General features: G+C 49.4%; 1 protein-coding gene across 1 annotated transcript; it reads left to right on the top strand.

The window, feature by feature from the left end:
• The first annotated feature begins 24401 nt into the window (after positions 1-24401).
• Positions 24402-59626, top strand: EMP2 (epithelial membrane protein 2). The gene is made up of 5 exons (XM_031433225.2): positions 24402-24527; positions 50449-50576; positions 51517-51607; positions 54614-54760; positions 56022-59626. The coding sequence occupies exons 2-5, from the start codon at positions 50499-50501 to the stop codon at positions 56207-56209; spliced, it is 504 nt and encodes a 167-aa protein (XP_031289085.1). The 5' UTR covers positions 24402-24527; positions 50449-50498; the 3' UTR covers positions 56210-59626.
• Positions 59627-71300: the final 11674 nt, after the last annotated feature.

Here is a 71300-nt window from a genome sequence, read left to right on the forward strand (position 1 = left end):
CTCCCTAACAAAAACACACAAACAAACAGAAAAGAAAAGCAAAAACCTTGGGGGGAAAAAAGAAAAAAAGAAAAAGATGTGTGCACCCTAATGTTCACAGCAGCACTATTTACAATAGCCAAGATGTGGAAACCACCTCTGTGTCCAGCAACAGACGACCGGATAAAGAAGACGTGATACACATACAACAGAGTCTAACTCAGTGATTTAAAAAAATGAAATTTCGCCATTTGTGACAACATGCATGGATGTAAAGGGTATTATGCTTAGTGAAATGAGGCAGACAGAGAAAGACACGGCATGTTTTCATTTATATGTGGAGTCTAAAACAATAAGACAAATGAACAAATATAACAAAACAGAAAGAGACTCACAGGTACAGAGAATAAACGAGTGGTCACTAGAGGCGAGAGGAGGTGTAGGAGGGGAAAAACAGGGGAAGGAAATTAAGAGGTACAAACTATCGGGTTAAAACAAGTTACAAGGATGTAATGTACAGCACGGTGAGTAAAGTCAATGTTTTATAATAACTTTGTATGGAGTACATTCTAGAGACACATTGATGCTATGTTGTACGCCCAAAACTAATATAATATTTTAAATCAACTCTGTATCAATTTAAAAAATTACACAGAATCTGCATTTTCATCCGTGAAATGTCATTGCCTCTCAAAATCACCTGGAAAGTAGTTAAAATGCAGATTCCTCAGCCTTTTCCCCAGAGGCTCTGATTCAGTAAGTCTTTCCCGAGGTCCAGGAATCTGTTCTAACAAGCATTCTGCTCCACCTTTCCCTCCCCTCTGTCCCCTCCCCTGCCCACCCCCCCACCCCCCACCCGCCACCCGCCACCACACACCCAGCGGGGATCCCCTCACTGGAGAGCCTGGGACCATACTTAGAGAAACGTTACTTTAGTCCCTGGGCCCTCGGAATTACTAGATGCCGCACTAGCAAACAGGAGTCCAAAGCCTCAAGTTTTATCCTGAGTGACCACAGACAAATCCACCTTCAGCTTATTGAGTGTAAACATCTTCTAACACCAAAGCCGTACACGGGGCTGTTCTTCCCAGACTGCCTAGTCCGGGCTCACACACCTGCATTCCGGGGACTTCAGGCTCTAAGGACTCCTCAGCCCCTCCCCATCCTTACTCTCTCTACCTGCCCCGCCTCCCACCGGCAGCTGAAGGTGCCAGGTATGTGCAGAACCTGTTCCCCTGCATGTCGTGCAGGTTTGGATGAAACAAGTTTTGGGATGGGATGGGTTTTAGAGGAGGGAACCTGCGTGCAGCCCACTCCAACCTCTTGTGACACAAAGGGCTGGTGTGTAATCACGTACAAAGGCTTGCAGATAAGCAGTCAGGTGTACCAGCCTGCCCTGCCAGGCATCTGGGGCGATCGCATAGACAAGTAGGGCCAAGGAATTGTCCCATTCACCCCCGGACAAAACACACCTCGTTTACAGCAAGGAGTCACATCAGGCATGTGAGCAAAGGGATCCCGGAGTGCCAGCTCCCCAAGGGGTAGGGCAGGGCTCTTGCACACGCTCTGCTCCCTGAAGGTCCAAGTCAGCCCTTGGCATCAGGGTTCCGGTGTGTGATCACCATTCGGTACCAGGAGGAAAGCCTCTGTAGATGAGGAACTGCTCTCCTGGGCACGGGGTTTGGCCACCAGCTGGGAAGGAGAATGAGGATGTCATAGGGCCACTTCTCCTTAACGCTTCTCTTGTTTCAGCCACTCTTGGATGCTCAGACATAAATCCCACCACAAATAAAACAAATTTCATTTGTTCTGTTCTCCGGTACTCAGTACCCATGTTACGCCTAATCCTGACCTCCATGTAAATATCCTGAGAGAGATACTGCAATTAGCCCCATCACATGATGAGGAAATGAAGGCTCAGAGCTCATCAGAGGCCCTGCAGGGGGTGGTGCTAGATTTTTAATTACGAGAATGAAGGCTCATGTCTCAGTGAGACTCATTCTCTTCCCTGACACCCAGCCTTGGTCAAACCACCCTGGATGTCCCAGCAGGTTTCAGTAGCTTTGAACTTAACCAAATGGTAGCTGCACTGTCCAACACAGAGGCCACAAGCCAGAGGTGGCCACTGAGCGTCTGAAGGGTGGCCCATGAGAACTGAAAAGTGCTCTAGGTACAAAATACACACCAGGTTTTGAAGACTTAATACAAAAAAGAGGGATATAAAATATCTTATTGATCCATTTTATCTCGGCTGCATGTGGCAGTGATATTGACACATACCAGGTTAGAGAAGGTATATTACGATTACTCTCATCTGTTTCTCCAGCTTTTTCATGTGGCCACTAGAAAATATAAAATTAAATGTGTCCATTGGACAGTGTCTCAATCGTTTCCCTTTCAGATGGCCCCTGAGTCTCTTATCAAAATGCCCTAACTGTATCCGAGCCACCTTTAAATTGCAAACACCGCAGGAGGAGGAGAGGTGATTCCTCTTCATCTGCCAACAGAACACAGATCAGAACCTCCACTAGCACTCGCTCCCATGCCCTCTTTCCTGCTCATAACCACGCTAATGAAAAAGGGACTGCATTAGCCTCCTGGATTGTGGTAACTTGTTACACCAGCCCTAAGTGGCTGAAAGCAACAGCAATCTATTCTTCTCCGGTTCTGGGGACCAGAAGTCAGAAACCAAGGAGTTGGCAGGGTTGGTTCCTTCGAAGCTCTGATGGAGAATCTGTTCCCAGGCTCTGGGAGTGGCCAGCATCCCTGGCGTTCCTGGACTTGTAGCCGCGTTACTCCAGTCTGCCCTCGTCTTCACATGTCCCCCGACCTCCTGCCCCCGTGTGTCTCTGTCCTACTTTCCCTTTTCTGACCAGGACACCAGCCATTGGATTGGGGCTTGCCTTAATCCAGTGTGACCTCATCTTAAACACTAATTTCATCTGCAAAGACCCTATTTCCTAATAAGGTTACATTCTGAGGTTTCAGTGCACCTGAATTAGGAGGAGGGGGGTGTTGTTCATCCCAGCACAGGGACCTACTCGAGGGGGGCTAATGAGGTCTTCTTCAAGGTGACTGTTTTGTTGACTAAAACAGGCAAACGGGGAAAAAAACCCGCATCATGGGCACGGCCCCTAACGGATTTGCATCATCTCTTTCAGGGACCAACAGGTTACTCTCAGGGTGCTGGGGAGGCCAGCCCAGTCCCAGAGTGGCAGCTCCCCACGAATGGAAAATTGGGAGACATCAGTTCTGGGACTGCCAGGCAGTGGGTTCTGAGACCTGCCTCCCCCAAACCTCCATGGCAGTGACCTGGGGCATGGGAACCACCAGCTGGGACCCAGTACTAGTCAGCCATTTCGGGGGCTGGGGACGTGCCTCTGGGTCAGGAGCCTCAGTGCCGCCCAGTCTGCACCAGACTCCCCGCGGGGACAGGGGCTGCTCCCAACTGCAGGAGTCCCAGCCCCTGCAGTACCCTCTGCGGCAGACACGTCTTATTTCAATGCTGGACTCAGAGTGGGGCCCTGTGGCACATGGGCCCAATGTCCAGGTTTACTGGGAGGTAAGTGTAGGTCAGCATGACCCTGGGACCAGATGTGTTTCTTGGGCTTCCTAAGGGAGAAGGAACGCATGGGTTGGGAGGGGAAAAGCAACTTGCCTGTGAGGGAGGTGTGCTCTGGGACACAGGCATAGCACATTGTCCCCAAACCATGAAGCTGAATGCCCCAGTTACAAGGAAGACCCTCATACTGCTGGACTGTCTTCCTCCTGGTTTCCCACCAAGGCTGTAGGGGTATTTAATCCTCACCCCAAGCCTCTGAGGTATATATTATTATGGTCCCATGAATTGGTTAAGGGTTTTGGTTGCATATAACAGAATCTACTCTGGCTCATTTAGGCAGAAAAGCTTTTCCTAAGAAATATTAGGCTGCTCTCTGTATTCCGGGTGGGAGACAAAACTGAATTTGTATAGTAGTGACAGATAACACATACTATGGGGGGGGGTGCACTGACAAACACGCAGTGGCCCTGACGCCAGAACTCCAGCAGACACACGAGCCTGGCCATCACAGCCCCTAAAGACCCAGCTGCTGTTGCCCCCATGTGCATCAAAAGCAGATGGTGCCCAAGCTGACCACCCCTCGTTTGCATGGAAGTCTTCCAAGGCTGCATCTGGTTTATGATCCAGAGCGGGGGTCCTAGATAACTCATTCGAAACTGAGTTCTGCGTTGGTGAGTGCAGTTCATACTGTGGGTATTTCCTGAGGGACAGAAGGTGATTGCAAGATGCCAGGCACCACGAATAGGAGAAATGGCTCCAATGCTCTACGTTACAGATGAGAAAACAGAGGCACAGAGAGGTTGGAGGACTTGTCCAAGGCAACACAGCTAGAAATGGCAGAGGTTAGATTCAAATCCCAGCTGTCTCGTGACAGAGCTGAGCTCATATGGACAGCGAGGGTTGGGAACAGGTGGAGATGGGAGGGGTCGTGTCCCACTGAAAGACCTGTGTGGTCAAAGGTACAGGAGAGGGCCGCTCCGTGGAGGAGGACCCGCTGTTCCTAGTATTCTGCTGAAAAGGGCAATGAGAGGGCGCCTGGGAGTTGGCAGAGAGCTTCGAGACCCACAAACTCCCGCTGCCTGACACCTATCGCTTACTTGATTCCAGGACCCTGAGTGGCCACACACCTGGGTTGGCTTCTCCAACACAGCGGATCATGAAGGACGCCAGCAGCTCCATGTGTGGCCAGATCCCGTCACTCAGCCCCATGTCTCTTCTACCCCCAGACCCTCGGAGCTGGATGCTCTCTGAGTCAGGTTGACATTGATGGTAAACAGAGACATTCCAAACCTGGAGGAATGGAGGAATCGGAACAATGCATCACCATGGGCCCAGGGCAGGGAGGTGATGCTGGGCAGGGTTCCATCCAGGCCCAGCTGCAGTGGCCTTCGCAAATACTCTGAGTGCCTACTGTGTGCAAGACGTCGGGGGAGAGGCATTCCTGAGCTCCCTGCCCAGAAACCATGGCAGCCAGCCCGCGGGGTGCGGGGTCAGCCCCCTCTAGAAGGAGTGGGGAGAGTTTTGATCCAGCCTCTCCTCTGCCTCTCTGGCTCCTGGAGAGCTTGGGGAGGGGCAGGGCGGGGCGGTTGGAGCTGCCATCTCCGCGAACGAATGCTGGGCTGGGTCAGGATGGCCACCCCACCCCGTCAGGGAGCCCTGATGCCTACGGACTGGAGCCAGCTGTCCCTTGGCCCTGCCACTAGTGTGCATTCCTCTTGGGCTGGAATCTGAGCCAAAAGGTATAAAACAAACATCTTGAAAGAAGTGTAAGGACTCCAGACCAAAGTGGTGTGGTGGCGGCAGGCACAGAACAGGGCAGAGCTGCTCCCTCCTCCGAAGAAGCTTCCCCTGCGCCGTGGGAGGGCCCAGGAGGCTGGCTGGCCTGGGGGAGCCCTCCCCACCTCCACCAGCCTTGCCCCTGAGATTTTCTCCTCATTCCCACCCCTGGTCTCTTCTCCTCGCTGGCCCCCTGAGCACCCGAACACCCAGCCTCTGGGGCCTTGGAGTAGCGCACAGCCCCCTACCCACCGTCAGGCATCACTGTCATCAGTGTGTCCAGAACTACCCAGCTCAGAGTGTGCTCCGAGCCCCCAAAGTGTTTACACCACACTGCTGCGACCTGCAGGCACGTGATTATTGTCCCATGTTATGGAAGTATTGGGTGGTGATGAATCACCAAACAAAACCAAACAAGCCGAAGAGTTCCTCACCATAGATTTGCCAAGTGACCAGCTCCGGGTACCGCAGGGCAGGAAAAAGCTTCCGCTGGGAGATAGCAAGCCCACTGGCCCCACCCTCCTTCCCTTGGTCTCTGAGCTCAGATCCCTGGGAGCATCGGGACCCTCCAGAGCTTCCCCTCGAGGGTGGGGAGTGGGCACGGCTCTGCTGAAGTCTGGGGGACCAGGGCCGAGCTCCGGGAGCCTGGGGTAGGATACAGAGGGGACTCCAGGAAGGCAATTAGCTGTGGGGTCTCCTCTTCACCAGTAGCCCCTTTCCCTCCCCTTGGAGCCTCATGGGGGCTCTCCCTGTGACTCCATCATTCAGTCCCGTAAATTTGACCCAGGAACTGCGTTAGGTACCAGATAAGACAAGGCCCCTGCCCTCATGGCTGGGGCAGGTGTCGGCAATGGACAAATCAGTGGATGAACCAGGTGATTTCAGGGAGAAATGAAACAGGACCATGTGACAAGCAGAAAATGAGGAACTGAGTGCCGGGGACTTTGCCCTGCCCAAGTTCAAGGTCAGCCTGGTTTCTCTGCTTGCTCCCAACCCTGGAGGAGCCCAGCCACCTCTATGAGGAGAGCCACAGGCACGATGAGGACCTTCCCCTCTGACCTGCTCCCACCTCCCAAGTGGTCCTGCTCACAGCCGCTTTCATTCCCAGGGCCCCCAGATCTCGCCCTGGATGTGGGGTGTGGCCTATAGAATGGCACTGATCTGTCCCAAACCCCACGCCATCCCCTCCTACCTGCAAATCACAATAGTCCTGAGCGCCTTCTCTGAGCACGTGCCAACGTGAGTTCTGAGATGCACTGAAACAGGGAGCGGCAGCAGCAGGAAGGGGGGTGGTCTTGGCAGGGGGACCCTGGTCGTGCTCCTGCCCACCTGTTTGCACCCGTCCCCTTGGCTGCTCTGTCTGCCTGGTCTCTTTGGCAACAGGCCTCCAACCTCATCCTCACTCTCTTCTTGGAGTCTCCCCGGTTCCATGTGCTTTGGGAGAAACCTGGTTGTGAGGGCTGAGGGTCAGGACTCAGCAGCTCCTTCTCCAGCTGTAGCAAGTGAATTGGTTTCTCCCTCTGTGTACATAACACGTTCCCACAAACTGTGAAGCCAAAATCATGCACTTATTAGCTCCCAGTTCCGCAGGTCAGAGGTCCAGGCACAGCAGGGCTAGGTTCTCTGCTTTGGGCCTCATGAGGCTGAAATCAGGGTGTTGGCTTTTAGCGGAAGGCTCTGGAGGGGAGGCTCTGCTTCCCAGCTCTTTTGGTTGCTGGCAGGATTCAGTTCCCTGTGGGTGTTGTCCGAGGGCCCCACTTCCTTGCTGGCTGTCAGCAGGGCTGCCCTCTGCTCCTGGAGCCCCCCACCCCTCACATTCCTGCTCACGTGGCCCCATTTTCAAAGCCAGCAGCAGCACGTTGCGCGCTTCTGGAGTCTCTGATTCCCTCCTCTGCCACCAGCCAGCGCAAACTCCCTGCTTTAAAGGGCTCGTGCGATGAGATTAGTCCCACCTGGATAATCACCCTTTTGAGGAACTCAAAACTCAAAGTCCGGGCCTCTCGCCTTCTGAGAAAGCCCACACTCTATGGAGTGTGCATCTCCCTGAATAAACATACTTCCATTCTAAAAAAAAAAAAAAGATAAATTCCTTTTGCCATGTGAGGTAACAGACACGAGTCATAGCTCATCATATCCACAGGCCCCCCCACGGCTAAAGGGTTAGACAAGGGCGAGCGCCCTTGGGAGCCGTTCTTTCAATTCTGCCCAAGTCTGCCTGAGTCTGCCTACCTGCCGCCATCTGGTCCCAGACGCACCACGCACCCCTCATCTGAGACCCGCCCGTCAGGGTGAGCTGAGCTGGCATGGCACTCGAGAGTCTTAGGTTTTTTGTTTGTTTGTTTTTTAACTTTTTCAGAGTGTATATTTTATTTTATTTTGTTTTGTTTTTAAGGCAGTATAATTATGTTTATTTATTTATGTGTTTATTTTAATGGAGGTACTGGGGATTGAACCCAGGAGTTCCATGCTTAGCATGTGCTCTATAGCTGAGCTGCCCCCCACCCCTGGGTGTCCTGGTTTCAGAGCTTGCCTTTACCACTACTTGGCTGTGTGACCTCAGACCCATCACCTTTCTCTGGGCTTTGGTCTCCCTATTCGTACACCAGGAGGATTGTAACAGCGGCTTTCCACCCTGACTGCCCTTTCAAGTCACCTGGGGAAGCTTTTAAAAACTATAGTGCTTACATCCCATCCTCTGTGATCCTGGCTTCATGGGTCCAGGGTGAGGCCCAGACACGGCTTTGTTAAAAAAAACAGAACAAAACAAAAACCTGCCCAGAAGATTGAGAGGATCAGCCAGGGCTGAGAAGCACGGAATTAGAGGCTTTCTAAAGCAGAAGTTCTCAACCCTGGTGGCACACTAGGATCCCCCGGGGAGAGCTTTTTTAAAAGACCAGGGCCCAGGCCACACCCTAGAGCTGAACTGAATGATTGAAGGTGGGGTCCTGGCAGCTGCATCTTTTAAAATCTCCCCAGGGGCTGCCAAGTGCAGTTGGCGATTGTAATTCCCCACATTCTGTCTTCCCTCTGCTCTACACTGGGTGGGATGGAGGCAAGAAAACCCCAGATTAAAGGAGGAGACAGGGACAGAGAGGCAAACCTGCATCCTGGGTCAGCCCCGAAGGCCCCTCTGTGGGGTCACCGTCTTCCTCCTGAGCCCGCTTCACAGGACTGAGGGTTAAAAAGTCGTCATGTCCCTGATTGCTTGGCGCAGTGCTCCCAAAGTGGCATTAAACGGAAACTCTGGGAAGCTCCCTGGGGCAAGGTGGAGCAGGTGCCTAGCTGAATCAGACTTTCCCAGCACCAGGAAGCTCTTCTGATTTCTCAGCCACTGCACTCTCAGCCCTCACTCTCCCAGCTCAGTCCTGAAAACGTGCCGCAGCCCTATTTTCAGGGTCGCCACTGCCTCATTCTGCACCATTTCCTTCCAAACAAATGGCTTCCCCTTCAGGGAGGTTATCGGACCACGTCCAAGGTGGGCAGGGCCGGATTTCTGCCCTGGGCACTCCCTGGAGGTGGGAAGGACCAGAGGATGTGGCCCTGGCAGGGCGGACTGACCGCGGGCTGATCCTGGACTGGAGTTCCTGGCAAAGCTACTGCAGCTTGAGCTGTCTGCCCAGGGCACCCAGGAGGTAGGGAGTTCTCTTTCTGTCTTGGAATAACACAGCCTTGCAGACAAGGACCAGCCTGCTGGCTGGTGAGCCATGCTCTTCGATGGTAGCAGCCCAGGTGCCAGTCTAAATGCTCTGCAGGGACTTGAGGATGACTATCTCAACATGACCAGTCCCTCCCCTTCCAGCCTGGTCCCCTTCAACCTGTTTTCCCCACAGCAGCCAGAAGAACCTTCGCAGAACATGATTTGGATCAATCGTTCCCTTGCTGAAATTTTTCATGGGCTTCCTTTTGTCCCGAAGATCAAATTCAGACTCCTCCCATGTCCTGTTAGAGCTGCTCAGTGTGGTCCCTGACTTCTCCTCCCCGCCACCCTCCTTGCTCATTCCAGCCTGGCCTTTTCCTCAGACGCACTTGGCTTTCCCCTCTACCCCCAGAGCCTTTGCATTTGCTCTTTATTCCCTTGGCTGGTCATTCCTCTCTTGTACCTGTTATCCTTCAGACATCTTTAAAACTCTAATTCAATAGGATACAATCACCCCAATGTTCATAGCAGCACTGTTTACAATAGCCAAGACATAGAAGCAACCTAAATGTCCATCCACAGATGACTGGATAAAGAAGATGTGGTGTACATATATGTAATGGAATATTACTCAGCCATAAAAAAGAATGAAATAATTTCATTTGCAGCAACATGTATGGACCTAGAGTTTATCATACTAAGTGAAGTCAGAGAAACACAAATACATAATATCATTTTATAGGTGGAATCTAAAAAAATGATACAAATGAATTTATTTACAAAACAGGAACACGCAGACATAGAAAACAAACTTATGTTTACCAAAGGAGAAGGTGCAGGGAGGGCTAAATTAGGAGTTTGAGATTAGCGGATAGAAGCTACAATACATAAAATAGATAAACAACAAGGTCCTACTGTATAACACAGGGAACTATATTCAATAGCTTATAATAACTATAATGAAAAAGAACATATATGTGTATAACTGAATCGCTGTGCTGAACACCAGAAACTAACACAACATTGTAAATCGACTAGACTTCAGTGTAAGTATGTGTCTTCTTCATTGATTTGGTGTTTTTCTTCATGATCTGTCTCTACCCCCAGAAAGTAAACTCCTCAAGGACAGCGACCTTGTCTGGTTTGTTTGCTCTGAGTTCCTGGGCCTGGCAAGTGTGCAGTTAAGTGTTGGCTGAATGAATGAATAGACGAATGAAAGAAACTGACCGAGTTTCAAAGCATATAGGAATTTAGAAATGAATACATCACCATCCAAAATGGAATACACGCCAAGGAATGTTCTACATGCTCTAAGTATATAAACTCACTAAATCTTTCAACAACTCTGTAGGGTAGGTAGTAAAAGTATTATTCACATTTTACAGATGAGACAATGAAGGCATAGAGAGGATAAGTGACCTGCCCAAGGCCACAGAGCTGGTCAAACCCAGGCATAGCCAGCTCTCTATGCTGTACGTACCACCTACGAGATGTGATGCCAATCACTTAGATGGGTTGCACAAGACAGAGAGAACCCATTTTGTTGCAGGTGGCCACCCTACAAGGGTGTAATCAGGCTGCAGCAGAATCTCATGGTGGGGTGAATCAGAAGCCCCGCTGCTTCCTGCACCCCAGACTCAGTTTCCCCATTTCCAAAGTGCAAAGAGGATGGGACAGGCAGGGGAGATGACAGTGAGTGGGGCTCGGATGGCAGGGACAGGCAGGAAGATCCAGGTCAGAACCTGGGATGTGGAGTGTGGTGCACATCTCTAGTTTCTGCTCGCACAGTGTCCAGGTCCTCTTCCTCTGCTGCCAGCACCCATTCTCATTTAGGAACCACACCCTGGCAGGGATGGAGGGAAGGTTGGGGGGAGGGGGCTGTCCGTAAAGGTGCCCCACCGTCCTCTGGCCATGGGGTGGGCGTGTGACCCAACCGAAGCCAATCAAATCCACTCTCCAAACAAGGGACCCCGACTCAGGGAAGCAGGAGGGAAGGAGGAAGACGTTGCTCAGTCCAGACTCTGCCCAAAGCGTGCACATCCCCCGTGGCAGGGGGGCCCCCTGCTGTACTCATGATCCTCAGAAATCCCTGCCTCCCCGTCTGACCTCATTTCCTACCACTTCCTGATCACTTGCCATATTCCGGCAACACTGTCAATTTTCTATTCCCCAGGTAAAGTGTTATGGAACCAAACTGGGGTCCACTCACTCTCACACGCAGTAAAGCCCATCTACTGACACCGGGTTGTGGAGAAGGGAAGTGCAGTGCTGATTGTGAGGTGTTGTACAAGGAGTCCAGGACAGCTAGTGCTGAAAAAGCCCAAACTCTCCAACGGGTTTCAGCAAAGCATTTTTAAAGGCCAAGTGAGGGAAGGGTGTCCCAGGGTATGCAATCAGCTCCTGCGCGATTCTCTGATGGGTTGATGGTGAGGTAAAAGGCAGTGGGTGTCGTGGGAGTTAATGTTACAAGTCCTTAGACAGCAGTAGGTCTGGGGGCTGTGTGCTCACGGTCATCAAGTAGTTAACATCTTCCATTTGGTGGGGGGTTTCAGCATCTGTAAAACAACTCAGGAAACATGCCTGTAATCTATGGGCTTCAGAGAGGAGCTAAGGCAGAGGATATGAGGGACGGATCTGTCCCAGGAAGGCCCCGGAGTGTCCTCCTCGGTTACAAAGCCAGGCTCCTTCTCACCCCAGGACATTTGCACTTGCTGTTCTTGCCACTTGAAACATTCAGCTCCGTCACACGATTGGCTTCTTCTCATCATTTCAGCCTCCATCAGAGGCATCTTCAGAGAGGCCTTCCAAGATCACCCGGGTGAACCCTGTACCACCCAGCTGGTCAGCGTCTACCACTTTCTCCGGCTGTGAATTCTTCATGGTACACAACATCAGAGCTCAGCTTGTTTTGCTGATTTACTTGTTGGCTTGTTCCTCTCTGCCTCCCCTCACTTGTGGTCAGTCCCACGGGAGCCCACCTCTGAGTATCTCACCTCCCACTGCCACCCCAGGCCTGGCAGAGCCCCTGGAACTTGGTTGGTGCTCAATAAATTTGAATAAATTTGAATGAATTTGAATGAATGGGACCATGGGTTAAGTCTAACCCAGGGAATTCCCATAGGGAATACTTCAAGGAATGTGACAATGAGGGAATTCTTTGTTCTGTTTTCAAACGGGAAAACTGGGGCCCAGTAAGAGAAGAGGTGGCCATGTCAGAACTCAGTCCACGTGGCCTGCCTTCCCTGCGGGAGCAGAATTTCTCCACTTCGCCTGCGTGGGCTTTGGGGTCACTTCCCACACTCATGAGCCCGAGGACAAGGAATCCCCATCTAGAAGCCTCCCTTTCTCCTCTCCCTGAGCTTCCAGGAAGGAGTCTTTGCTTCTCTTCTTTGAGACAAACATGCGTGGAAGGAGGAAGCTTTGAACACGGAGACTGGAGGCATCTGGGAGGTGGGGAGATGGGAGGACAGGCAGCCAGCGAGCTGGGTCCTGCCGTGTGCCTGTCGAGGCACATTGCCTGGCATGTGGGCGGTGTAGTCCGACTGGTTGGGCGAGGATAGGGGGTGGGCTGGCAAGGGTGCCAGCCAGAGAACTGTGACGACCCCACCCTAGAGATGGGTAGGGACTCCAGGGAGACAGCTGGTTTGCAGTCTCTCCAGCCCCCGTCAGCACCAACTCTAGGTTTGGGACCCTCAACCCAAGAAGCCCAGAGATTCCCTGGCATCCTTCCAGGAGCCATGGACATGCTGGGCCAAGGGCTAGTATTCTTTCATTTGTAAATGAGCAGAATTTGCCACCCTAAAATCTGTCTCTTTGGCATATTAATTTTTTTAAGCTGGTTCTTTTTTGTGAAAACAGAAGACATGGGGAAAACTCTGAAAACCAAATAAGAGTTACCCTTTTGCAAGAAAAATTTGGAAGGGAAATCTTTGTTTGTAACGGCGTCTCTGTACCTGGAAGAAGAATGGCCAAATCTCTAGAAACTCTTATCAGTGGAGAAAGCAGTGACTTGTATTTGCATAACAACCTTACCCTTGTTTACTATGCTCTCCCTGGTCACGACCCAGAACTGACTCTCACCACCTTCAACATCCTCTTTTGCCTTCAGTTGAAGATCATATTTAAGGTGAGGGCTTTGGCCATTTGGGGGAGTTACTCAGATTTCCTGGGTCTCTACCATGTAGACATGTTATTAAACTTTTGTTTGATTTTCTCCTGTTAACCTGTCTCATGTCAATTTAATTCCTAGACCAGCAAAAAGGACCTAGGATGGTAGAGGAGAATTTCCTCCTCCCTCACGCATTCATACGACAGATTGTTGTTGACTGCCTACAGTGTATCATGCCTTATAATTGCTGTTGCCCTTGGGGGCCTCCTTGGTGCCAATTATTGTTCTAAATGTTTCATCTGTACTAATGTGCTAAACTCCCTCTATAGCCTGTAAATGGGCACCATTATCCCCTTTTATCAGATGAGCAAACTGAGGTACAGAGAGGTTGAGAAATTTGTGAAAATTCCAACAACTAGGAAGATGATTATGGGCTAAGTTGTATCCATCCCCCAAATTCACGTAGGTTAGGTTGAAGTCTTAACCCCCAGGATCTCACAATGTGACTGTCTTTGGAGATGGGGTCTTTAGAAGGGCAATTAAAGTAAAAATGAGGCCATTGGGTTTTCCTAGGAGAAGAGGAGATTAGGACACAGACACATACAGAAGGAAGGTGATGTGAGGACCCAGGGAGAAGATGCGCACCGACAAGCCAAGGAGAGAAGCCTCAGAAGAGACCAGCCCTGCTGACACCGTGACCTTGGACTACCAGCCTCAGAATTATGAGACAGTCGGTTTCTGTTGTGTAAGCCACCCATCTGTGCCCGTTTGTTATTGCAGCCCAAGTGGGCTAACACAGGAGCAGAGCCTGGACGTGGATACGTGGATACAGGCAGCCTGGAGTACCTGTCAACAACCAAGCTCCATTTGTAGGTGCTGAAGGCATCCTAGCACCCAACTGAGCCCTCCTCCTCCTGGTCATCAGAGAGACTGAACAGGACTTGGAGAGAGAACAGCATTCTTAATCCATAATTTAGTTATGTATTAGTTATAAGTTATTAGTTATTAGTTACTAAGTGTATGCCCATGTATCCCCTGAAACCATCTCCAGGACTGCCAGGGTGTATGTCCCTCACTTTGGGAAATGTAAAAACTGGACCAGTTACCCAGGACTATGGGTATAGTCCCCAGTTGCCCAGCGGTCAGCTCTCACAGGCCTTTGCTTGACTGCTGAGTGTCTTTTGATTCTCCAGGCCAGCACTTAGCTCTCCTGATCTGTGTGGATTTGACCACCGTAAGCCGTCTTCTGGGATCCGACGTGTGGACTGACCCCTGTGTGACCTCACGATGTAGGACAAGTCTTCTCAGTTTAGTGTGCATGCGCCTCTTCTGGGGATCCTGTTAAAATGCAGCTTCTGACTCAGCAGGTCTGGGCGGGGCCTGAGATGCTGCACTTCTCACAAGCTCCCAGGGGATGCTGATGCTGCCAGCAGGGAGGGAAACTGACTCAGGAGCTGGGCTCATGTGAAGACTTCAACAGATGCTATGGGTCCCCACCATGCATCGGAACCCAGTGATCGGAGAGGTGGTTGGTAGTCCTGAGAGTGGGGTTGTTTAGAGTCCATTTCAGTAAAAAACAAACCATCTCAATGGCTTCTCTTTTTTCAGCAATCATACAATCTGACCTCTGACATCCCAGGTTCCAATTCACCACATGATCCTGGACAAGACTTGGGCATCCATTCTAGAATCTTCCAACTCCTTCACTGAGGATCACCCAACTTTCAAACTCAAAAGACACCTCTTCAGAGAGGCCTTCCTCCCTTTGATCCCTCTGACTCTTCTGTCTCATACAACTCCTTCTCCAAATCTGTTGTTTGTCTTATAACTTTTTTTTGGACTTTTTTTGATCACTAATATGTTTCCACTTTCTTAATAGCAGTTGCCACAACTTGTAATTATATGTTTATTTGTTTACCTCTTTATCCCATGACTCCTCCACCAAATTGTACCTTCCACTGGGTTGGGGACCATGTCATTTTCATTTATCCTTCTTTCATGCATCTCCCGACACTGTATGGAGCCTGGCCCTCGGGAGGCCCTTAATAAATAGTTGTTGGATGAAGGAATAATGACACCAGGACTTTAACATGCACATGATTCAACTGGGGATTTTGTTAAAATGCAAATTCTGATTCAATACATCTGGTTGGGGCCTGAAAGTCTGCATTTTTTACAGGTTCCCAGAGGATGCTGAAGTTGCTGGTCTGTGGCCACACCCTAAGCAGCAATGACCTAAGGGAAGTCTGTCCTAATCAGCCATCCAGCCTACCCTTTCTCATTGCTCAATACCTGAGGAGAGGTCTCAAGCATTTCAGAAGCAAGGAGGTGGCTAGTGAAAGCCAAGAAAGGATTAACAGAAAAGTAGGAGAAATTACAAAGGAGCGCAGAATTAAAAATGCTGCAGGAGCTTAGCTGAGCAAAGCACATTGGGCTTCAAGAGGTTTCACAGCCTAATGAGCTGGTTTGTCTAGACCTGGGGGAGCTGGACAAAGATGGTCCCACTCTGCCTGCCCAGGATCTCTCCTGGGAAGGAGAAAAGTTGTTCCAGGGCCAGAAAACCTAGCCCTTTTGCCTCACCTGCTTGTCTCCATTCTCAATGCCAAGTTCACCACGCACATCCCAGCAGCTGAACACACCTGGCCTGGATATTCCAGTGGCGGGTGCTCCACATTGCCTCGGCGACAACACCTGCCCACACCCACCTGAGCGCTCATGCAAAGCCCTCTATAGCAGCAGAGAGATGCGACTGCAGGTCCAGGTGGTTAAAATGATGCTCTCCTGGGACCCACCTCTGTGGGGGTAGTAAGGTGGTCTTCCACCAGCCATCTTGTAGGATGTCAACTCACACGTGCCCAGGGTGTCAGGAAATCCAATGTTAAATTCAATGCTCAGTGACTATGGCCATGCTAGGTTAAAGGACTAAGGCAGTGTTTCTCAAAATGTGGTCCACACACCATCAGCATTAGAAACACTTTGCAGTTGGGGTGGGGTGGAAAAGAGCTTGTTAAATGTGCAGATTCCTGGGATCCACCCCGGGCCTACAGGGAGCCCAGGAATCTGCATGGCTAGTAGACTCCCCCAGGTGATTCATATGTGCTGTTGTCTTTCAAAATCTCTGGGCTCCTATATGTGCTTCCTCCTCAGTCTCTGTAGTTTTTATTTCCTTTTGTGTCAGCTCTATTGTGTGCATGTCTTTGATCCCAAGTTGCCTTAACTTCGTTTGGAAGCCAGATAGTAGAGTAAATAACATGAGATTTCAAACGTGACTAGGTGCCCCAGGGAACCACCCCTGCCTCTTTGATGTTCCTTTTGTCCGTGAACTCACCATCAAAGCACAGCTCATACAGAAGCTGCCCAATGACACTTGCTCAAGTACCTAAGTTGCTCCAATTGGTCCCCGAGTCTTTAGGAATCACGCCCAGCTCTTTAGAAAGCACCTGCACCCTCGGACATTCCAGTGGACCAGCCACGCCCTTTGCACTGGCCCAAGAGAAGCTGCCATTACATGTGACCTCCAGACCCTTCAGACCTCTGTCTAATGTTATTTCCCTCATGCAGCTCCCTGAAGGGACTTCTGAGCCTCCTTTGGGTTATTCATCATTCTAAAGCATGAATAGAATCTTGGATTCCAAGTCACTGTCATGTCTTACCTCCTGATTTCTCTGCCTGAGCCCCCTCTGGCCCTCCCAACCTTCTTCACACAACAGTCAATCAGACCCTGTTGCTACTTCATTGCTCCATCGCTTCTGGAGTGAAGTCGCCAACCTACCTTAGCCCAACCGTCTTCCCTACCCTCATCCTCATGCTCCCCTTTCCAACCGCACTGGCTTCTTTCAGACCCTCTTGCCCACTATGTTCCCACCCACAGGGCCTTTGAATGTGCTGTTTCTGCCTTTCCCTTTTGCCAAGCCAACTCCTACTTATCCTTCAGCACCGCCCCCTCAAAGAAGCCCTCCCTGATGTCTCTACCTGGGTCAGATTCCCTCACCGCAGGCTCAAAGAACACTGATTTCCTGGTCCTTCATAGCATGCTTGTCACATTTGGTTGAGTAATTAATTAAATTCATTAATTTGTTACAATTGGGGTGCTTGTGCACCCCTGTTTCCCTGGGACAGTTCTTATTTAAGATTATTGTCCCACTGCAATTATTAATAGCACCCCTTTCACTTAGAAGTGTCTTACTGTGGGTGATAAATTATATGGCGAGGGCCCACCTCACCAGACTGTAAGCTTATGAGGACACTGCTCATCTTTGTATTCCCAGCACCTGGCTCCAGAGAACCAAGCAGATCCCACATGGCTATTTGGGACCTACCCTTGAACATGACATAGCATCACTTCCCCCCTTTTCCACTGGTTGACTGGACACTAGTTGATGAGCCCAAACTCTCAATGAGCTGAGTGTCAAAGAACTTGCAGATGTATCTTAAGACCACCACACATCCTCAAAGACTTGAATTTCATTCATTGATTCATCCATCAAATATTTATTGATTCCAACACTCCTGCCTCTTGTGTAGTTTGGGCAAAATAGTTCCTAGCTGAGAGACAAGGGGGTCAAATCTATAGCCTACAGACTGTTCAGCAAGCCATATGCCTGGCTTGGGGTTGTGTCTGCTCAGAAGAAGGGGCGTTTTTTTTTTTTTTCTTTGCATGAAGGTGCCATCTTTATACCAAGCTCTATGAGCTGAAAGGACATCTTTTTCTAAATCATCTGTTTGGAAGGGGCATTTCCCCCATTAATTTTCATAAAGGCATCATAAAGACTAGCAGAAACCCCAGCTGATCACGTGCTACGTGTCAGACATGGATGAAAAAGCCATGGGAAAGATAGAGGGGGCGTCTGCTCTTAGGGAGATTGTGTTCTACTGGGGAGTGAAGACAGTGAATGAGAAAGCACAGGAATAAAGAATTAACAAATACAATTACAGATCGTAAACAGCCTGATGGGAGAAAAGCCTCTCCTCTGAGCATCTCCTCTTTGCTGGTTGCTGGAGGCAGAGGCCAGAGTCTGGAGGCCAAGGCTCTGTTATCCGGAGCTACCACCTCTCAGGGGATGTCACTCAGGGGAGCAAACAGAAATGGGCTGTGTCCAGAAGGATTATAATCCCATATAAGGAGGAAATTCCAGACTGTTCAGGTGTAAGGACTTTAAGATCAAGAGTCTCATTTGCCCGGAATGGTTCAAATACCTTCTTGCACAGAGGCATAGAATGCACAGGAATTTCTAAGTCTCCTCCTGCCCTGTCATTCTTTGAATTTTGATGCGGGATCATGAGTTGCGTGCGTGTGTGTGTGTGTGTGTGTGTGTGTGTGTGTGTGTTTGTGTGTGTGTGTGTGTGTGTGTGTGTCTTCCATTGGAAATAGAAGACCTCTTTATTTCCCTATTACAGCAAGATTCATAAGGTTTTATGAGTCTGGCCTGAGTCCTGAGGCTGGGGTTCCTTGGCTGAGAGTCACTTGGTTGGGGATGCTTCCGTGGTCTTAGAGCCTAAGAGACAACCTGCGCACACAAACATATCCAGGAGTCTTAGAAAGCAAAGCAAAATCAAACCTGTATTGGGGTCAAGCAAGATAATGAGTAGAACTGACCAGAGTTGGTTAGGAAGTTCCAGAGGGCAGAAGTTCTTTGACAAGTTTGTTCACTGCTGTCTCAACTTGTGTCTGGTACACGGGGCAGTCACACCAGGTATACTTTAAATGGATGATTGGAAAAATACTATTTCCCTGAGCAATTGTTTGGCAGAAAGGAAGGAAGGAAAGGATTTTTTTTTTTGAAAAATTAAAGATATTCAGAAAAGTACAAAGGATGCTCTCATGGACTGAAGGAATAATATTTATGATTGTGCTTAAGATCCCAGGAAAATAAGAACACACCCTGAGACACTATTAACAATGGGAAATTTTTTCTTCTCCTTCCCCTTCTCAGTGCCAAACTGTACTTGGTCTTTTCAGAAGATGGGTCAAGAAAACTGGCCTCTATTCACCTTGTGTTCTGGGAGACACCTGGGGACTTTCTTCTGCGACTTGCCAAGAACATCCCGTAGGACTCCTGGCCTCTAGACATTTGGGTGGTAATGACATTGGAGGTGGGAGCAAATTCCCCTGCTTCCTGTTACTCTTTCTGACTGTATTTCGGGGAAATCCAAATCTGGGAGTGCTCTGAAGCTCTGTCCCTATGGTGCCAAAACTCCTGGTGCAAACTGGGAACCCTAGTCAAACAACCAGATGTTTGGAGTCTCAATGCCAAACATTCCTATAATGGGGAAAACCCACACTCAGCCCTCAGGTTCTGCTCACAGCACATCTGTGTTCATTACACGGGGTTGGGGGGGGGACATGAAAGCCCCAAAGATCATGGTTACGGGCTGCATCTCCAGAGGCTTGGAAATTCTGTGGCCGTTGTCTTTGGTGATCAGTCAGACGTCAAATGGACAACATTTGTGTTGTGAATTCTTCTTGCCCCGGCAGGACATTTTATGACAAAGAGAAGTGGTTGGACCCAGAGCTCTCAGCTTTACATGGGAGGACACCAGGGCTTGTTCCCCTGCTGGGAACCATTGTCTCCACCCCACCCCCAACCTTGTCTGTGGAGGTGGGCGACAAGGGAGGAAATGGTCTCAAGAGAGCGTATTTCTCAGATCCCACTGTGGGAATTCAGATTCTTTGACCCTCTACACAGCAGGCACCAGCGGCTTTCCCAGATGTCTCTCTATGGCGAGCTGGGCAGCCAGCTGAGCATCGTCTAGAAGTGCTGATGGCAAGACCTGTGGTTTGGAGGATCCTACTGCATATCTGGAGGAGCAGCCAAGAGAAAATGTCGCTTGTGAGGCCTTTGGATATATTGGCTATATTCCTACATCCAGCAGCATTCAGAGTGTAAGCCAATCTCAAAGATTGCTTTGGACCCAGAGCGATGAAGTGACTTGCCAAGATAACACGGCTAGTGGGAGTTTTTTTTTTTTTTTTTTTTTTTTTGCTGCTTGGCTTCATGACTTGCTTTGCCAATGAAATGTGAGCATGCAGAAGCTTTTAATAGCCAGTGGGTGGTTTACCATCTTATCTTCCCAATTCCCTGAGACCAGCAATGGTCCATGGAGAGGCTGCTCCACCTGCCTGCATCCCAAAGATGAAAGGGACACATGGTCAAAATCAACCCACGACGGACATATATTATGTGCAAGGTGTATCCATTCTTGTGTTGTAAGCCACAGCGATTGTAGGATTGAGGGACCACACCATAACCTAGCCTATCCTAACTGATACAAGGTCTACGATAGAACCCAGCCCCTCAACCCGCAAATCTAGCAGCTTAAAGCAACACACATTTAACTCACAATGTCTGTGGGTCAGGAATCTGGGTTTGGCTTAATGGGGTTCTTTGCCTCAGGGCCTCCCACAAAGCTTCCATCGTGGTAATGGCCACAGCTCCGGTCTCATCTGAAGGCTCAACTGAGGAAGGATCTACTTCCAAGATCACATGGTTGTTGGCAACATTCTGGTCCTTGGGGGCTGTTGGACTGAAGGCCTCAGTACCTGGCTGGCTGTCGGCCAGAACTTCCTTTGGTTCTTTGCCATGTGAGTCTCTCTAAAATGATAGCTTATTTTATGAAGTCATGCAAGCCTAGAGGGCAATGGAATGTGCTGAGACAGAAGTCACAGTTTTTATAACCTAACCACGGAAGTGACATCCTATCATTTTTTCATTTTATTCTAGTCATTAGAAGTCATTATGTCCCACCCACTCTCAAGGGGAGGGGAGTACACAAAGGTGCGAACACCAGGAGGCAGATCACATGGGGTCATCTTATCTACCAGTTTGTTTTCAAAGGAAATGGTTATTGAATGGATGTTAGGGAAACTTCTGACATCTGTGAAACTGGCCCACTAACCAAAAGCAGGTTTTGATGGTTGAATCACATTCATATTTGATCCATTCCCATCATGACTTTATGCATTTAGATCACATTTTCTTTTAGAGTTCCATCCTTTTTGACCAGATCCCACATATTCTTCTCTATCCCCTCTTCTGCTACAACTCCAAGCTCTCTCGGGCTGTCTTAAGCCTGGGGATCAGGTTTGCCCCCAGGCATGCACACCCCAAGTCATTCCTTCTGAGAACGGAAAAGAGTCAACATGAACAGGTCATAAGAAAGTGGCAGAACCTTAAAATGTTCAAGCCAGAAAGAACACACAAGAGATCACTGAGTTCTCAATTACCTTCCCTCTCCAACCCTGAACCAACTTCCCAGCCTTCTCCATGGCCTTCCATGCCTTCAAGTACCTTCCTTACAGTCCTCTCTCTCTCCATATGAGAAAATCCTTTTATCCACCAGCTACAGGTGTGAAATAGACAACCAGGATGCCTCAATGACAGGCAACAATAGACATCGTTTCTCATTCATGTGTCTGCAGCCTGGCTGGAGCAGCTCTGCGTCCCAGATGGAAGCTCTGCACGTCATGGAGGGACACTCTGCTTTCTGTGTCTTTCATTTTTCTGGGGCCAAGAGGCTATGGGAGGTATATTCTGCTTATGCTAATGAGAAAAGCACAAGAGGGCAAGCCCTACTGCCCAAGCACACTCCCAGCCTTAGCATGTGTCACGTGCACTAATATTTCATTGGGCAAAACCAGTCACATAGCTTAGCTCAACGCCAAGGGGGCAAGTGTGCTCTCCTGGCCATGAGACCACAGCTGCGGTGTGGATATACACTATTCTACAGCGGGGTGAAGAACTGGGACCCAGAACCCAATCAAACACACTCTTACTTTTCCCCTTGCATCATGTTGAGGTTTCAAACTTATTACTGAAACACCAGGAGTGTTGTATTACTGAAACAGTTATTACTGAAAAACCAGGCAGGTTTCTGCCTCCATCTCCCTGGAGAGCTAAGTGTGTATTTATAGACAGGAAACTAAGGGGTGTAAGTAGCAGGTGAATTGCACAGGTAGGTGGGGCTCTGAAGAAGGTTTGGAAACAAGTGAGAGAGGCAATCCGTTCCTTTCTCTGGGTCCTAGAGAGGCATCTTGATGTCGGGCCAGGTTCTTCCCAGTGTGAGGCACACCCCACCAGCAGGCACATGGGAGGTGATTTTAGGTGATACAGGGAGGCGGCCTCGCTCAGCCTTGAATCATGGAGTGAGAACGTAATTCCTTTTTCCAGTGATCTTGCAATAGTTCTGATTACAAGAAGGAGAAAGTCTTCTGTGCTAGTGTGTCTCTGACACCTCGTACCCTTGCTGATCTTCCTTTTTAATACATTCTAAACCCTAGGTTCATGGACTTTCTCAAGTAATAGTCTCTGGCTAGAAGGTACTAACACTGTTTTCCCTGCATAGTGTTTACATTTGTAAGTTTGTCCTCTGTTTTTGGTGGCTGGCATTGGTTTCCTGTTTACCATGATGATACAGGGCTTCCTTTTGAAAAATAAATATAGTTAAATAAACAGAGTTGATTTAAAGAAAAACATTAAGTGAACACTAGTTCAGGTGGCCCGTAACTATGGCAGAAGTCATGGCTTGACCCTGGTTGGCATTTTGTAAATAGCAGTATAATGGGAAGAGGAGAGTGGGGTTTGCTACAGTCGGTCTGGGTTCAAATCCATGCTCCAACACTCAACACTCATACAGGGCCTTTGGACAAGTTACTTAGGTAGCTTCTCTGAGCCTTAGTTTCTTCGTGGGCTGTAGTGTTACACTGATGGTAATGTTTGCAAAACAACTGTCATAGAGTGAGGGCTCAGCAAAGGGCAGAAGTCCACCTGCTCCAGCCTCTACCTGAACTGTCCATTCTGGGAGAGCCTTTTGGGTTTTCTCTGTCCTCCCGGTGGCCATGAGATAAGCAGGTATCATTGTCCCTGCTAGGGGGTGGGCCCTGCATGGTCCTCCTCTGAAGCAGCCAGAACACACTCTCCACCCCTTTTATGCGGGGCTTTAGTTCAAATGAACATCTTCTTGCTCCCTCTCCAGCCCTACAAAGAATCTCTTCCTTGAGAGATGAAAGTCTTGATTCACCATAGAATTTCAGAACTAAAGAGCAGTAACAGACAGGTCAGACACTGGTCCAGCTGGGGAACCTCAAGACTTGGGGCATGGAGTGGTCCTTTGGAAGGGGCCTCAAATCTCTGAAAGACCTCTAATTTAGACCCAAGGAGGCTCTTCCCTTGCAGAGCCCCCCAACAGGACTGAAAAAACACTGGCATCAGAAAATGTATGCATGGTGTACCAGCCAGACCAGTTACTACACAACAAGTTAGCAACAAGTTTCTGAAAAGGCTTTCTAATGCCTTTGTTATTGGCACAGGTCCATTGCCTTATATTTTGGGGTGTGTGCAAATAATATGTTAAATTAAAAGCTTAAAAATATACTGTAATATGTGGTGGCCCTGTTTTGGAACTTCACTGCAGTAAATCCTATCCCCTGCCCAGCCTGCACCCCCACAGACAAGGCTCCCGCCTCTCTACCTTTTTCCTCCATCCCACCAGAGACTCCAGGGCACATTAGCCCTCTCAGTTTCCAGATAGAGAAACTGCGACTGGAGAGATAGACAGTTCCCTGTCTTTTGACGCCATTTGCAGGGACAATAAACACCAGGACTATGGGTTCAAAAGATAGGAGTGGTGGTTTGTGTGAGGGTGTGTGTGTGTGAGGGGGCATGGAATAGGCGGACTCTGGAGGAGTCCTAAGACCAAGTTCCAGGTTGCCCTGCCACCTCTCAGGAAGGCAGGGGATTCTATGTCAGATTAAAACAAACAAACAAACAAACAAAAAACACCAAAAAAACCAAGAGCTAAGATTAATTGAGTACTAACTCTGTGCCAGACACTGCCCATGTACAACACTTTCAGGTCCACAACCACCCAAGAAAAGCGGTCCTAATGAGACTCCCATTTCCAGAAGGGGAAACTGAGGCAGGAAAGATTAAAGAAGATCACTAAGGTAAGAAAAGTGCCAGGGAAGGGGTTCTAAAGCAGGCAGCTGGATTCTAGAACCTTCGTCCTCAAGCCTTACCCAAAAGGGACGAGAAGAACAGGGGGAAAGACTAGGAGGGGAGGAAGGGGAGCTGGAAACCTGTACGGGCGGGCACAGCGGAGAGAGCCTTCCCGCTCTGCGGAAGCTCGGACTTCGCCGCTCTTTCCCCCCCGAACTGCGTGCGCTCCTGGCTCCGAACTAAATTTGGCCAGAGTCGTGCAGGGAGGCGGGGGCACTTCCCAGGCTCCGGTCTTTCTCTCCAGTGTCCCCCCACCCGCCTCCTGCAGTCCCTCCCACTCCGCTCTTGGGGCTCCTGACATCACGCCCCGGGAGGCGGGATCCGGGAAGGAGGGGGGACGTGGAGAGGAGGCTCGGCGCCACCGAGAGGGAGGAGAAGGGAGGGCGCACAGTCCCAGCCCAGAGCTTCAAAACAGCCCGGCGGCCTCACCTCGCGCCCCAGCCCGTCGGTCGGTCCAGCCGCCAGCGCCCGGTGAGTCGGGGTCGCGCTGCCCGGGAGCCGCGGGCAGGTCGGGGGGCTCCGGGCAGAGGGGCGCGAGCCCCTGCACGTACCGGACCCAGGGAGGTCCCGGCACTCGGTGGGGGGCAGGGAGGGGCCGAGGCCCATCCATGCCGAAAACCCACTGTTCCTCGGCCAGATTGTGAGGGCGCAGTGTTCCTGCCTGTGCCGAGCTGGCTTGGGACCCCGAATTCCACCTCCCCACCCCCGGACTGCTTCCTTCGCCTTTTGCGCCGAGGCGGGCGGGAAAAGTTTGGGGAGGAGTCAGGGCGACTCCCCTCGCCCCCGCTAGCTCCACTCCCGGAGCTCTCGGAGTCCGGGACGGCCCCCTCGCTCGCCGCATGAAGGTCCCCGGCGCCGTGGCGCACGGCTCCCCGCCTCACCGAGCGCGCGGGACCGGCGGCGCCCACACTGGGTCAGTGGGTCCCGTCTCGACTCCGGCGGCGGCTCCGTTGCGCCCCCCAGCGGCGAGGGGCAACTGCCCTGGGTCTGGGGCGACAGAGGAGCTGGAGGCGCTGCTTGGATCATGACTGTACCCTCTCCACGCTGGCTGGGCTTGGGGGCTTTTGACGGCCCCACCCATGGGTCCCGAGGAAAGGGAGCCTAGAGCTCGTGTATAGAAGGACACTCTTCCCAAATCCAGGGTCCTAAGTGCACGCCAGGGAGGCCCTAATTTGGGGCTGATACGGGAACCTCATAAATGGGGCCTAGTCGGGGGCACCTGAACCCGAGGGAGACCCCACAGAGCAAATCCCTCCCTCCAAGCCACAGAACCCGCCTCTAACTTGGAACAAGATTGACAGCCAAGTTCCGGGTTTGCCCTGTCCCAGGCTCCAAAGATGTGTATGAGGGGTGAGGTGCGATGAACTTTTAACTTAGCTGGGTCTAAAAAGCAGAAACCAGCCTAAAAAGTGGCAGGCTGAGTGAGGAGTAAGGAAAGGGGCGTGGAGAGGGTCTTAAGAAGCCGGTAACCCAAATTTTGCGTGATTTCACTGATGTGAGGCACCTGGAATAAGCAAATTCATACGGTCCTAAAGTAGCACAGAGGTTCCCGGGCTGGGGGAGCAGGATGGGGAGTTATTGTTTAATGGGCTCGGAGCTATTATTGGGGAGGATGAAAACATTTGGGGTGTAGATGGTGATGATGGTTGCAGGACATCGTAAATGTTTTTAATGCCACTGAATCCTACACTTACAAGTGGTCAAAATGGCCACTTCATGTTATGCATATTTCACCACAATTAAGCAAAAGGAGTCTCCAGCTGCCTCGGTGCTTCTGTCTGAATCAGTTAGAAATCCCAGAGGCCACTCATGGTTGCTGGCCACCGCTCCCTGGAATTTGGCCTCAGTCTAGGGAAGTGGGAGGAGGATGAGGAAGGGACTGGAGCCGGGTTTCCCCAGGAATCTGGAAGGGACAAGGAAGGGAGCCGAAGCTGCTGGAGCCTCTGCAGGGTGCTCCTGGAAGCACCCCACTGTGCCATGGCTGCCCCCACTCCCAGGCGGCAGGTGGGGAAAGCCAGGCCGGAGACCTGAAGTCAGTTTCTCAAGGTCCCTGAGCGAGTAAGTGCCAAGAGCCAGACTTTGAGCCTCCATCTGCTGCTACCCCCCAAACTGCGCGCCCTCTGCTTTACCACCTGGAGATGCCCTGGTGGGCTTTGGGGAGATGAGGGGGGAGACCCTTCTGGGGAAATCAGGGCCCAGATGCCCACAGGGGCCTTGGCAGATGCCAAGCCCACAGCAGAGGGAAGGGCGTGGGGGTGGCGGGAAGGTGCAGAACCTGTTTTCCCACTGAGGTCCGCCCCTACCGGGACCTGGGGAGTGGGAGGCAGAGAGCAGGCCACAGAGCCTGTAGCCACCTCGGTCCCTCCAGTGGGGAGACTGAGGTTCACTCGAAATCTGGGGACAGGTGTTTGCGTTGGAAGCCACTGAGGTGGCTGGCGGGATGGATGGGGGCAGGGCCAGTCTGGGAGCGGAGGCTCGGGGCTGACCCTGCGCTGTCCCACCCAGAGGGGACCTGCTGAGCCCTCTTCTGGCTTCATGGCCCCAGGTTAAGGCACAGCTCATGAGGGACTGAGGGGTCGGTGGCATCTAATTGTAAATACAGGCCACAACCATTCTGTCCTTCCCGTTGTCACTCCCCTACACACACGAGTAATTTCTAAGGCCCTTTGTTTCTGGAATGGGAGTGAATGTTTCACCTGGATTTCCTTCCTCTGCCTTGTGCAAAATATCTGCAGGGCAGAAGCTAACACCATGCACCTGTGCCCACAGACTCTCACTATTCCAGCAACAGGTGATTCGCAGGGAAGCTCACCTGCCCAACGTTTCATCCCAGGCTCAGGCTGACTCCCCTGCCCTCTGTGGCCTTCCTGGTTGACTGGGGCACAGCCGAGGCCGGCTCTTTGTCATAGTAAACTCTGCCAGACGTGACCAGGAAGGGAAGTCTGTCGAGACAAAAATGTAAGAATGCCTTTCCAGGCCAGATGGGGTGGCGGTGGATTGCTGGTTGCTTGGCAGGATTTGTTTGGGAGGCAGGAGTCCAGCCACCCTCGTTGTGGGGGGAATAGATAATTGTGTGTGTGTTTGTGTTGCAACGTGGGGCTGCTGCCCAGCTCTGGGGACAAATGGGGTGTCTGACACAGGCTTCAGGGGCTAACTCAGGGCGGGGCTGGGCTCTCCAGCCACGGGGAGCTCTGGAGCGGAGGTGATCTGAGCCATCCCCCAAAGGTAGGGTGCGGTCCCAGGCATTGGGACCGGGGAGCAGAGCCCTTCTAGAAGAGGCAGTTAAAGGTCGGCGACAGGACACCGGTGCAGGAGGATGGGCTCCGGCTTACTGAGCTTAGGCGATTGGCAGCAGCAGCTGGAACGGGGAACGAGGGCAGCTGGCACTGTAGACAGAACTGGAGACCTGACTCTTGGATGTTGGCTTCATCTTGTCCAGGGAAGGATGGGGTAGTGGTGGGGTGGTGGAAGAGGAGGCTCCCCTCCTCACCCCAGGACTGATGGAGTTGGCTCCCTGCAGGAGCTAGCCAAAGCGCAGTTCTGGCAGGACCGACTCATGGCGAGAATTGTCTGGTGCATCTGGCTCTTGTTAGGGACAGGCCGAGGGGGAAGTCTAAAAATATCAGAGGCAGAACTGCCACCCAGCGAGAGCGCCGGCCTGGTAACCCGACCCCGGTGGTGGCGGTGGCGGTGGCGGTGTTGATGACGACAGCAGTAGCCTTGCTCTGCTCCCGAGTCACTTGGACCCTTCCAGGCAGCCAAGCCTCGGGCCGAGGCCAGGAGGGGTGAGAGCTCTCTGCGTTCAAGTCTTCTGTGGGCAGGATTGGAGAATTCCAGGGCCATAAACGCTTTAGAAAGTCCCAGTTTGACAGCTAGGGATGCTCAGAGAGGTCTGAGCAAGGTCACCCAGCAAGTTGTTGGCAGTACCTGGACTAGGTCTGAGTCTGGGGACTCACTGCTGAGGAGCTTGGTGGCTGAGCATGGTCAGTGGGCTTCTAGGCCAGGTCCCCAGGGTCAGGGACCCTTATGGCACGTGTCATCCATCTAGGATGCTGAGTTTCCATGCTCGCATGCTGATTGGAGAAAGGTGGGCAGGGAGCCATGCTCAGGCAGTGGGTCACTTCCCATTGGCATCAGGTCGCTACTGGCCACAGCTATTGGGCTCTGGGAATGTCGTCCATCCTGGGGCAGGAAGTAGGGAGCAGGGGGCCGGAGGAGAACCATCTTTCTATCCGAAGACACTGTTGATATGTTCACACGTGTGTGTAGTGTGTTCACACTGTTGGTTTGTTCACACGTTCAGCACTGGAGATATGAGGAATTGTTGACCTGAATAATTGAATTCCCAGGGCTCTCTCCTTCCCTGGGAGGCTGGGCTTCTGTTGATCTAAAAGAAGACTGAGGGTGAAGAGACTGCCCAGCTTCCTGCCCTCTGGATGACATCGGCTTTTAGCTTCCTAGCACTCCTGGGTCTAGAGCTGAGGGAGCAGTCACCGGGATGATATCTGGCATCAAGACTGTTCTCAGAAATTTGGATGTGAAATGCCTACCGCCCTGCAGGATGCAGAGATGGACAAGTTAAGTCCCTCAGTGCAAACTGCTTGTAGCCTAAGATCAAGTGTGTTTGCCCCATAGAGAAATGGCTTTGAAGATTTCTCTTTCTGATGCTTCTGATCATAAACTTCTCTGGAGAGCTGTCTTTCCTTAAAGCAAAATTAGTGAAAAAAAAATTTTTTTTGCAGTGAATAAATATGATCCAAAGTTGTCTCATTGATCTTATTCTGATGAATGTTTCCCAAAGCACGTTCTCGCTGGTGGTGACCAAGATCATTTTAAAAAGGTCTACAGCTGATGGAAAGGATAGAGCTCAAGTGGTAGAGCATGGGGTCTTGGGTTCAATCCCTGGTACCGCCTCTAAAAACAAACAAACAAACAAACAAACCTGAAAAAGAAAAACTTAAAAAAAAATGTCCATGGCTGCACATGAAACAGAAAGAGTAATTACGCCTTTTTCTCCGTTGGTATTTGAAAAAAAAAAAGTAAACAGCACACAAACTCACAGTTTCACAGCTACTCCTGTGTAGGGTGAAACTGAAGTTGATGTTTTAAACTTGAAGGCAGTTTTTAAATAACGGAAGAATGTGATTGATGAGCACAGGTGATCCTTGGGTTTGGCAAAAATCTCAGCCTGGGAATGACTGTCTTTTGAGAGACGGCGTAACTGAGGCTGGGGTGTTCATCCTTTCGACAACATGATTAATCCTGAAATCTCTATGAGCTCCCCTCCCGGGCTCCTCTTCTGCAAAGAGGCCCTGATGTTCAGCTTCAGACCTAACCTGCCAGTTGGCTCCCAGGGGAACCTCCCCATCTTTGATGAGGGTCATCGTGCTGCCCAGATGACCTTGGGCGGTTGTTCTGGGGATCCGGGGCATCGATATATTGATGTACATGGAAGTGGCTTGAGTTGTTTGTGGTTTGCTTGAACCAAAGGAAAGTCGAGGGAGGGGCTGGCTTGCCCACTTTCGTCCTGATGGGTGTTATTGTGCGACTCTGTGCAGTGAGCTGTGTAGGCAAAGGGGGATGCCTTTCTTCAAAGGAGGCTACAGTCCAGCAAAGAGGATGATGAGTCCAAGGATGTATGCACCAGGACCGGGGTCATGAGATGGGGTTTCAGGGAAGCCTGTGTGGTGGGGTGCAAGGGTATCCTTAAGGCTATAGGACTGGAGATGGGCTTAGAAGAGTCCCTAGAATTTTTCCGAGCAGCAGTGGTTCCAGGTATGCAGAAGGGAACATCGAGAGAAAAGGCAGAGGTTGCAAGCAAAAGCCCTGCTTGAGAAGCAGGGAGTGTCCAGTTTGCCTGCCGTGCAGGTCGCAGGAAGGGAGGGCAGGGCTGGGATATAGAGCTGGGAGGGCAGAGGTGAAGGGGCTTCCCTCCACATCCCGATGACCCCGGCTAGGATGTAAGGTTCACACAGCAATGATGGAACGAAAAAGAGAGAGAGAAAGGAAAAAAGTGGAAGTAACCTAGAAGCAACCTAAATATCCATCAATCATGCTATGGAGTATTTTATGGAGACATTAAAAAGAACGACGTTCAAGGTGGGTGGGAGCAGGCAAAATAGGTGAAGGGGATTAAGAGGTATGAACCACCAGCTGTACAATAAAGAAGCCATGAGGGTGTAAGATACTGAACTTACCATGGTGATCGTTTCCTGATGCGCACAAACGTCAGATCACTACGTTGTGCACCTAAAACTAACATACCGTACCTCAACTGTATTTTCAATTAAATGCCAATATAGAAAGATCTATAAGACATCGTTGAATTTTAAAAAAGAGAAAGTAGCAAAACAAAATGTGGAAAAATAGGCTACTTATATAAAAACAAACAAGACCTGTATTTCCCATGACCTTGTATGTATTACGTAGACACAAGAAAAGGGTTTGGAAGGACATGTCAGAATCAATTAGTGTGGCTGCCCATGGGGAGAGGGAGAGAAGGGAGTGGGCAAAGGGACTCCAGTCTTGTCTGCAATGGAGAGAATATCTTCTCGGGTATGGGTGTACCTGAAGTTCCATAATAATGAAAGAGTCTTCCCTGAATCGGGTAAGCAGTGTGAGTTTTGCAGGTTTTGGGGTGGGGAGCTTAAGGAGATGGGGGACGTGGTGGAGGCATGGTGAATGGAGTCTAGGTGGGGGCTGTGCAGTAATCCAGGAAAACGTTCATAGGGATTTAACTCAGGAGGTGCCATCCAGCCCCCGTGGAACATTCCCCTTGGACCATCCCTTTGAGGATGTTCTGTGGGTGTGGTGAGTTTCCTGCCTGGGTGCTATGAACAGTGATTCGGAGACGGGGCAATGTGAGTACATTCAGGATGTGTCAATAGGGCCATTATGCATATATCCAGAGAAAACTCTAATTCGAAAAGACACATGCACTCCAGTATTCATAGCAGCACTGTTTACAACAGCCAAGACCTGGAAGCAACCTAAATGTCCACTGACAGATGACTGGATAAAGAGACTGTGGTGTACTTATACAATGGAATACTACTCAGTGATAAAAAAGAATACAATAATGCCATTTGCAGCAATATGGATGGACCTGGAGATGGTCATTCTAAATAAAGGAAGTCAGAAAGAGAAAGAAGAATGCCATATGATATCACTCATATGTGGAATCTAAAAAAAAAAAAAGAAAGAAAAAAGAGGACAGTAATGAACTCATCTACAAAACAGAAACAGACTTAGACACAGTAAACAATTTTATGGTTACCGGGGGAAAAGGGATGGGAAGGGATACATTTGGGAGTTTGAGATTTGCAAATGATAATCACTATATATAAAAATAGATAAAAACAAATTTCTTCTGTATAGCACAGGGAACTATACTCAATATCTCGTAATAACCTTTAATGGAAAAGAATATGAAAACGAATATATATATATATATTATGCTGTACACCAGAAACTGACACATTGTAACTGACTGTACCTCAACTTAAAAAAATTAATTAATTAAAAAAAACCAAAAAACCAGCCATCTGCATCCTCTTGAAACAATCCCAGTCCTTTGGGCCAAGAAACTTCCTTTGCTGCAGATGTGCTGGTGGGTGTCTTGGATGCCAGCATTCTCCCTCTAGAGTCAGCCATCTCAGCCCTGAGAGTCCTGGACCACACGAGGGTCCTTTTCCCTCCATAGCCAGGACACAGAGAATAGAACTTACGTCAACGCCCTACCCCCTGCAGGTCAAAGCCGTCTTGATTCCCTTGTTTCAGGTGTGTGTGGATGGAAGAAAGACGTTCTACCCTGTCTAAACCGTCCAAACCATCATCACTTCCATTACTTCTGCTGGGGTTTGTTTAAGGGAGGTAGGGGCTCCTGGTGCAGGGACCCAATCCGCTGAGCTCACCAGGGTACCTCCAGCATCCAGCACAGAACCAAGTGTGCAGTAGGTGCTCCATCAACGTCTCAGCTGTGTGAGTCGCTGAGAGAGGGCTTCCTCCTGGAGTCCCTGGCTTCCTGTTTTTCAGCAGACCCCAGGGAGCAGTCGCAGAAGGGAGGCCCCTACGCCTTGGAGAGAGGAGCCAGCGGGAGGCTGCAGGGGGTGCGGAGGGAAGGAGGGAGGGAGGGCTTGAGGCAGCTGCCCCCTCCCCCTCCTGCACTTGGCTCTGCCCGGAGCAGCATCAGTCCCAACATCCCTTTGTTGTCACTGTGACACGGGGTCACATTCTTCTAGGCCAGAACCCAAAACAGGCTTAAACGCTGGCACGCCCAGAGTGTGGTCTCCACACACACAGGCATTTGGACATGATTTCTATGGCACAGAGGCAAGGTTAAAAACAGTTAACATGCTCGTATTTATTTTAAAGTGTATTAGTAAAAATGTCAGTCACTTGGCAAGTGATACCGATTTTCCATTTATGGTATAACACACAGTTAAGAGTTAATCTAGTTGAGCTAATGTGTTTTAAAGACAGTTATGGGCAACGAATAGTACAGGTGGTACCCAGACAGGGCAGAAGTGATAAGGGTGATGCTGTTGACACCGTGGGTGCCCCACCCAGGCCTCCTTTGCTGGGTGATGTGCCCACACCCAGCTGCGGTGAGCACTGGCTGCTTAAGACACACAGCTTCCCTTTCTCCTGGGAATTTCGAGAAGCCCCTCACCTGGAGATGCCTGGGAAGTTGTGCTCCCCATAACCCTGGCTTGTGGCCCCAGGTGGGTCCCAGAACTGGCCTGAGCCCACCTCCCCTGCCACACCCTCTCCCGTGTCTGTCTCCGGTGCTTTTTCTGCAGTTTCCCGCAGGGGATGATGAGCTTTGGAATAGTCCTGCTCCTGCACTCCAAGGAGAATGCTTAGCGCACGAGATTCCCCAGGGAGAGGGGGATGCTCAGCCTTCGTCACAAGTGAGCTCCTCTCACTGGAGACTCTCCTGGTCACCACCCCCTCACTGCTCTGGCGCTTCCTGCTGAGGCCTGAGTGAGCTTCCTGGAGAGCTCCTGAAGGTCACCATCCCTCACACCACCGTGTGCCAGGCACTGTGCTGTGCCCCGGGGACACAGCAGTGACCAGACAGGCATAAGTCCCTGGCAGGACCTTCCAGTCTAGAGGGAAGAGACAGAAAAAAAGAAGGGACTAGAGATCAAAAAGAAAATAGCAGATGATCTGAGTCAGTCAAAGAAAATCAAACAGGGTCACTTGGATTGGATGGTCTGGGAAGGCTTCTCTGAAGGGGGCGCTTTGGAATTGAGGCTGAGTGAAGAGAAGGAGCCAGTCACCCCCCAGATCTAAGAACTTTCCAGACAGGAAACGGCTTATGACTTATGCAAACATCCTGGTGCCCTGGGTGGGGGTAGGGAGAAGTAAGGGCACTGCTTGGGGTAAAGACACATCCCAGAGGTTCTCTGTGAGGATCAGGACTGAGTGGCCCATGTGCTCATGTCCTCGTGTAGTGCCTACTGGACACTCAGGACAGATGGCTGGAAATGGGGTCCCGTGCTCCCCGCCTCTTGGGGTATCCTGGGAAGTGAGGGGCTGGCTCAGTCCCAGCCCGGGGGAGGCTGGTCAGTAGTGGATGTGGGATGGTCACCTCTGGGCCCCGTGGTGGGTGGGGCAGGACTTCTGGCTCAGACCAGCTCCAGGCCCAGCTTCCTGAGACCTGGTTTCTAGCCTCCTTCCCGCCTCAGGGGTCACAGTGCTCCTAGGGGTCCTTGTAGTGTCAGACCCAGGGTGGTGGAGGCATTGAAACACCAGCTCCCAGTGAACTCAGAGCTCCCTCATTTTATTTTTAAAAACCTCTTTCTTAATGAGTTTTTTAAAGTGTACAATTCAGTGTATTGGCGTGTATCCACAGATAAGTGCAACCATCACTGCCGTCAGTTTTGGAACGTTTCATCATGGCGAAAAGAAACTCCATACCCTTTAGCTATCAGCCTCCTGTTTTCCCATCCCCCTCAGCCCTGAGTGACCGCGAATCTGCGTTCTGTCTCTATAGATTTGCCTATTCTGGACATTTCATATGAATGGAATCATAAGCTGTGTGATCTTTCGGGTCTGGTTTCTTCCACTTGGAACAATGTCTTCAGGGCCCATCCATTTTGCAGTGTCTACCTGGGCCTCGCTCCTTTTTATGGCCTGATACTACTCTCCTGGGCGGCTCTAACCCATTCATGAGGTGCTGGACGTTTGGGCGGCTTCCACCTGCGACTGTTGTGCACAGTGCTGCTCTAAACACTCGTGCCCGCAAAGCTCCTGTTGGATGTGTGTTTTCACCTCTCTTGGGTGGAGACTCAGGAGTAGTATTGCTGGGTGCTGTGATAGCTCTGTGTTTAGTCATTTGAGGACCAGCCGGACCGTTTTCCAAAGCAGCCGCATCATTTTACGTTTCCACGAGCCGTGGATGAGGGCTCTGGTTTCTCAGCTTTCCCCGGTTTTAATTCAGTGCCCAGTCTGGTCCTCGTGTCTGGCTCCTAAGAAGCTTCCAGTAGTGGAATTCCTCTAGGTCTCGAGCAGGTTGCTGGGGACCAGGGCTCCTGGGTCTGAACGAGGCCCCTCCAGAGGTTCTGGGACAGGCTGAGAGGGCTTGGGGATGGAGGGAAGGGATGAAGGGCACCTGCTCCACGGTTCCCTGGACGAGGACCACTTAAGAGAGAATTCGAGTCAGGGGAAGACAGAGCCCTCTGTAAGGCTGTTTTCCTGCACGATGCTGGCGTGTTTTAGGTGGTACTGGATACAACATTAAATGACATTAAATTGCTCAGTGAGAAACTGGTTCCCTTTGCAAGTGTCTTTCAGTTCTTCTGATTCCATCACGAGGACGACACATCTGACTCTAATTTTCCTTCTTTAACCAGACAGAGCAGGTCTTCACTTAGCCCCTGGTGGACAACAGCATCGAACCAGAATTTGTGAACTTTGCTGGGGGTGCCTGTTAATTTTCATCTTCAATCTCTGTGGCAGGTCATGCTGATTTTCCATTTCCAAGGAACCAGATTTCTTTTTGAAGTACATGTATTTCTGTTAAAGAGTGGGCTTATTCAGAGACAAATACGAGGTCACATCTCACAGTGGTCCTCAGGAAGGTGGTCGGCCAACAACTGAAGTTCAGAAAACCTCTTCCCATGTTTAGGGCCCAATAATTCGGTGCTGTGTCGGGAAGTGGTGAGGTCTCCAGTCCCGGGGCCGGTACAAATGGAAACTGGTTGCTATAAAAAATAATCCAGGCAGAGGCTGTGGGGAGGGGTGGCTCTGCATGAGCACACAGCGCCTCTCAGCTGAGACTGCATGAGTCTGCGATTCTCATTGTGTCGGATCAGTTTCCCGATTCCACGGCTGGACAGTGTCATAAGCGGCAGACGCGACATCGTCAGAGATGCCCCAGCTGGAAGGGCAGGAGGTTTAGGGGGGCTGCCTTCCTTTCCACTGGGGCAACCGCACAGCCCCCCGGGGCATGCTGGTGGGAAGGTGTTACAGTGTGATTCCAGGTTTATGGGGAAGACTCCCCAGCTGGCTCTGCATCTGCCTGGTCTTGAGTGTTTAACAGCGGGCATCCCTTCCTGGTGGTGCAGACCCCCTAGCTAAAGGGCATGGCCTGCCAGCTCTCAGGTTAGTGAGTCCGTATGGGCTGGATACCCCAATGGAAAGATGCTGTATTAGGCAGGGTTCTCTAAGAAGCAAAACCAATAGGATGTATATGTGTGTGTGTGTGTGTGTGAGAGAGAGACAGACAGACAGACAGACAGACACACACGCACACACACAATTATTTATTGTAAGGAATTGGCCCATGCAATTATGAAGGATATCAGGTCCAAAACCAGCAGGGTAGGCTGACAGGGCTGGGGACCCGGGGAAGAGGTATGTTGCAGTTCAGGTTTGAGGACCGCTCGGGGGAAATCAGTGTTTTGTTCTATTTGGGCCTTCAACTCATTGGCTGAGGCCCACCCACATTATGAAGGGCAATCTGCTTTCCTCAAAGCCCGCTGATTTCAGTGTTAATCTCATCCAAAGCATCCTCACAGATACCCCAGCCAAATGTTCATGGGAAATGGATGATCACGGATGCTTTATTAGGTGGGCCAGACACACAGCATGAAGTAAGATAGAGTACCTTTTAAATCACTGCCTTTTAAATTCCCTTCCAACCCTCCAAGGAGAAAAGCTCATTTTTGTGCTAATCTGTCTTTCATAAAACTTCCCAGACACGTGTGACATCCTGCTTCAGCAAAGAGAGAGAGAGCTGGCCTTGGACTCAGTCTTCTGCAGCAACAGTTTTTAGCTGGGATTGAATAACATTTTTCTGTTTCCATTGTATTCCTGTTTTCCAGCACCCTCTATTTATGGCAGGCAACTGCTAACTTTCCATTTCAGCTGTGATACAAGGTTTCCTTTTATAAAGATGTAAGTTTAAAAAGCGAATAGGCTCCTAGTGACCCTGCTGGTGCACAGATATTCCCGAGATTCTGCACGTGGTGCAGGAATGACTGATTCTGGGAAACACTGACGTGAGCACAGTGAGGACGGTGCCTGAAATATCCCCTCACCGTCCACACGCCCTGAGCTGCCTGTTGTCTGTTTGTACTTCTCCCCTGGAGACAGCTGGCTGGCTTATTTCCACTTGGTGACTGCCACCCGAGAGTAGGGGCAGTGGACGAGGGGAGAATGTAGGCCCTGTGGGGAGGGGAAAGGTTTAAGGGTGGCAGTTCTAAGAAAGTCCTTGACCATGAAGCTGGCCTTGATTGTTGCACATACATAGCACTTGTTTTGTGCCAGATGCTGTTCTAAGCACTTTCACTCTGTTAACTCCCGGTGGTGCTAGGAGGTAGGCATACCATTGACATCCCCATTGTACAGATGAGGAAACTGAGGCACTGAGTTGTTAGGCTGCAAGGCTGCAGTCCAGCCTGGGTCTGTCTGTGCTCCTCTGTGTTTTGCACGTATTACTTCCTGCTTGTCTCCTCCCCTTCATCACCTTCGTGTGTTAACCTCATGGAGGTGGAGGCCTGGCTTCCTGGTTCCGGGGCTCCTTGGGTCTGGCTGAGTTATAGGTATTGAGTCCCAGCCCCTAACTTGCTGGCAAAATTCATCCACAGAAATGACAGTTTAAGAAAGAATGAGAAGGCTGTTAGAGTGAGCGCCACTGATCTCCTGGGGATAACTTGGAAGTCACTAATACCAGGTGCTCTGGAAAGGAAAGAACATGCCTAGCCTAACGGCTGTGAGGACAGCAAACACCCTGAGCCTGACACCGGCCTCACCCCAGCCACCTAATCCAAATCCACCTCAGCCCCAGGCTGACAGGTTGTGCGCCTGCAGGTACCAGTCTTCTTTGGGCTAAGGTGTGGGTTTGCTGGGTGGCATAATTACAGACAGCTCCTTGGATGACAGCAGCCAACAGGGAGCTCTTTAATCGACGGGGTCATACAGAAGTCATTGGCAAAGTGGTGGTTATTGGCTCTTCTGCAGAAGCTGTGCAAACCAGCAGACATTCAGCCTATGTTTGCTGAGTAACCTTGGGCACTGGGGATGAGTAAGACATGGTTTCTGTCCTTGGGGAACTCTGAATCTAACAACACAGTTTCCCCTGTATCAGTTAGCTCTTGCTGTGTAACGAACAATCCCGAAATGCACAGGCACGTCTTGTTTTATTGCCCTTTGCTTGGCTTGTGCTTTGCAGATATTGCAGTTTTTCTTTTTACGAATTAAAGGTTTGTGATCACTCTGCCTTGAGCAAGTCTATTGGTGCCATTTTTCCAACAGCAATTTGCTCACTTTATGTCTCTGTGTCCCAATTTGGTAATTCTCACAATATTTAAAACCTTTCATTATTATTCTACTTGTTATATGACCTGTGATCTTTGATGCTCCTGCTATGACTTGTTGAAGGCTTCAGATGATGGTCAGCAATTTTTATAATAAAGTATTTTAAAATGAAGTTATGTTTTTAAGCCATAATGCTATTGCACACTTAGTAAACTACAGTGTAGTGTAAACATAAGTTTTCTTTTCTTAATTTTATTTTTTATTGAAGTGTGGTTGATTTACAATGTTAGTTTCAGGTGTTCAGCAAAACAATTTAGTTATCCATATATACACATATCTATATAAATGTATTTTCAGATTCTTTGCCATGATAGCTTATTACAAGAAATTGAATATAGTTCCCTGTGCTAGACAGTAGGTCTTTGTTGTTTACCTATTTAACCATAACTTTTCTATGCACTGGGAAGCCAAAAAATTTGTGCAGCTCACTTCATGGTGATACTCGTTTTACTGTGGTGGACTAGAAGGGAGCCTGTGATATCTCCGAGGCTGTAATGGCTTAAAAGAGAAAACATTTATTTATTTAGTTCATGATCCTGCAGGTGCGCCACATGGGCTGGGCTCAGCTGGGCTCTCTCACATGTCTGTGGCCAACTTGTGGGTCAGCTGTGGGCTGGCTGGTCTCGGGTGGCCCTTGCTGGAAAAGCTCACCTGCACCCTGTGTAGTCTCCTACTGTCCAACAGGCCAGGCTGGGCTCGTTCATGGGGTCACTGAGCAGACAGGGAGCGGAATTGCATGAGGCCTCCTGAGGTCCGGGCTCAGAATTGGCACATTGGTGCTTTTACTGCCTTCTCTTGATAAAAGAAATCGCAAGGACAGCCAGGTTCAGTGGGTGGGGAAGTAGATTCCACCTCTTAAGAGGAGGATTCAGTTTGCTGATATTGTGTTAAAACCTTTTGCACGTATGAACATGAGAAATATTGGTCTGTATTTTTCCTGTCCTGGAATATCTTGCCTGGTTTGGGGATCAGGGTAATGCAGGCCTCACAGAATGTGTTGGGAGATATTCCCCCATCTTCGATTTGCTGGAAGAGTACGTGTGGGGCTGATATTGTCCTTCCTTAAATGTTTGGCAGATTTCATTGGCGATGCCGTCTGGGCCTGGAGGTTTCTTTTTGGGAAGCGACTCCAGAGCCTTGATAAATATTTCTTCCTGCTTTTATTGCGAAACTGGAAGGGAAAGTCTGGCTCTATTTCTTGACTTCTTAGTGCTTTAGCCCCTTAAAATCTGGCTCCTTCCTTCCTTCATCCAGCGCATTTATTGAGCACCATCTAAAAACTAGGCACCATTCTAAGTGCTGAGAATACTGACCTGCAGAAACACACCACAGGGGAGGTAGTTAACGCCCAAGTGAACAACTATAATGTTAATATTGGCCCGTTAGAGGTGCTGCTTCGAGAAAAACAAAGAAGGGCTTTAGTTTATGTCACTAAAATTGTCATTACCAAGTTTGCCAATGATCTAATTTTCCATCCTGATGCCTTTTTTTTCTACTCTCTCCTCTCTTGGCTTTGGGGTCACACCGTCCCCTCCTCTCTCCCAGCCCTTTCTCCCTGGGCGGTATTTCATAGTTACTAGTGGCTTCCTCTCCCATGCACACACCGCATGACATGGGGATTTCTGTTCCTGGCTCCTGTTTTCTCCGGGGTGACAGTGCCGCCCCTATTTCCAGCTGCTCGGATGCATTGCCACCTTTGGGAACCAGACGTTTCTAACACCGCGCGAACTGCCTCCCTCATCCTTCAAGTGTGCGCCTCCTGCTCCAAGCCATGCACGTTAGTGGAACCGACACCCACTCTGGGCCCCCAGAATCCTTTGTCCGGCCCCCCGCCCATCACCAGGTCCCGTCGATTCTGCTTTCAGGGAGTCTCTGTCTCTCCCTTCTATCCTTTTCCCAGTTTTTATCTTCATCTGGACCCTCTCTGTTTCTCACCAGGGATGCTCTGACAGCTTCCCCCAGCTCGCCGCCTTCTCATCTCTCCTGACGGTGGAGAGTTTTTCTTCTAGAGGCAGATCTTACTCCTTTCCCGCTTCGGAGCCTCCCCCATCTCCCCGCTGCCTCCAGGAGAACACCCAAACTTCCAAGCCCCATCAAGCTTCTCACCCGGCACAGAGTTCTGGCTCAGCTCCAGGCCCTGCTCAGCTCACACCCTGCTCACACTTGTCATGCTTCTGTGCCTCGGAGCGTCCCGCTCCCTCTGCCTGCAACACCCTGTCCCCATGGCTCTGCCTGGCAAACCGCCCATCCGCTGCTACCCGGCCTGGATGTCACTTCCTCCATGCAGCCGCTGACGCTGCCCACACCCCAGCATGGGGCTCATCACACCTTCCTTTGCGTTCTCACAGCACACATGTCATCAGGTCATGTTTATTTATTTATACGCCCTGTTCTTTCCATACCTGACAGCTCCCCAGGGGACCTGGAGCTTGCCTTACTCACCCATGTGTCACCGGGGCCTGGTACACAGGGGCCTCAACGAATGCTCATTGCCTGAATAACCACTTCCTTTTATTTATTTCTGTAATGGAGGCACTAGGGATAGAACCCAGGACCTTGTGCATGCTAAGCACACGCTCTACCACTGAGCTATTACCCACCCCCTCATAATTGCCCCATTTGAAAACAATGAGTGAGAGCTAGTAAGCTGAAAGCTGGGGTTTGCTAACTGGGTGATGTGGACAAATCTGTCACTTTGACTTCTCGCCTGCAGAATGGGTCCTAGTCTTTGCCCATCCTTACAACAGGGCGGTTCCCTCACTGACAGGTGTTCACCCTGCATGCAGTGAGGGGAGGTGCTTTCCACTTGGAGGACTTGTGGGTGACTTTGTGCTCTTCCGCTGTCCCCAGTGTGCTTCCCAAAGTGTGTCCCACTCTATGGGTCCCAGACTAATGACATATAGCGATGGCCAGCGTCCAAATCCACACATGGCCCCAGGACTTTGAACCGATCTCCTGATCAGGCCATAAGGTAACAGGATCCCAAAAGGGAAAAGAAATTCAGATTTAGGGTGGGCAATATGGTGGTTTCTCTGATGCCAGATGGTCTGAGTTCAAAATCCCAGCTCTAGCCTTTACTAGCTGTGTGATCTTAGGGAATTTGCTTAACCTCTCTGAGTCTCATTTTCTTTATTTATAAAATGAGGCTAATTATGACACCTACATCATAGTGTTTTTGTAAGGAATGAATAAATTAATACAGGTAATGAGCTTAGAACAGTGCCTGGCACATTCCAGGCAGTAAGTGCTGGCTATCATCATTGTGGGCGTAATGGCTGTTATTATTCCTATGGCCTGAAAGGCTCAGGCCTGCACAGGCAGAATCACCCTCAGCGGCTTCTGCCCTGGAGCACTGCCCAATCCCAGAGTCCTGCCTGTTGCCATTTCTGGACAGAGCCAAGCACTGGCTTTGTGCCCAGAAGCCCCAGCCGCAGCGAGTGCGAAGCTGGGCCGCCCAAGGCGAAGGGGCTTCCGCCAGCCCCAGGGCATCTTGGACGCCTGGCCATTCCGGGCTGGCTGGTGTCCAGATACTAGGGCAGGAGGCTGAGCTGACCTCTGCTTTCCTGAAAACAGGCCACAGCCACTGTCCCCTCTGAGTGCTGTGGGCGGTGGGGGGTGGTGGTGGTGCTGGGTTCCAGCCAGCCAGGGGGAGAACCACCAGCTCCAGAGTGGGCCTTGGATTCCCGTGTGGCCTGAGTGACGGCTTACCAGTTGGCCTCCCCCAGGGCTCCGTGCCCAGAGCCTCCCTGGCCCCCTGGGCCGGACCTCTGGGTGGAGCACTGCCGGGTGGGGGGATCCAGCCCCAACTTCCGGACGCCAAACATCTCAGGCCTGTTTTGGAAGGCTCCACACCTCACGATTGTCCTTTTGCTTATAATTCCGGGAAAAGGCTCCAACTCCGCTGAGAATGGGCCGTGGTTTAAATTGTTGGAAGAGCTCCCGAGGGTGAGAATAGAACCGAGTGGGCCGAGTGGTCATCTTCACAGCGTGTTCTCTCCCTGCGGGAAGCCGCTGGCTCCCTCGCTCGCTCCCCTGCGCGCAGCGGAGCGTGTGCCAAAGCAGCTGCCTGGTCACAGCAGCCCGCAGGGGCTGGGGCACCCTGCGGCGGGGGCTGTGTTTTTATGAAGGGAAGATGGGGGGGGACCCCCACACTGCCCGTGGGCAGGTCCTCTGGCCTCCTCTTAACCTGTAAGACCCTGCTGGTGACGTCCCACCATCAATGACAGACTGCGTGTTGCTTCTCAGGGAGGGAGGACCAGTGAGTCAGCAGCAGGACTTTTCCACACCCAGTGAGAGCTAGACGGGCAGTGCACACACACACACACACACACACACACACACACACACACACACACTCTTCAAACAAACATTGGGCCAAGGTAGAGCCGGACAGAACCTTGACTTAGGAGGCAGTGGGGAGATGCCAGTCCCTGTTTGTTATCTGAGGTCTAGATGGGCATTTCTGAGGGTACCATCCCTTATCTCAAACCATCAGCCTTTCTTTTTCTTTTTCTTGTTTTTTTTTTTTAACCATCAGCCTTTAGAACTTGAAATTCACTGAACCACAAATGCTCCATTCTGTGTGCAGAATTTCCATAGCCCCACCTGCATCTCCCATAGCCCACCCTCCTCCCACCCCTCCTCACTCCCGTTCTGATGCCCAGAGGATGCTGGCTCCTGCTCAGGGGAGCCCATTTGCTGCTTCTCCTATTCCAGCTACTGATTCTTTCTCCTTTAAAAAAAAAAAAATATATATATATATATATATATATATGTATATATAAATATATAAAAATAAAACCTTAGGTTTGACTATCCTGTGTTCTATAGTATTTTCTATTATTATTTTTATGGGTATTTTAGAGAATGGGGAGTATTTAGGCCTTCAGTCTGAAAATATTATCACCATGGTGCACTAAATCAAGGTGGGGGAGTCCAGATGCTGTACCCTGCAAAGTCCAGCTGAGTTTCCGGGTGGGAAGGGGGCACATTGAAATAAATTTAGAAAACAGAACTGAGTCCATTCTACTGTGTCTGAATAAATCCTTTTAGTGATCGAGGAAAAACTCTGTCCAAAGTCCAAACCAATCTCAGAGTAGATCAATAAAGGCAACACAGGGCTCAGTGGGCCAGGGAGCTAATAGGATTAAAAATGCAAGAAACTCTATTTTTAGTACAAATGAAGACTAAAGCGTAGTTTTTAATCAAGCTGTCTCTTAATTAGCCCAATCACATCTCAACTTCAGCTAATGGCCCGGGCAGAGAGACGCTGCCTTCCCTAATCCCCACTGCCTGGTGCAAAGCTTGAGGGAAATCCAGCCAAAGGTGAAGGAGACAAAGATTACCTGATGCAGCCTGCGCACTCTCGCCTGATTTTAACTAGGCCGCCATGTGATTTTCGTTAGGCCCTAAGCATGGGAGCAGAAAAGGGGGTAGTAGGGAAAAGGTCCTGGATTTGGAGTCGGAAAACCAGGGCTTAGAGTCCCAGCTCTGTGAACTTTGGCATATCATGTGAAGCCTTTGTGAGCCTCAGTCTTTCATCTGTAAAATGGGAATAATGCTACCTTGCTCTGCCAGCTTCACAGGTTTGACATGCAGATGCAACACAAGACGCTGTGTAAACTGCAGCTCGACCTTTAATCATGAGGAATCTCATTTCATGTGGGACGACCCCTCTGGGCACCCCTCCCGCCGTCCCCAAGGATCTGCTTTATCTCCTGCGTGTCTTGAGTATGCTGGCTCCTGTGCCCTGGTCACAGCGAGGAGCAAATTTGCTGGTCTTTCCTGAAGAATGTTTGTCTTGCTTATCTTGGGACAGCAGCAGCTGCTGAGGACAGGAGAGGACAGAGTTGGGAGAGAGGGACTGGCTGGAGATGGTACACTGCGGAGGATGAGCCTAATCACAGGCTTGTAGCGTGCATTGCTTTGCATCTGGGGTTCTGCAGAAGTCCTGGAATGATAAGAAATTTGAAAAGAACTGAAGAAACTGGGGAAGAGAGATGGAGCCACAGAGAGAGCGGGGAAGAGGCAGTAAGTGTTGCTAGGGAAAAGAAGAGTTTTAAGAAAAAAGCACAATCATAGTACACTATTTGGCTCTGCAGTGTGCAGCATTTACACGGTCACAGTGTACCGGGCAATTACTGATGTGACTATGACAAGCCTGTATTGGGATGATGGGAGCAGGAAGATGGAGGGTTAGGGTTAGGGTTAGGGTTAGTGTATGAATATTGCTTGGACATATGGAACTACGGTGGAAAAACAGCTGAAAGGGTTAACAGTGATTGCATCCAGGGATCAGGACTGGGGTAGGGCAGAGACTGTGGTTTTCGTCCTATACCTTTTGTTCTATTATCTTCTTTTTCTCTTAATCATCACATGTATTACGTAGATCAAAACATATTTCTAAAAGAGAAGTTCGGCAGATCATAAGACTTTGATTTCTAGACAGGAACTTGAAAAGCTCATCCAGTACAATCTCCCGCCTTCAGACAGGTGACCGCCCCAACCCAGGTGGCCTTTCAGAATGTCCCGCTCAGCCCCTGAGGAAATCACCAAAGGGAAAACAACGCGGTTTGCACTGCTTGGTGAAAACTGTGCTTGAAAGTGCCAGAGGCCTTGGGGAAATGCTCATTGACTATTGAAATATTGTCATGCGCCCTCTGCAGGACCTCCCACTGAGGTCAGAAGGGCAGTTGGAGTGGGGGCCCGGGAGGCCCTCAGTCCTGCTCTTGCTTCTGCTCTGCTGTGGGATCTGAGTGAGTCATGGCCCTTTCTGGCCTCGGTTCCCGCCTCTGCACCATCAGGGCTTTGAGTTTTCCCAGGGCCTCTCCAGTTCTACACTTCTGGAACTGTAAGTGACAGCGAATAGCTTTCCGTGAACTGGGCGCAGCAGGGAACAGAAGCGTATGGATAACAAACGAGCGAACGAGTAAGATACTTCCAGACAGTGAAAATCCTCTGCAGAAAATAACCCGGGGGAATGGGATGGTCCTGACGACAGCCAGTGCGGGGGGCATGGCTTCTGGGGGATCAGGGATGCTTCTTGGAGGAGCGGATGCTTGAGCTGAGACCAGGGCAGTGTGAGAGAGCCAGCTGAGGGTGGAAGGGACACTGAGTGACCTTCAGGGAGCTCTGCTCCAAGGAACTGAGACCAGGCCCAGCCAGCAGAGCGCTGAAGCCCACAAGGACTTCAAGGGGAGGCAAGAGGGATCAGCATTCAGTGTGACATTTTGGGAAGGGAAAATAAACTTCTGTGAATGGCAAAGATACATTTGATGCCACCCTGGGATTGGTGGGCCAACCTTCATCCAACATCTAGCCCAGGGAGCTGTCTGCTCCTCAGTGTCTCCAGAGAGGGTCCACAGAGTCCTTGGTGCAGGAGTAAGACATGGGACGGAGAGAGCACCTCTGGGAGGACCCCTGGGGATGGCAGAGGCCAGAATTATACTTCTGGGCGAGCTCAAGGGTGTTACTAACTCAAAACACATGACATCAAGGCTTCTCCACTCACCAACCCAGGCTATGCATAACAATTGGTCCAATACTTTACATCCTTTGAAGACCCTCTGAAGGTCAAGGCTTGCACAGCAATAACAGTGTCCAGTATGCTTTGCAGTATATTAAACTTGACTTGAAAGTTTAAAAGAAGTTAAACATACTTACCCTTTGACCCAGCACCCCTACTTCTAGGAGTCTGCCCCTCAGAAATATCAACACAAGCATGCAAAGAAATAAGTGCAAAGATGTTCACTGCAGTGTAGTCTGGAGTAGCAAAAGGTCTGGAAGCACCCTCAGTGGCCATCAGTGGGGAACTAGGAGATGGTGGCATAGCCACCCAGTGGACCACCTGCAGCCACGGCAAGAATGAGGTCGATTCACGTGCTGGAAAGGAATGATCTCTGAGGGATATTATCAGGTGAGAAAAGCTGGGTTGGAGGCTCAGCTCCACACTCCTGTCTCCCACGAGCCCTGGACTCCTCTCCCCCAACCAAGGGAAGTTTGAGCTCTAGGGGACAGACACACTCACTCCCTAGTCTAAGGAGAAGGTGAGGGGAAGGACAAAGTGCTGGGAGGTAGCCTGTCAATGGCTGAGCTCTACCAATCCAGAAAGTGGACACTGGATGCCCCCTCCAATCAGGATCGAAGGAGTGAGTGAGGGGCGGAACTTCAGGCCGGAAGTGTTACCCAAGTGCAGCTCCCTCCACGGGGAAACCTGAACAGGGGGAATAAGTGTTCCCACCTAACAAATATTTCCAGAAGGATGTGCAGGAAACTGGGAAGGAAGGGAACTTGAAGAGTGGGTCAGGGATAGTGGTGAAGGGAGACTTCTTTTGATATAGAGATGCAAAGGTAAAGGGTCATTTTTAGTCCCTCTTAAAGTTTCATGGAGTCTCTTCTACTTATGAATAATTTCCTCCAAATTTCCTGCTGAGGTCACTGAGCAGAGCCTTATGTCTGCAAGTTCCATTGTTGATTTACCCCGTTTTGTTTTTCACTGGGGATCTGAACTGCAGGCATCATCACAGGAGAGAACCAAGTAGGTGACATTAACTTCCTTATTCCCCAATTTAACTGGATGCCTAATAGGGTAAACCCATACGTAGCCACCCTTGTGTGCCCCTAGACTTCTAAAAAAATTCTTTGTTGGGGGTGGTAATTAGGTTATTTATTTATTAATGGAGGTACTGGGGATTGAACCCATGACCTTGTGCATACTAGGCACGCACTCTACCACTGAGCTAGACCCTCTCCCCACCCCTAGACTTTTCGCTCACACTAGGCTCAAGATCTTACTTGACCTCTTGTAAAAACTTACTCTTTTCTCTGCGGGAGCTTATTTCTAATGTCTGGAATTCCAACTGAAATCACTCCCAGGTGTTAAAGCAGTGCCTTCCAGACAGTAGGCATTTGAGAACTACCTTCTGGATTTTTGCTTTGGGGTGAACACTGATGACCCCCTGTCCTTTTATTTACATAGTATTTTTCTTAAAGGCCTCACTTTAAAACTTCAATAAAGTCGTTTTAAGAGGAGACTTTCTATCACTACTATAAATGGTATTACTTCTTAAAAGGAAGAACCTTAAAAATAAATATAATAAAATCTAAACTAGTGCTTTTTCTTTTTGTTTAAAAGAAAATTGCTAAGTGTTTGAGACAGGGTAGCTCCAAACTGGGCCTTTTTCCTTGATGAGCTCAGAAGGATTAGAATGAGACTGTCATACTGTGTGGATTGATGTTACTTGGGGTGGGCTGGGGTAGGTAATTAGGTTTATTTAGTTATTTTTAATGGAGGTGCTGGGGATTGAACCCAGGACCTCGTGCGTGCTCAGCACACACTCTACCACTGAGCTATGCTTTCCCCCAACTCAATGTTATTTAATGCCGTATCAGTGCACCATCCAAAATCATGCCCTATCACATCTAAATTTCACACTTTGGAATAGAGTTACAGCCTTTCTTCCCTTTTCTAGAAAGTTTTAACTATCTGTCATTATGCATTTGTGTCGTCTGAGCTGGACACTGTGCAAAGCTATTACCACCCTGGCGTTTTGGGCACTGTCTGTGATTTTGGCATTCCAGCTGATGTCTAAATAATGTGGCATTCAGTGTGGGGATGCACCTTTTTTTAAGGGTCAGAAACATCTAGTTGGAGGCAGCTTATGATGGCTGCTAAGAATGACGCAGGCCTACACAAAGAGGAATTTGTCCTTTTTAAAAGAATTGGAAGAATCTCTGAGCTGGTTCACTGGGTTCCTCCAAGGGATGCTGCACAGAATTGCAGCTGGGACCATCCAGGCTGAGCTCTGCAGCCACACAGCTCCTGGCTCATTGTTCAGGAGTCCTGGGTCTCAAGGCCTGGCCCCTGTGTGAGCTCCTGAGCCTTGGTCAGTCCCAGGAGAAAGTGATGAGTCCCAGAAGTGAGAGCGAGCCTGGCCAGAGAGGAGGGCTGGTGGAGCGAGGGTGGAGGGTTGTGTGCAGTGCAACTCTCTCTTGTGGGAGAGTTGGTATCAGAAAATGTCTCTTTTAAATGATTCTATTTTAGAAATACTAGTGGATGCTCAAACTTTTGGGGTAACATTTTGATCAGAGATTGGACCTTTACATCAACTCAAAATATCTCCCTACACATGCTACAACATGGCTGAACATTGAAAACGTTGTGCTAAATGAAAGAAGCCAGACACAGAAGGACAAATCTTCTGTCGTTCCATTTCTATGAAGTGTCCAGAATAGGGAAGTCCACAGATGGAAAGCAGATTAAATCTGTAATTTGCCAGGGGCTAAGTGGGGGAGGAATGGTGAGTGACTGCTTAATGGGTACAAAGTTTCCTTTCAAGGTGAGGAAATGTTCTGGAGCTAGACAGTGGTGATGGATGTACCACTCTGTGAATGTCCTAAATGTCACTCATGGTAAAATTTTAAATTGTGTGCATTTTCAGAGTTTGAAAATGCCTCCCCATAAATTACTTTTTAATTACAAAGGAAAAATGTGCAATGGAGAAATCTGGTGAACCTTAACCCTTTTTCAAAGTTCGCATCACCAGGAATGGCCAACCTGACATCCTGTGCCTTCTGGTGGGACACACTGAGAAGGATACATCACATATGCAGTATTCCTGCCAAAAAAGCATACCCTGAATCCACTCATTAGGGAGCATTAAACAAATGGAGAGACAGTCTATAAACTAAATGGACAATACTCTACATAATATCAATGCCATGAAAGGCCAAGAAAGGCCAAGGAACCATTCTAGATTAATGGAGACTGAAGAGACATGACAACAAAATGCTATGCATTATTTTCGATTTGTCTTGGACCAGAAGGGAAAAAAAAAGCTAAGGCTATTACTGAGATTATTAGAGAAATTTGAATATGGACTGTAGTTGAGATACTAGTATTGTATAAAGTGAAATTTTTGTGATCATCAATATTGTAGTTATATAAAGGAATGTCCTTGTTTTTCAGAGATAGACACCAAAATATTTAGACAGAAAGTATGGCGTAGGCAACTTACTCTCAAATGATTGAGAGGAAATATGTGTGTGTGTGTGTGTGTGTGTGTGTGTGTGTGTGTTTGGAGGGAGAGAAAGAGATTGTTAAAAATAAAATCAATCCACTTAAAACTGGCAACACAATGTCGTTATAAATAGCGAAAACAAGGTCTGGGTTGGACTCTGTTTTTAAAAGTGCAACTAAAAATTAATTAATGTTCTACAAAATTTTAGTAATAGTAGCTTGTCACAGATTATTGGAATGAAAGAAGAATGAATCATGTGTTGATTTGGGGTTTGGTAGCATTCACTTGTCCAACTGGATTGGCTCATGTGACATTTTCATTTGACATTTGCATGTCGTTCGACTAAGGTGATGGTCATTTTTGCAAAAATGTTCAAAGACTTCCTCGTCTTTTAATCCTTTCGATACTCAGATCATTCTTTTGAATGCTTTCTTTCTTTGCTTTCTTCTTCTTCTTCTTCTTTTTTTTTTTTTACATTATTCAAGTTTATCCACTTTCTCTTTTATTGCTAGCTAGTTCAGCCCAGACAGATCCTCACGTATTAACCCCTCTGGTGCCTTTTGAGCAGTTGTCCGGTGTCACCTTCATCAACTTGATACAACCCTAGTTCTTTTGCAAAATTTCCAGTTTCACTTTGTCATCGCTTTCTGTTGTTATATTACTCAGACTGTCCAACCTTAGTAAAAAATTCACCTTAGTAAATCTCAGGGGTTTAACATCCAAAGACTAATATGTTCCAGTCACAGTGTCTGTCCAAAGTGTGAGGCTTCAACATGTCGTGGCTGCACCAACCCCGCTACTCCATCAGGGGGAGGGAGCACGGAGAAATCATACCTGCTCTTCAGCCGGGAAATGCGCCAGCCCGGAAGTGGCGAATACTAATGTTGCTTACAGCCCTTTGGTCAGAATTAGTCACAAGGCTCCAACCTAATTGCAGGGGAGGCCGGGAAATATTGTCCTTTCATGACCAAAGAGTGGAAAATCAAACTGCAGCAGTCTGCCACACATTGGTTGCATTTTGTGGTTGGACGTTATTCAGATGCGGTTAGATATTGAGGGGTGTTTGAGTAGGGGTTAATTTTATAAATGGTCAGATCATTAGGAAGTATTTTCCTATCTGATCACTTTTGCCTTGTTACACAGCAGGGACTGTAGTGACGAATACTCAGACAGTGAGCCTCTTCTGGTGCTGTGAAATCCCTATGGCACTGCTTGGTGGGCAGAAGATCGGCAACAGAATCTTAACACACACAGAGCTATTCCTTCCTGCCCTGGTGCCTGTGGTGTTCAGCTTTGAAGACTTGCAATTCTTTTCTGAATCAGGGATTTTAATCGGTCCTCACCCCTTCTCCTCTACAAGGAGTATTTGGCATCTGGATGCAACAAAGAACAGCTCCTCGTGCCAGACCTTGTCTTATAAGTCTCTAGGCAAAGGAGAGATGGAAAGAGCTGTTTAAGATGTTCTGAAGCCCCATGAAAATTCACTTATTTTTCATTTTCCTATTGCTTTGTCGCTGATAAATTTGAATTTCTTTCGCCCTCTTTAGCACGTCTCTTCCTCTGGGCTTTCAACGCTTCTCCACGCCCAACCGTGAAAATGTTGGTGCTTCTGGCTTTCATCATCGTTTTCCACATCACCTCCGCGGCGTTGCTGTTCATTGCCACCATCGACAATGTAAGTTCCCTTTCCTTTTGATCATCCCAGAACCCCTGGATCCTAGAGTCAATAGAAGCAGGACTGAGAACTTCTCCAAGGTGATTGCAATTTGGGGTCATCCTCCCTTCCAGGGCACACCCATTGCCGGGCCTGAGGACTCTTGGGCTCAGTGTGGGGTTTGAAGCACCCCATATGTCAGTCTGGTTGGGCAGGGACTTTGGGCCTCTCACCCCTGATTCCCCCGCAGAGCCTGGCATGATGCCTTGCCTGTAGGATGTCCTTTGAGGATGTGGCTTAAATTCAGCCCTCTTGAGGAAGTTTTCTTAACCTCGGCACTATTGTCATTTTGGGTGGTGAGTCATACAGTGTTTATTATGAGTTAGGAGTTGTGCTTGGTGCTGGGCACATAGTGGGAGCTCAGTGAACGTTTGCAGACTGGATGGGGGGAGGAGATTCCAGTCTTTGGGTGTATGGGATGCAGAAGGAAGGCCCTCTGGGGCAAAAGAGCAACAGAAGCACAGAGAGGAATGAAAGCATTTGGACAGAAGGTAGGAGAGTCTTGTCTGATCTTTCATCCATAACAGGCTTCCCCGCCCCCAGATCTCATCCTTACCTCCCTCCCCTCTGACACCACCCTCTTCTGCACTTACAACCACCAGCTGGGCCGCACCTCCTCGCCCAGGCCTGTCCCCTGAGGCCAGGGACCTTCCCTTCCCTTTCAGCAGACCAGCAGTGGGGGCGTCACCTGGGAGCCTGTTAGAAGTGCAGGCTCTCAGCCCACCCTCCCAGACCTCTCGAATCAGAATCTGCATTTTTCCTGGACCCCCAGATGATTTGCGTGCATACGACAGGTTGAGAAGCACGGATCCCGAATTCTCACTGTTTTGCGCCAGATTAGGAATCCCGTGTTTTTATAATTAACAGACGCCTTTCCGTGTGTTTCCATTTTGTGTCACAGGCCTGGTGGGTAGGAGAGGAGTTTTTTGTGGATATCTGGAGAGTCTGTGTCAACAACACAAACTGTACAGAAATCGATGACTCCTTTCAAGGTGAGTGTGAAACTGATTGGAAAGCCCTGAGGGAAAAAAAGACCCCTTGGGAGAAAGGCTTCCCTGCGGTCTGACTCCTTGCCCCCCTTCCCTCTCCAGCCTGCGCAGAGGGGCCTGGCTGCTGCCCAGGGCACGCGGAGCAGGGCTGAGGGTCAGCACAAGCTGGGGCCGGGAGGGGCAGAGAAGCCAGAGGCCAGCGGGCACCAACCCTGGCAACGCCCCACCCTTCTCTTCTCTCTTGGCCAAGCGCTCTCCTTCCTCACCCTTTCTCAGCTTCAGCCCTCATCTAGAATCTTCCCCCTCCTCTTTTGTCCACGCCCTGCCTCTGAGTTGGCTCAGAGACACCTGTGTCTCTTCTCGGCAGAAGCCCGAGAGCGGGCTCCTTTGTGGGCTGTGTGACCCTAGCTGGGTGAGGTCGCGTGAGCGCTCAGACGCCCGGCATCCTCTGCTGTAAACGCAGGTGAAAGCACTGGCCCTGCCACGGCCGCCTCGGGCACGAGCCGAAGCAGACAGAAGGGCTTCGCAAATACAGGAAATCCCACCTGAAAATGTTCTTAACCCCCCCCCTTCACTGTGGAGCCCACGGTTCGATTTTCTGTTGCAGAACAGATGGAAGAGGCACTTTGGCCTCCAGCACCTTGCTCGCGGGGTCCTAAAGTCTCACCAGCCCATCAGTGGCAATATCAACGTTCATGATAAAACCAAAAATACCAGTAGAAGGCATTGTTTGCTGAGGGCTTACCGCGAGGCACTGGGCTGAATCCTTTACGTAAGTGATCTCATAGCCCGATCCGCCAGGGACCATTGGCCCTGTTTTAAGATGGGGAAACTGAGGCATGGGGCTGAAACCCACGGTCACAGAGTCAGGAGTAAGTGATGGAGGCAGGATTCCAGCCTAGATGTGACCAGCTCGGAAGCCTGTGTTCTAAACCACCTAATGCCGTCCGTGCCGCCACCTGGCTCCGTCTGTCTATCTGCTCTGCTAACCCTTGACCCTGGCCACAGCCATCCTTCCCTGTTGGAGCCCTAATGTTGCCAGGGTGCGTGGTCAGCTGAGGGCACTGGCCGTCCTCTGTGGCAATGTTTCCAGGTTTCTGTCGTTTGGGTACCACATCCACTGTGTGCAATTATTACCTCTTATTTTCCACTCATAGAACAGGGGTCAGCAAACTACCAGCCAGATTCAGTCCAATGAGCTATGAATGGCTTTTGCATTTTTAAAGCATTACAAAACAACCAACCAACCAAAAGAACAAAACAAGACAATGCCATGCACCCCATTGTTCACAGCAGCACTATTTACAGTAGCCAAGACATGGAAGCAACCTAAATGTTCATCGACAGATGACTGGATAAAGAAGATGTGGTGTGTACGTATACAGTGGAATACTTCTCAGCTGTCTCTTCACCCTCATGACCTAATAACCTCCCAAAGACCCCACCTCCTGATACCACCCCATTGGGGGTTAGGATTTCCACATGTGAGTTTTGAGGAGACACAGACATTCAGTCCACAGCAGCAGCCATGTTTCCCATATTTGCCCTGTCACCTGGGGTGCTTGCTAAAAATACAAATTCCTAGTGCCTGCCCCAGAATGACTGTATCGCAATCTCAGGGGAGGAGGCCTCAGAATGTGTCTTGTTAACAAGCCCCCAGGTGAGTCCTGGGGTGGCACCAAGTTGGGAAGCACTTCTCTGTTCTAAGCCAGAGGGTCACGACCTCAGCCCCACCTTGGACTTCCCTGGAGGACTTGGCCTGCCCCACCCGCCTCTTGTCTGATCCCAGAGCCAGAGATTCTGATTTCTTTCACCTCAGGGTAGCCTGCAGGATTTTTATTTTTAATGGAGCTGTAATTTACAAACAAGAAAATGCCCACTTCTTCAGGACTGAATTCAGAGATTTGACAATTATGTATATACCTGCATAACCACCATCCAAAGCAAGATAGAGAACATCCCCATCACCCCAGGAAGTTCCCTGGGGCCCTTTTATACTTAGTTCCCACCACCCCCTGCCCTGAGCGCAGCCGCTTCCAACTTCTGTCTCTGTGATTTCCTCTTTCCTGCGCTTGGGCTTCATGGCAATGGAGTCACGGTGTGTATTTGTAGGTGTGCTGGTCTGGCTTCTGTCCTCACCATAGGGAATGGGGAGGGGGCAAGATGCTCTCCAGGAGATCCTGATGTGCTGCCAGATGGACCAGGATCCATTGCTCTAAACATTGCATTGAAGTGCTTACAAATCATGCTTATCCCCATTTTACAGGTGAGGAAACTGAGACCCATACTAGTGGCTCCAGTCGACACGCTTGATCCCTTCTCTACACATAGCCTCACCCGTGTCCTTCCCACATGCCATGCCCTCCACCCAGGACCAGCTCCTTTCTCCACTGAAATGTCCCTGTGCTGAGCCTCAGACTTTCATGTCCTCCTCGCTAAGGCTAATCTAGGGGGAAAAAAAAGACCTCCCTTTCTCTTTTCCTAAATTGCAATCACAAGGCTCACTGCCTTAGACGGAGAGGCCTTTTTGTGTCCACGGAGCACTTTCAGAAGGTCACCCAGCCCCGTGAGCCCCGTATCTTCAAGAATCCTTCTGGAGGTCTTTAGAAGGTACAGAGCCCCAGTCCTGACCCAATCGTCCCATCCCTGCCTCTTGAACCAGGTTGGAACCTGAGGGTTTGTACTTTAAACCTCCCCTACCCCACTGTGCTCCTGACCATAAGCCAGGCGTCTGGGGCAATGCCCAGACCAGGAGTCTGCAGAGTGGTGGTTCTTGCTCCCTAGTCCAGATGAGGATGTTGAGGATCATCCGGTCCAGCGCACAAGCGGACACTGGAGGGAGGGGTGTCGGGAAGTCTCCTGACTGCCCCTGCGCTCGCACTGTGCAGATGGGAGCCTGGTGCCTTTTCGCCTCCTGTCATCCCCACTCTGGAGCTGTCACTGTGCCCTCCGGAAGCCCGGGTGGTCTGCGGTCCTCGGTCACCCACTCTTGCCCCTCCTTTCCCACAGAATTCTCCACGATACAGGCGGTGCAGGCCACCATGATCCTGTCCACCATCCTCAGCTGCATCGCCTTTCTGATCTTCGTGCTTCAGCTCTTCCGCCTCAAGCAGGGAGAGAGATTTGTTTTAACCTCCATCATCCAGCTCATGGCATGTAAGTAAAACGACGGGCTTCCCAGAACAAACACTTCCTTCCCAGCTGCCCACCAGGAGGAGCCTGGCAGGTGAGGACTTCAAGAGGAGAGGTTGGCTGCTGCACTGTGGTGGGATGTTTAATTCTTCAGTATTTGGATTTAGTTAGAGGGTTGGGGAAGGCGTCCTGAGGACATGAAGCGTGAGCTGGGATCTATGGGGTGAGTAGGAATTGCTGTCTAGAACGTGCTCTCTTGATACAGAGGGAAGAGGCATAAGTCCCCCGAGGAAAATCTGGGTACTTAACCTCATCCTATCACAAATGTCTCTGAATATTGGTGATTCAGTCAGGGTGTTTTTGGCTGCAAGAAAGAGAAAAATCCAATTAACAATGACTTCAGCTGCAAAGACCTTTACTTTCTTAATATAACAAATAGCTTGAAGGTGGAAGGTGCCTTCAAGAGTTGGTTTGGCAGCTCAGCAGCATCATCAGGAACCCCCCCACTCTTTTCATCTTTTCATTTTATCATCTTCAGAGTGTCAATGATGACCTCCTCACAGCCCCAAAAAGGCTGCTGCAGCTCCAGACATTCATCCTGACCTAACAGTTTCTAAAGCAGTAAGCAAGGGAAAGTATAGCAATCAATCAATCAATCAATCAATAAAAATTTAAAAATTAAAAAAAAAAAAGTGCTTTCTCCTCCCTCATCTCCCTCTTTTCAGGGAGTAATATTTTTCACTGAAGAATTTTCAGTGCCCAGAACTGAGACACATAGAACCATAAACCATAACAGGTAAACAGGAACAGGATTGCCAAGGTGGGACTGGCAAACTATGCCAAATCTGGCCCACTGCCTGTTTTTGTAAATAAAACATTATTGAAACACAGCTCGGCCCATCATTTAGGTACCGTCCGTGGCTGCTTTCACGCTCCGATGACAGAGTTGAGTGGTTGTGACAGAGACCATACGTGGCCTGCAAAGCAAACTACTTCCTGTCTAGCTAACCTGTGACCTGGATCCACTGGGACTTACCCTCTGGGCTGGGGAGATGGCTTCCCAGACAACTGTGAATTCAGCTAGCAGAATGGCAAACAGAATGACTACAGGGTAGGCAGCAATATTCTGCCCCTAAATACTAGTTGTAACCTCTTCAAGAGACTACAGATCCATACCTTCTAATAACAAGGGCTGAAGCTCGTCCTCAGCTGCAGCCCTAGTCCCCTCAGGTCCCCGGCGCCCACTGGTCTGTGATTTATTTGGACCCTGGCTTTCTTCCAACAGGCCTGTGTGTCATGATTGCAGCTTCCATTTATACAGACCGGCGCGAAGACATTCACAAGAACAACTGGAGACTGTATTCCCAGACCTCGGACGGCACATACGGCTACTCCTACATCCTGGCCTGGGTGGCCTTTGCTTTTACCTTCATCAGCGGCCTCATGTACCTGATACTCAGGAAGCGTAAATAGAGCCCCCAGAGCGGGGTCGCTTTCGCTGCAGTACAGAGTCCACGTGCAGATAACCGTTTTGTATATAATCAATTTTTGTGTGTGTGTGGTTTTTCTAGCAAACATATTGTTTCCTTTAAAAGCCAAAAGAAGACGAGAGTTTTTGCATTCTTGAGATCAGAGACTAGACTTGGCAGGCTGGAAGTCAGAACTCCTGCCCATCCGGAAGCCTTAACGCGACAAAGCCAAAAATCCAGCAATGCTCAAGTGCAAAAATGTTCAGCAGGATGTGTCTTAACCGCGGGGATGTGATGTGATGTGACATGAGGTGGAGAAAACCGGGTCTCGGGGGACAGCTTTCCCTAGCTTTGGGCCATATGGAACCCCCCCCACCCCACCTCAGCTTCCCTTCCCAAATCTCTCTGCATTCGCGGTGGAAGGTGGGGTGAGGGGGTCTGGGTGAGGGAGGAAACCTTGAATGTTTAACCATGTTCCATGTGAGAAGCAGGTATGGCCCCTGGTGTTCTGTCTACATCCAGACCAGAGCCCCGACCCTCCTGTAATGGGCTGGATCCAGAAAGTGCCACCGAAATTTGCTGACGTCACCTGCTTGCCTTCGAGAAGGTGATCTTTAACCTGGGGGTTAGATTTAGGCTCAGCCTGATCTCAACATGTGATCCCTAGGGCACCTTGTTAAATGCAGGCTACTGGGACCCTTCCCTAGACCTGCAGAATCAGAGAATTCAGGGATGGGGCCTGGGAGCCAGCATTTCTAACAGGCTCCTCGATGATGCCCCAGGTGCCTTGAAATTGAAGACCACGGTCCCAGGGCCAGGTGAGCAGAGCTGCCCTATCAATGTTAAAGATCTGGTGTAGAGATGGGGGGGCAGGCATACCCCCACTGCAGGCCCAAACTTCGGCCTCCACCAGCTCTTCTGCAGCTGCTCACATCTGGACCACCCAAACTCCAGCCCCAGGCCTTGCATCCCAAGAGCCAGACACCCGGGTCGGGGTGAGGCGGGGGGGGGGGGGGGGGAGTTGCAGCCTCCTTCCTACGCTAACTCAGGAGGCCACTCCCTTCTCTTCCTGCCCTGCCTTCTAAGGCTGCCTGGCCTCTACTGACCCCCGTTTCTGGAGCCTCAGAGGGCCATCTGCCATGTGTTCATTCATCCATCAACATAAAGTATGGGATGCTTGTGCAAGGCACAGGGGAAACCATATCGAGACACTCTCTCTCCTCGTGGGGCTCGTAGTCTCACGGAGGAGACAGATTAAAAACCAATTAGGAAAATGAATTACAAACAGCGATTAAGGCTGCAGAGAACACAACCAGGGATTCAGAAGAGAGGCCCGCGGGGGCGGGAGGGAGCCTGCTCTGTGCCTGCCTGTTTTTAAAAGCTCCTGGAGGCATTTAGATCAGCCTGAACTTCACCCCTCTCAGCCCGTGCAGGTGGCTTTGATGGGGCAACGCCATCTGTGTTACACCCAGAGAACACTTCCCTCTGCAGAGGGGCCCAGGGTCCTGACAGCGAACGAAGCCCTGGGAGGGTCCCAGATTGCCATGGTTCTCAACCTTCAGTGAGCACAAGTGCCACTCGGGGGGTGCCACCTGCCAGGGTCTGAGTGATCCAGTGCTGCCGGCAATTCTGAGACCGTACAGAGAAGCAGGGCTCTAGGGAGTTGTCCTCAGCCCTGCGAGGTGAGCAGCAGTGCAGGGACCCCGGGAGGTGCCTACGGAAGAAGTTCTTTGCACCTCACTGTCTTTTTCCTCCTGTATCATGGGCCTGAGGCTGGGAGGTGTGGCTGGGACCTATGTGCACATGTCAGCACTGGTGCCGTGTAAGTGACCATTAGCTGAGTAGAGTGATGATTTGCCATGAGTCCAGGTCCAGTGGAACTGGGGAAATACCTAGTTTGAGTTGTTCTAGGGCCACTGTAGACACGGCTTTAGTGCAGGATTGAGTTTTCCCTTCATCTACCCATACACTCATTCATTCATTTTCAGCAGCATAGTAAATGCTTACTGTGTTGCAAGGCTCTGAAAACACAGGGTGAGCAAATCCAGACATCCTGCCTGAGACAGGAGCCCCTCCCCACAGAGAGGCCACCAGCACAGGGTCACGGGGCCAGAGGCAGGGCAGGTGGTCACCTCCTGCCTGGATGGAAAACTGTCATTAGGCATGTTTTGAGTAGAAGCATGGGTCACACCCCTGAGGTGGGCAGGATGCTACGTAAGCCTAGCGGAGGTAGGTGGCTCTAAGTGCCTCAGCTTTCTACTCAGGTGGCTTTTCTATAGTTCCCTGGTAGCCACGATAGAAGCAAACAAAAACCCTTAGAACCAAAAATCAGGAAAGCCTTATTCCCAAGCAATGCATGAATTTCCATCCTCCAAAAACTTCAGGAGTGAGTGTTTGAAATGACCCCATGGACTCTCCTGGCTGGTCTCCACTGCTGTTTAGCATTCAGTGCGCACATCCATCTGTGATGCCAAGGTTTTGTGAAACAGGAGAGCTGCCTTTCCCCGCTCCCCGTGGTGTAACATGCCCTGGGGAGGTGGGGAAGAGGTGATGGCATAAGGAAGAAAATACCCTACTTCCTCACCCATCGGTAGATTCAGCCCTCACTTGGTGCTTATGATCAGTTATTCAAGAACAAAAACAACAGCAAAGAAAATGAGCTGAGACATCCAAGACGCAAATATTAGGACCAAATATGTTACTGGTAACAACGGCATTTGAGGGAACTGTAGTTTGCATATGTTAGGACATTTTTACAAAGTACTGTAATTCTTTCATTGAGGGGCTAGTGGATGGAGACAGGCTAACTCCTTTTGTTATCTGCATTAAAATTACTTTGGGTCTCTGTTCAAATGAGTTTGGAGAACGGCTTGATTTGTTGCTCTGCATGAATGTGTATACTCACACCTGAATGCAGGAATACTGGAGACATCCCCCGCCCCACTCTGCACTCTCTGCCTTGGGTTATGTGCGTGTGCGCATCCCTAATCAACAGGCTGAGGTCCTAGGATGCTCTACGTTAACTGATGACGAAGAAACCCAGACTGCCCCCCTCCGCCCGGCCCCGCCCCGCCCCGCCAAGCCCCTGTGTAAGCACACTAAATATGGCAGCTTAAGTAGAAGCTGTAGCATCATTTAAAACCCACCTGGATGGGAATTACTAAACTCGCTAATAGTTGAGAAAGTTTACTTACAGTACAGCAGGTTGGATAGTTTTGTATATTGAGGGGGGCAGTGGTGATGGGGAGATGCTAGGAAAAGTCTTAGAGGTTAAGTTTGAATCTTGGTTTGGGGACAAATGTGACTTTAGGGTAATTAGAGACTTTCTACTTCATGTGCCTTTAAAGTAGTCCATTTTTCTATGTTTTGTATAATCTGAAACTGTACATGAAAAATAAAGTTTAAAACCAAATTGCCCAGAGCAACGGACTCTAATGTTCCCAACTGTGCCCATGTCCAGGGCGAGAAGCCGCCGTGTGGAGTGGCAGGGGGCCATTTGATTTCTCCTCGAGACGACAGTGTGTGGATTTTACAGTGAGCCATGGACCATTGGTCACAGGATGAGTCCCTCTCCCTCTGCTGCTTTAATGGGTCAGCTTCCTGGACGAGTAACCTGCCGTGACACACAACCCCATGCCTCGAAGCGCCCCCCTGCTCGGTTAACGGTCTGCTACCGCCATCTTAAAAATCGTAATGATATTTGGACAAACAGTCCCACATTTTCATTTTGCGATGGTCTTTGCAAGTTATGCAGCTAGTCTTGTTCTTTAGTTTGTCTTCAATAAAGGCTTCTGCTTTAAAGGGTTGGGTGGTGATGAAAATAAGACTATCATGATAGCACACACGCCTTAAAAAAAAAAAAAAGAAACATTAAATCAGAGAGAGCGCACAAGCTTTACATTTTACCTAAAGGATGTCAAAAGTCGTAGCAGCTCTTGGGAGCCCACACATCCTGGTCTCCACACAGAGGTTGCAAACAAAACCTCCAGGGGCTGCTGTCCAGATTCCTTGTGTTTCTAGGTTTTTTGGTTTTTGTCCACGTGGCAGGTGGCTGGTTGTCACCCCAGAGCACTGCACTGTGTATCTCTTCCAATCAAGATATTAGCCTAATATTTGTGGCCTAATGTGTGGTTTATACTGGAGAATGTCCCATTGTGCACTTGAGAAGAACGTATATTCTGCTGCTGTGGGGTGCAACGTTCTGTGTATGTCTGTCAGCTCCATTTGGTCTGAAGTGTAGTTCAAATCCAGTGTTTCCTTACTGATTTCCTTTGTTTTTAAAATTCTTTATTATTATTTTTTTAATGAAAGTCCTGGGGATTGAACCCAGGACCTCATGCATGCTAAGCACACGCTCCACCACTGAGCTATAGCCTCACCCCCCCACCCCTCTGCCTTACTGATTTTCTGTCTAGATGATCTATCCATTGTTGGGAGTGGGGTATGCAAGTCTCCTACTCTTACTGTATTGCTGTCTATTCCCCCCTTCACATCTATTAATATTGGCTTTATTTAGGTGCTTCGATGTTAGGTGCATGAATATTTATAATGATGAAGGGGTCTCAGTTCATCACAAGGAGTTTGTAAGTATTTATCCACCAAATATTTCTGTACAGATTATAGCGTAAGCATTGTGCTGGGTGTCAGGTGTATCATGATAAACTTCGTCCCTGCGCTGGTCTAGACTATTTTAAGCCAAATTTTCAAAAAACAAAAAAGTGAAAAGAATAATACTTGGTGACACGTGACAATTATATGAAATTCAGATTTCAGTGTCCATAGATCAGGCTTTACTGGAGCCCAGCCATGCCTGTTTGTTTAGATACTGTGTGTGGCCGTCTTCCCGCTGTAACGTCAGTGTCACCACCCAATTCACAGGGTCTGCAAAGCCCTCACCTCTCTCTGGCTCATAGAAGTGTTGCCATTCCCTGGTCTAATCAAGTCAGAAGGGAACTGTCTTTTTCTAGGCTTTTTTTTTAGGAACAAGGAGAGATTTCCCAGAAGCCTTACAGCAAGTTCTTCCTCACGTCGCTGGCCTGAGGATTCCTGTTTTCACGCGCAACCCAGTCACTGGCAGATCAACCACATGCTTAGCATTGACCTCCGAGCCGGGGGTCAGATTCCTTCGGTGAGGGGTAGACTTATGAACCACGCGCTCTTAGGAGAGAAAAGAGGGGCTTGATTGAGTGAGGGAGGCAACCAAAGTGTCTGCGAAAGTCCACCCCTTCGCTGCCTGACATCCATGCACAACTCCTTCAGAAGTTTAAAAATTCTTATACATTCATAAGATGAGCTAACCCCTTCCCAGGAGGTACACACCCCGAAGTCACAACCACGCCAGGCTCGCTTGGTGATGAGCCAGCATCTTTTCTACCAGGGCCGGGGGCCATGGCCCATCATGGCCCATCAACCTAAGGTAAGTCCTAGACTCCCAATGCACCCAGTATGGAATAGGGGGAGAGGAACAGGATGCCTCCAGTATACGTCCCCTTTGGAACAACAGATGAGCAGAATGAGAGACAATGCCCAGTGGTCACAGCTTCACTGCTGGTTACAAATACCAAGAACACCCGTCCCGCGATGAGATCAGTGGTGGTCAGTGCAGGGCCCTTGGTTCCACTCAACGGAATGATCTCTGGGCCACAGGCCTCCAAGGCCGTATCTAAGACGGGCAGTGGGGAGAAGGCCCTTCCCTCCTTCCTGTGGGCACGAAGCCTAGTGTCTCAGAAGCACCTCAGGGTTGGATGGTCGCAGGAGGTTCTGGGTTCCTTTGACCAAGCAAGGCCAAGTCAGCCAGAGATCTTATCTGGATTTTTTCTTTTTTAAACAACAAACATTTATTACCACACAGGTTTTGACAGTCAGGAAGGAATCCAGTAGTCATGTAGCTGGGTCGTTTTGCTCTACAGTCTTATATGAGGTGGACACCATCTTTGAGCCTGCGAATTCCTGTCTCCTGTCCTGTGCCTCTGTGTCTTCGAGCCCTCAGTCCAAGCTGCGTCCCCAGGCTTGTCCCTCTGTCTGGTGAAGAATGCTAGGGGATCTGGCGTATCCTTTCCTGTGATTCCATACATCTTCCCTTCTGCTCAGTTTTTGCCTCCACACCACTGATCCTTTCTAGAACAGGGCTTAGCAAACCACTGGCTTGCTGGCCAAAGCCTGGCCTTTTTTTATGGCCTTCAAGCCAGGAGCGCTTTTCCATTCTAAAAGAGTTACAAGAAAATTGCAAAGAAGAATACGCCACAAAGACCTTATGAGGCCTGTGGCGTCGAAAATATTTACTGGCCCTTACACCCAAAGTCCACCAGCCCCTGGCTCGGAATCTGGCTCTCATCCCTGCGCTTCTCCAAATCGCTGGGCTCTCCACCAATTTAGACTGCAGGCCTCAGGCAGAAGGAGGCTCAGGAAAGCCACATTTTCTTCCATTTTTTGGTTAAATGGATAATCTTTGCCTTTTTTTTTGCCTTTTTCTTGCAGGAACCTACTGAAGACTTGAAGAAGCTGGACATGGTGACATCCTGACGTGTTTCTACAAGTTTTTCTGATATGACATTCACGGGTACGTGGTTGGTGTGAAATGGCTGACAGTTTGAACCGGAGCTAAACCGTGGCCCTCGGCGGGAATCCAGCCCACCACCTGATTTGGTAAACACAGCCACGCCCACTAATTTACATATCCTTCCAGGCTGCTTTCAAAGGCAGAGTCGAGTGGCTGCGGAAGGAGACCCTATGGACCACTGAGCAGTTCACCAGCTGGCCCTTTACAGAAAATTTTGCCAAATGTTTTGCCATCGCACTGCCGGGGCCGCTGCTTCCCAGCCCGGAACAACAGGTCCCCGCTGCCCTGTGCTCGGCCACCTGTGTCTGAAGCTTGTCCCACCCAAATTCCATATTTGTCCAAGGTTGTTAGTCGCAAGCAACAGTGACTCTGGCTTGAGAGAGAAAGGAATTTATTAAAAGGAAATGAGGTAGCCCCCGCTCCCCCCCACCCCCACCACTGCCACGGATCCTTCCACAGGACACAGTTTGGTAAGGAAACCACGGTTGTCACCACAAGACGGTGCCACTTTTACCGAGAACTTGATCGTGGGTGCTGCCCCTACCTCTTCAGCCTCAGAGCCTGGCATGGTGCAGCTGATTGGTGAAGACGAGAGGTTAGGGAAAAATTAGCAGGCATCTTTCGGTTTCTATAGTGGGAGGTAAGTTCTGTAACCCACGAAGACGCAGAGGGAAGGCAGTGCGCCAAACAAAGGAAGGAAATTCAGATGCTGGGCAAACAGGCACATGCCTGCTCGGTTCCCAGCAGGAGCCCACAGGTGAGCTCGTGCTTCCCAAACGTTACTGATCCATATCCCAACGATGTGCTCTTTGCTTGTGCGTGTGTTAGTCATGGAACGTTTTTCCTTAAACGAACAATTTTTTTATATAAATACATTTACTCAAAAGAAAAAAAGTAAGTTTATAATTTATTTCAAACTTTGCATTTATACATGTTGAAGATCAGTATCAGCTGTTGTACGTGACCCAGTTAAAAACCAGATACGATTCAAACTAAGAATGTACTAAATGCATATTTCAAATGGTTGTTTGCAGGAGGTTTTAAGCCTGAGGACTGCTCTTTCCTAATTAAGAAAGGAGGTTAATAACAGGTGTGTAGGTGTTAAACGAAAAGGATTAGGGCCATAGCTGCTTGACGTAATCACCTCTTACATGATGTGACCGAACTCAGTCGGGTACCACTGGGAGATTTTGCCTTGTAGTTTCCTGTTGCTGCTTTAAGAGATCACCACAAACTTAGTGGTGATTTTTAATCTCACATTTCTGCAAGTCCAGAGTCTCAAATCAGTTTCAATGACTGTCAGCAGGGTTCCTCCTGGAGGCATCTGGGAAGAATCCATTTCATCTCTTTGGGAGCTTGTGCCTTGTCCCCTGTCTAGAGTCCACCTACATTCCTTGGTGTACGGCCCCCCCTCCATCTTCAAAGCATCTTCTCTTTTCTCTGAACTTCCGCCTCCCCATTGGAAGGACCCTGTGATTAGGCTGGGCTCACCCTGACAATTCAGGATAATCTTCCTATGGCAAGATTCTTCACTTAATCACCTCTTCAAAGTCCCTTTGCCATGTAAAGTAACATATTCAAAGCTCCTGGGGCTTAGAAGGTGGACATCTTTGGGGGGCCATGATTCCACCTACCACAACCCCCTCCAATCTCATCTTTCTACGAGTCCATTTGTGGGGCATATAAGTAACATAAGAAAGCATGACGCCTCATGTCCTCACTGGTATAAGGGATTTCACACGTGTTTTTGTTCCTCCCTTGTCAGATTTGCCTGAATCTCCTCTCTCTGAGCTGGGTTTCTGCTCTCAAGCTGGCCTAGGAGGATGTCCCGATCCAACAGGAGATTAGAAATATGTATTTTGAATTATCCACACCTGGGTGTAAAATCAGATGCTTCCAGCCTCCAAGAAAGCCCATCACACCCCATATTCTGACCCGCTTCTGAGCACAATTCCTGCTCGAGCTTTTGGGCTTGCAGGGACCCAGGCAGAAGGGGCTGGCCCAGCCCCCGTGTGCAATCCAGCACAGATGGCCGGCGGGAGCCCTGTCTCTGCCAGGTGTCTGGAGCGCACTAATTACAGAGTCTGGCTTTAAGGAGCTGAGTTTTCTGAGTCATCGCCTGGAGGCCAGGAGCTTTCATTTGTCTCTTTCTGTTCTGATCACTGCATATCTTGCCTCCACCCAAGGCCAAGACCCAGTACATCTGCAACCCACCAAATCCTTCCTGGGAGGCAGTGTAAACCAGAGTTCCAAGCTGACTTTGCAATTAGGAGCCAAGAAGCTTGAGCAAGCTACTTAGACTCTTCAATCCTCATGTCCTGATCTGCAAAGCGGGGGTAACACTTATCTCTGAAGATGGTCCCTTGGTCTCCCAGTCACCCAATATTTGTTAAGCACCTACTGTGTGCCACACACCAGGCTAGGCACTGGAGACACAAGGATGTACCAGACAGAAAAGCCCCACGCGCTCTCGGCGCTTACACTGGAGTAGAGGAGGGCAGACATCAGCTAGAAAAAAGATAAATAAAATTATAAATTGGGACATAGTCTTTGAAGGAAATAGTGTAATGTAAAGGGAGCAACCCGGGCTGGGTGAGGACTCACTGATGAGATGACATTTAAGCTAAGACCTGTATTAGGAGAGCGGACAGGCTGAAAGGACTGGGGAGCGGAACCAGTTAATAAACACGGTTGTGAGGATTAAATGAGATAATACATATACAGGACTTGGCACGGTGTGGGGAACCTTGTGCTTCCAGAGATACCGAGAACTCCAGTTCACAAAGCACCTTCGTACCAATTGCGTCATTTAATTTGATTCTCAGGACAACCCATCAGAGAGAGAGGGCAGACACAGGAGTGCCCATTTGACTGGTGGGAAAGTGATGAGAAGACTAGTTAAGTACAGCAAGGAGGCAAAGCCATTCCCTTTGGTCTCTCTTCTCCCCCGAAAGCTGGCTCCTTTGATTGACTGTGGACACTTGCAAGATAGCAGTGGATGAGTTAGCTACTGCTGTGTAACAGCCATCATGCAAGGTGGCATACAACAATCAGTGTTTATTGTTCACGTGTCTAGGATCAGCTGGAGGCTGGATGGGCAGCTCTGCTGATCTTGGCTGGAGATGCTCACAAGTCTGGGTGTTGGCTGTTAATGCCCCTGTTAATGAGCTTGTTCATATGTCTCTTGTCCTATATCAGATTGACTCAGGTATAGTCTCACGGTGATGGCACAGATACAGGAGAGCGTGTGGAAACATCAGGCCTCTTAAGGGCTAGGCTTAGAATTAAGATACCATCACTTCTCTTTCTTCTACTGACGAAGCAGTTTACAAATCTTTCCCAGGGTCAAGGGAGGGGAAATCACCTCCCTCCTTCGGTGAGAGGAATACAAGAATGAGGGTGGGGAGGTGAGGAGCAAAGAACTGGGGCCATTAATGTAATCTGTTACTTTAGGCTTCCAATTAGGACCCTAAAATAATTTTGTGTGTGTCCACATGTGTGTGAAACATTTGAGCCATTTAGAGCACAGATGGAATAGATGCGAAAGTGCAGATTCCAGAGCTGTTAAGTCTCTAAGGGCATGACCCAGAATCTGAATTTTGTAAAGCCTTTTTATTTTATTCTGATGATCACAAAAGTTTGCAAACCATCATATATGTGTACATAGGTCAAGTGAGTTTTCATTTTACATTTGGAGGTAAATACCGGAACAAGAAATATTTTATATAATTACATGAATATGAATCTCTACTCCTCCCTCCAAAACAGAGGTATCCCAAAATTATCCTGCTTCCAATGCATTTGCTTTACGGACTCAGGGAGGCCAAGTGGCCAGAGTGGTAGAGCGGGTAATACTACCGCCCCCTAGTGGTGGTGTGTGGCATCACAGCGGCGCAATGAAAACTAGCAGATGCTTTGTTTCATAGCCAATTTAGCCAAATGCAAGACAGCTGATAAAAGCTAATGTGAGTTATTCCTCATGGCTTGACAGTCAAATCTGTTACTACCAGTACATTGCGATGTAGCTATTTTCACTGAGCTCAATTTATTAATTTCCAGCTCAACTGAAAAAATTTGTACTCTTGTTTTCAGTTAAGAGAATATTACATTGAGACAGATTTACACTTTGCAGCTGAATGTCAGTGTGGAATTTACTATTCTTACATGAGAAAAAGACTGTATCTTAAGTGCAAAACCACTTTGAAGTTATTTTGAACAACTCTGTTATGAAAAGTACTTGTGTTTTCTTTCAAAATTTTTCCTTGTGAGAGCGCCCTATTATATACCAGGGTTTCTCAACTTTGGCACAATTGACACTGGGGGCTAGAAAATTCTGTGTTGTGGGGGCTGTCCTGTGCATGTCAGATGTTTAGCATCAGCCCTGGCCTCCACCCACCAGATGCCAAGAGCACCCCTGCCCTCAATTGTAACAACCACAAATGTCTCCAGACATGGCCAGATGTCCCCTGGGGAGGGGAGGCAAGATTGCCCCCAGCTGGGAACCGTCCCCCACCACCCCTTCCACTGTAGGGCTTTACATACCAGGAAATACGGTGATTGGTAACCATAAGGCGGCTGTAAGCAGCCCTGGGAGTGGCTCTCATCATTGGGAGAGAAACGGGGGTGAAGCCAATGACAGCCTGCCCCACCATGGCCCCTGCCCGGTCTCTGAACCGCACAGGATGTTCCTGGTCCCAAAGCTTAAACTGCCCATTGGCTCAATATTTGTCATCGACTAGAACAAACAGAGACCAAAGGAACCAGGAAAGAATTGTCTCTCCATGTTTATAGAAGGACAACAACGTAACTTCACCAGGGACTTAGACACAGGCGAGGAAAGAGAGGTGTGACTTGACTTTGGCACAGGGTTCCCTTAAACAAATTTTTTTGTTTTTTGTTTTTTGTTTCGGCCAGGAGGGGAAGTTAAATTGCCATGACGTGCTGCTGCCTCATCCGGAGAGGAATGCTGCGGGAGAGGAGAGTCCAGCCAGAAGAGCATCCATGTTCCTGGTCTGACCTGAGCTGGTGGTGAGGGATGGGGATAACAAGGTGGCCACCATGCCTCTGTCCTCTTAGCTGTGCTTGGCTTTGCATTTTTCTGAAGCCTGCTTTTCCTCTTTGTCACCCTCTGTCATCCTATGGCAGCCTGGGACGGATGGTCTTTTGCTCCTTCCCCCAACCAAAAGGACCCTGAAAGGTCCCCAGCCCTTCTCACAATAAGGTGTGACATCTGGAAATACCTCACTAGGACCAATGAGACCTGTGCCCCAGGGCTAACTCTTCCCAGTGAGCTGGCTGCCTGTGTTCAAATCCCATCCCAGTGTTTCCCGCTGTGGGACCTCAGGCAAGCTGCTTGACTTCTCTGGGCCTCTGCAGCCTGTAAAATGGGAACAGCCATGCCAGCAACAGCCGGGGAGCCTACACGCAGGGCTCAGCGAGGGCTGTGAGTCTCATTATTTTCATCACTGGCCACGTACCAGGTGAATGGCAGATTCAAGGCTGGAAATCAGATTTTCCAACTCCAAATCCTGGGTTCTCAGCCTTGCTACATGCTGGGACTGCGTGGGAGACTTTGAAGCCTGGATCCCACAGAGGTTGTTGCCATTTCATTGGTCTGGGGAACAGCCGGGGTGTGAAAGTTGTTGAGACTCTACAGGTGATGCTCGTGCAGGTCCTCCAGGTACAGCCCAGCTCCTACCACCATATAACTCAGGTGCAGTCAACCGGCAGTCAGGCTTGGGAAGAATCTGACCTCCTGCAGGTGGCTTATCTCACTGAGCATAACGTCCTCCAGGCTCATCCACGCTGTAGCATAGGACAGGATCTCCTTTTTTATGCCTGAATAATATTCCATCCTGCATACAACCATATTTTCTTTATCCATTCATCTGTCGATGGACATTCAGATTGTTTCTACCTTGGTACCACTTACATGAGGTATTTAAAAAAGTCAAACTCATAGGAATAGAAAGGAGAACGGTGGTCGCCAGGGGCTGGGGGAAGAGAATGGAGAATTGCTATTTAATGGGTACAGAGTTTCAGTCATGCAAGATGAGAAAGTTCTAGGGAGTGGCTGTGTAGCAGAGTGGAGTTAACAGCACTGTTCTGTACACTTAAAACTTTAAGAGGGTAGAGCTCATATTATATGGTTTTTGTTTTTGTTTTTTACCAACCACAACTTAAAAAAAAAAAAAAGTCAAATGGATGGTTCAGGGATGTGCTGAAGTCTCCAGGGTGGGCAGAGGCCAAAAACAGCAGGACTGAATCGGTAGGGGCTTCCTGGAGGAGGTGGTGACTGTGCTTACATGGAAGATGGACCTTCTGGGAGGAGGAGTTCCAGGGAGAGCTGAAAAGTGTGGACCCAGGATGTGGAGCAGCTGCTGGAACTGGGATTACTGGGAAAGCATGGTTGCCAGAGTTCCAAGCAGGGATCTGGAGCCTCCAGCGGGAACTGCAGACCAGGATCTCTGAGAGTTGCTTTGCTTGTTAGCAAGGTGTCTCCTGCTGCCCAGCCTGTGGGTGAGTTGACGCAATGACCAGAGTGCTATTAAAGGTTGGATGACTCAGCCTCCAGTTCCAGGCTCCGTCTTGCTTGGCCTGTTTTCTGGCAACGGAGGCAGACAGCCAATGGGCAAAATGCGGCAAAATGTGCGACTTGCCAGATACCGCCAGCAGCTCAACTGATTTCAGATTTAGCCTAAATTTCTGTCTCACTGTATATGGAAAAGTCTTTATAATTTGCTGGCAGGAGAAAAGGGATTTCTTGAAGTCTGGTTCAAGGACTCGCCACCTTGGAATTCCCTGGGGAGCATGTAGATAATACAGGTTCCTGGGCATGTCCCAGACTTGTGGAGTGGGACCCTCAAGGGGTGGGGCCCTGGAATCTGCCAGCTGCATGAGCTCTCCAGGGGTTTGGACTGAATGATGTTGGTGGATCGCAATTGGGAATATTTCACGGGATGCTTAAAGCTGTAAACTAGGCCAGACAGCCCAAATTAGGTGGCCGTGGTCCATCCCACCTAAACCTCCTTTCTTCTCTGCTGGTTCTCGTCTTTGTCTCACTGAGCAGGATAAACAGTGTGGACCTCAGAGGTGGTTTGGAAGTGCAGTGACCTGACTTCAGTGTAGTCCAACCAAAAATGATAAATTGTAAAAAGAAAGGAAATCCACCCCCTGCTCATGGTCTATAGGTTTTCAAAATATCTATTAATCATGTTGACAGGGATTTTTTTTTTTTTTTTTTTTTTGGCCGTCTAATATGCAGTTCCCCTTGCTTTGGTAACAACACCCTGAATTCCTTTTGGAATCATCTCTCCCTGCCTGTGGGCAATCTGATAGCAGGTTGATCAAGGTGTCTGGTGGCATGTGACCCAAGCCAGACCATTCAGTGTTTCTCTCCTAGACCCTCCTAAGCTCCGTGAGGGTGAAAAACGCAGCCCTCGAGCAGATTCGTCTTATTCTTTCCATCAGCCCCCGTCCCTCCAATTTTCTCTGGGCCCTTTTCTGAGCCTTCTCTAGCCTACAGCACAATTCTGTGTTACCCAGGTCCCTCCCACAAACCTCCCTGCTGCTTAAATTCTGATCTACTTAATCTATGGTTTCTTAATCTATGTCTTAAATTCTGGTCTCTTAATCTATGTCTGCACACTGCTGCAAAGTTCTGGAAAGCTTTGTCCTGTTCTGATTTATTATGGGGAGAGGGGAGGGGCCAGATGGGGACGATAAGGTAAGTTTCTATACTATTCATTTTGCCACTTTCAATCCAGTCCCTCAGAAAAGCTTTACATTATTTTCGTAGACAACATAGTGTAAATTGCTTCCATAGTCTCACTGAGATTTGAGTCTGTCTCAGCTTGCATTGTGTTTTCAGCTTAGACTAACTGCCTTTAATCTACATCAATTCCAATTTGACGCAATGAATCGAGGATGGTAGAATTCACCTGCAAGGGCTTTTGTCTCTCGGTAGAACGGAAGCGCCAGAGTGGAGAACACAGACAGGGAAGAGCTTCAGACCTTTAAGTTTAGAAAAGCAATTTCAGTTTAAAATTTTGCCTCAAAACTCAAAATCAACTGAGAATCAATGTGGAGGTCTGGGAGGAAAGGATCACATTGTACTTAGGTATTAGCTGAAGTCTTGCTACACTGGTACCATATTTCAAATTCGTTGTGCGGTAGTGTTATGACCGTCGATTGGGTTTCAACCCCAAGAAAGCCAAAAAGGTTTAATTTCAATTTCAGAAATGTGGAGAAGAGGCACTACTGCCACCTGGTGGCCACTTCCCAGATTGTTCGTTCAGGTCTTGAAGGGATGAAATTTGTGGCATTGAACCCAAAGCAGTAAACCGCGAACATTCCAAAGCCTCAACATTTGGTTATTGAGCTGGACTCTGTACATTTCTCTGTTCAATTAAAATATCAGTCATAAATCAAAACAATTTGTTTTCATCTGGTCAGATAAAATTTCCTTCCCCCAACCCCCAAATCAGATATTTCCCAGAGAAATCATCCCGGTGATTGCTTTTGTGGTCATTCTACA

The sequence above is a fragment of the Camelus dromedarius genome, chromosome 24, assembly GCF_036321535.1.
Source record: "Camelus dromedarius isolate mCamDro1 chromosome 24, mCamDro1.pat, whole genome shotgun sequence".
NCBI lineage: Eukaryota > Metazoa > Chordata > Mammalia > Artiodactyla > Camelidae > Camelus > Camelus dromedarius.

Excerpts from the sequence above, each read along its gene's own strand:
- EMP2 (XM_031433225.2), top strand. The coding sequence starts at position 50,499 with ATGTTGGTGCTTCTGGCTTTCATCATCGTTTTCCACATCACCTCCGCG. Across the intron at positions 50,577-51,516 it reads TCATTGCCACCATCGACAAT|GCCTGGTGGGTAGGAGAGGA; the intron begins GTAAGTTCCCTT and ends TTTGTGTCACAG. Across the intron at positions 51,608-54,613 it reads AATCGATGACTCCTTTCAAG|AATTCTCCACGATACAGGCG; the intron begins GTGAGTGTGAAA and ends CCTTTCCCACAG.